Source organism: Leptodactylus fuscus, chromosome 6 (assembly GCF_031893055.1).
Source record: "Leptodactylus fuscus isolate aLepFus1 chromosome 6, aLepFus1.hap2, whole genome shotgun sequence".
Taxonomy (NCBI): domain Eukaryota; kingdom Metazoa; phylum Chordata; class Amphibia; order Anura; family Leptodactylidae; genus Leptodactylus; species Leptodactylus fuscus.
In genome coordinates, this window is record NC_134270.1 from 81,273,585 (window position 1) to 81,334,552 (window position 60,968).

Consider the following 60,968-nt stretch of genomic DNA (forward strand, 5'->3'; position numbering starts at 1 on the left):
ATCTATTTTTGAACAGCCCAAGTGGGGTTAATCAGCCATCTTGGAAATACTGTAACAGATGTGGAAATGGATTGAACTATTTAACTGAAAAACTGTTGCTTAGAAAACTGTGATGTGACATTTTACTTGACAAGACTATTGAATGTAAATACTACTTCTCAGCAGAGAAAGTTGATACAACTATCACTCCTTGAAGCCATCAGCGCTAGAACTTGTTCCATTGCATTGTGGCTTTGTTTGAATACTGCCGCTGCATTTTCTTGTTTTGTTTGTGTTTTGGAGAAATTATGCGAAAATTGTGGAAAAATATTTTATTACTATGTTGGCTAAAAAAAAATCTGTACCAAATATTTGTGTACAAATCCACCTTAAGAAGCTTCAAATCCTGAACAACAAAGTAAGAATTCTGTATGTTGCTGCTTAGTCTGACTGGCAGACGTCTCAGAAATACCTTGCAGGAGCAGGGGAGGCGCTGGATGTGTGTAGGCTGATATGAAGTTGAATTCACTTTGACTAAAGCCCCTCCTATTAGCCCCTTGTCTGCTCACCTCTTACTAGGAGGGTGTATCCTCGCCCCTCCACTTGTTTGAGGGCTGGCCACAAGGAGGAGGGGGATTAATACTTTGTATGCTATTCATCCAAACAGTTGATAGCAGAATTCCAGACTGAAGGAGAACTACGTCAAAAGAGACTTACATTTGGTAAGTAACAAAAACAGAGATTGCTTCTACTTCTGCAACCTAACCATCTACATTGCTGCCAATCTAGTGTCCAATATAAGAATAGGACATTCTCTACACTATTCATTGTCCAATATACCTTTAACCTGTCTAACTATCTCAAGCTATGGTCATCTTGTTGTGTTTCTTAAGGTTTTCCTTTGCTGTGCCTACTTACATTAGTAAAGTTGTGCTGTGATTATTGTTGGCATTTCTGCTATTACTTGTGATAGAACAGATTATGAGATCAATGCCGCTACTTATGGAAATGTAATCTGATTTTAACTCATTTCCTGCTTGTTAGAAAATAGTTTAATAATTGTTTAAGCTGATGGCATGATACTGACAGCTCAGTGCACATATATTTTGTGAAGACATTAGCACTCGGGTGAGTAGAGTACATAGAATTACTGTCTGGGAGATATACACTGATGTCAACAGAGAGATCCCATAACAACACTCCTTCAAGCATGTTATACATAATAAACAACTACATGCAGCGACTGATGCTGGTGGCATCTGGATTTGATAAGCATCCGCCCAAACATATTTAAATGACTGCTTTAAAAGCGCAGCGAAATCAGACTGTTAGAGATTTTTTTAACATAGATTTCTTTGGTAAGTTTGATAAAATCTACATTATTCTAGTTTTTTTATGAGATACACTGGCCTGTAAGATGCACTTAGGTTTTATAGGAGGAGAATAGGGAGAAAAAAAATATGGGGGGATCTGCTGCTGACATCATTATGGTAGAGATCTGCTGCTGGAGTGGCACAGGTTGTGCAACACTCTTGTATGGGGACAGCAGTTTTGAACAACCTGTGTGTCTCTGCATCTGTCCTGCTGTACAGGAGCTACAAACTACAGCCTGCCCAAGCATGATGAGCGTTTTAGTTTTGCAACTGGTGCAGGGCCACCTTAACAGGAATTTGCCTATATTAATGTGAGACACACCAGTCACATCATGGAGGCACATACGGGTGCTGCAGGCTTTCTTCTCCTAACATGACGGCACTGCCTGGCCACCACACAGTATAATATGCTCCACAGTGACCCCTACATAGTATAGTATGCTCCACAGTGGCCCCACACACTATATAATATGCTTCATAGCATTCTCCTTGGTCTTCTTCTGCCTGTGACTTTACTGCTGGGGCCTGTGATTGGGCCTCAGCGGTCACATGGGGCACACTGAAGTCATTAGTCAGGACACACACACATCACACATGACTGCTGGGGCACAATCACAGGCACCAGTAGTGACTTTTGGTGCATGTGACCTCTTTCACAGGCTGAAAGAGCCCCAAAGTGGAATCAGAACAGGTGAATATATGTGTTTGTTATTTTTAATCACCTTCCCTGGGCAGGCTTTCCCTGTTTGCTATTATGGTGCTGCTGAGTGCCATCTGCAGCTGGCTGTGTACCTCATGCTGCTGCCTCCTGTGATCCCACTCCACCGCCACCTCTAGTCCCACCCAACTACATTTGTCTTATAGTCCAAAAAATCCGGGTAGTTTCACTGTTCAAGGTTTCTACCTCCAATACGGAGTTTTCATTTTTTGTATAATGAGGACATTATAAAACTAGATTCTTGACTTTGGAGATGCAGCAGGACTTGTGCAAAACTTTCCTTACAGGTAGAGTAGCTATCAAGTATTTTACTATCAAAATTAGCCAAACTTTTATAAAGGGTTATGTGTACACATATTCCCTTAGAATATACGATATAGTACGCTTTCACCCTACTGTTTCCAGAAATCCATGCAAACACGGAGAGAACATACAAACTCCTTGCAGATGTTGTTCCTGGTGGGATTCAAACCCAGGACTTCAGCGCTATAAGACTGCAGTGCTAACCACTGAGCCACTGTGTTGCCCCAGTGATATACTTTTTATCTGGTGGATGTACCTAATCATTATATTCATACTAGCAGTACTAAAATGGACACTAACTTTTCAAACAAATCATACAATGCACTTTATTTATTTACAAATGTTGGTGTTTTCTTCCTGAAAAAAAAAACTTTTTATGTTGCTGCTAGTAAGCGTGTCCCACCTTGCTATTTTACTGTTCACTTCATGTTACAAGTGCAAGGCTGTCTTTAGAAACCAAAAGGCTGAAGATGGAACACATGAAGTGGTGGGGGTAGGGGCCTGCCTGTACATTGCTTAGAGAGTTCTGTATCTTCTCAAAGTTTACAGTGGGTGTAAGGAAACTTCTCACTAGCTGCTTGTGTTATTGCTGATGGGATGTTAGCCATAGACAACAAGTAGCTATCCACAATGTACTCAGAACTTTTTTTCTCTCTGTGTCAGGGATCTTTTTAGCTGCATCATAACCTGGATCTTAGTCCAGTGCCCCTGGATCTCTTGTATTATGTTCACTTGGGCTGAGTTTTCTTTGCTATTCATCCAACAGCCAAAAAAAAATTACTTGCTGAAACATTTTCTGAAATGTATCATTATCGTATGTATTATCCACATTGGTTAATTCAGCTTCCTTCCATGCCCACCAGAATTCATAGAGCTACAAAATGATGAACCCCATTGTTGTCATGTCGATTGGTTAAATAACAGATCCACAGTGTGACGCTTTTCAAAGACATTTAAGTAACTAGGACAGACATTAGGGATCATTTCAACAATATATGGGAACCCTAGATCGCATATTCTATGTCACTCACCCAACAAGCCTCAGAATGGTGAAATAGTCACATTCCATATCATTTGTATCGTTTCATACAAGCACAACCACCTACCCGATGTACTGTATAGAGAACATGCTGACCACAAATAGTTGAATAAAAGCTATTGGAGCCCTGTTCTTCTGATGTGAGATGACGGACCCAGCAACAGTGGAAGCAATATACCTCTATGGCCAGCATCATAAGACATATTTTCCAGGGTATACATATGATCTATAGCAACGGCTGCTGTAAATCTTAAGGCTTTAAGAAGTTAATGAGGTATTTTATAAACATATACACAGGCCCACTGTGACTTCTGAAGTCTGTAATCCTTTCACGCAGTGAGATATCTCAGTTCAGTATACCATTAGCAACTGCATTACAATTTGTGATGCATATGCTATACATATAATCTTATAATTAGAAATTTTTCCTAACAAGCTTGATGATTCTTAGATATATAAATGGACAGTTAGATACATATTGTGATTCCAGTATTGACACAATCACACAGATTTACTAATATTTAAATAGTATAAAATTAATGTTATATTACACAGTCAGATGTCGGCCCACTGAAGTACTGATCAATGAGAAACGCGTTGATCAGTACTCGTTTGCATCAGCATAACTACACAGGGCACTGTTAACTGAATGGGAGAGGAACAAGCTCTACTGCTCTCCCCTATTCACCTGCAGGGTTTATCAGCGGCTCATTACATAGGGGGATGTTCTCCTAATAATTTGCATCTTTTATCCTGCATAAGGCGGGGGACCCACGTGTTGTATACTGTGACGTTTTACAGTTCCTATAGTTCTAGCAAATCCCATCCGCACATTTGGCCATACTGAATAAATATATTTAGAATCATTTAATAATAAAAACTTTCTAAAGCCTTATTTTATTTTTTTCATTAGGTATGTTTTTTTCTTATACCGAGCTTTTTCTTTCCCTATATCTGCGTGATATATAGAGAACTAACTCTATAAACCAGTATATTGTATGTTTGGAAAATATATTTCTAATCATATAATGTACTGGCATGTAGAGATATCTCTCTATACTACTACTTTATGTAGGGATAATACAGTACTATTGCATTTAGTATATTTATTAGTATAAGAAATAAAAACTCCTACTGATTCTAATAGAGCTTGTAGCTCAGTCAGAAGGGTAACACACTTTCATTCTTTGTTTTCTCAGTTAAAATCTTGATACCTAATGAAAAATGTATTAATAAAGTTAAGGATTTCCCAGCAACCTCCTTAGTAATATTCACTATATTTAAGTGTCAAAGAGCAGTGACTATTAATGAAGTGACTTGCCTGCATTAGTAAATTTGCTCTAACGGTTATCTGTACAAAAATCGACAAGAACTTGCCTCTAGAAGCAAATCACGGCGCACATTTTATTGATCCAGAAGGTTTAAAAAACAAGAGAAGAGTTATTGAAAAGACAATACATTTAGATTCTTATCTACAGCTTTCATTTAGCCCAATACTATAAGACTGCTTTTAATGCAATTATTAAATATGATATTTACACAGGAGATTACAATAAGTTTACAATGACTCTTTCCAGAAATTTCCCAGGAGGTCTATAAGGAGTTGAACATTAAATATAAGCACTGTATATATATATATGTGTGCGCTGCTTACATGAAAAAGTTATACTTGGTGTTAAAATATACAGTTTTGGGTTTTTTACTAAGTTGTGTCAGTGTTGGATATTATTTCATTTTCAATGTGTGTGATATCATAGTTTCTGGAGCTGAGAACCTTTTAGGATAACCTTTTTGTATAATTCTTTGTTTGTGTTTATTTGGTGATAAGATCTCTTACTAATTAAGTATGCAACAATCTGAAAGATGGCCATACATATTAAATTGACCTGTAGTTATCTCTCCTGACCCCTCCATAGATATGCATTCTTGGTTCAGACAGGAGTTACATGTGTTACCAATGGGGGAGGGGAGAAGTCCACTACCAGACACTTCTAGTAGCAGCTTATCTCCCTGATAACAAAAGGATTGGGCATGTGGAAATCCAACAGCTGAATTTTTATTTTCTCCAAACCATTCTAATGTGTATGGTCAAATGAAATCCAACAAGGAACATTTTGCAGGTGAGGCTTGCTGGATGTAGGGTAGATTTGCTGCAGTCCATATGAGGCTGAGGATAGCCTGGTGCAAAAACCTAGGTAGTTTATATAGGTCAAAATGGCTTAAGTACATAAAAGTATACAGACCTTTCTAATTTTCATCACTGAAGTCTGGTTTCCCAAATCATAGCTCTTGCAGTAATTGTCATTGTTTTGATCATCGTGCAATTCTTTAAGATAGAACTTGGATCACCATAAACGTAAAGTTTAAAGAAATTAGTATCGTATATATAGTAAATGCCTTGCTAAGACTTGACTACTTTGATGCAGACTGTTAGTGTGGCTATTGCACAGAAAATCGGCAACAAAGTACCTGGCCATGGTTAGTGAATTGGGTCTAACAAAAACCACTTACATTTGTTAAAAAAAAAAAAAATCTTGTATTTTAAGGCACGCTGTCAATTTTCAGATCTACCTCATCTGCTATACAGATTTTACCGTCTTTAACTTGACTTGAGAACTTGCTGCTTTGTAATATCCTAAAATAAAAGCCAAAGAGAAACACATGACGGTGAATATAACAAATCCATTGTGGACATTGTGTCTGCACTTTAGTGTACAGCCTTTTTTATAGGCAAATGAAGAGTTGACCTGGATTTCTATATTGAAGTTAGCTTACAATTTATAGCTGAATCCTGTGGAACTTTCTATTAGCTTTTAGAAATTGTGGCAGGCTATCACAGAAGAAAATAGTATTAGCTGGTATTCCTTGTATTTGTTACTAACTATTTGTTCCATTCCATTAGCTCTCTATGTAGGACGACTGGAAGAACAATACTTTATGGTAACCAGTGAAAACTTCGATCTTGTAAAGATTTATGGTCTTTCGCTGACCCTGGAATATCTTCAGAATTCTTTTCTTCTGTTGGGTGGAACTAGTTCAATGATGTGCACTTAGATTTCCTTGTAAATAACTGGACAGAAAGCTTTGGTCATTCCAGACTGAATGTGCCTTGTAAATCCTGTTCCTGGAATGCCTGATGAGATAATAGTAAATCAGGGAAAAATAACATTCATGTACAGTGTCAATGATACAAGAAGGGTGAAGTGAAACCAGCCAAGTGATAAGAGGGCGGAATTCAATGAAAGGTGAAGCAGCTCCAAACTAAACTAAAGCAAGCAGATTAATACAATAGATAAGCATTAGAGATGAGCGAACAGTGTTCTATCGAACTCATGTTCGATCGGATATTAGGCTGTTCGGCATGTTCGAATCGAATCGAACACCGCGTGGTAAAGTGCGCCATTACTCGATTCCCCTCCCACCTTCCCTGGCGCCTTTTTTGCTCCAATAACAGCGCAGGGTAGGTGGGACAGGAACTACGACACCGGTGACGTTGAAAAAAGTAGGCAAAACCCATTGGCTGCCGAAAACATGTGACCTCTAATTTAAAAGAACAGCGCCGCCCAGGTTCGCGTCATTCTGAGCTTGCAATTCACCGAGGACGGAGGTTTCCGTCCAGCTAGCTAGGGCTTAGATTCTGGGTAGGCAGGGACAGGCTAGGATAGGAAGGAGAAGACAACCAACAGCTCTTGTAAGAGCTAAATTCCAGGGAGAAGCTTGTCAGTGTAACGTGGCACTGACGGGCTCAATCGCCGCAACCCAGCTTTCCCAGGATCCTGAATGGAATACACTGTCAGTGTATTCCCGTATACCCGATATATACCCCGATACCCGTTCCAACGGTGTGCCCCCCCACCTTCACCCCAGAAATACCCTGCAAGTCCCCTAGCAATAGAATTGGGGCTATATACACCCACAATTTTTACTACTGGTATACAGTGCCATTGTCTGACTGGGAATTCAAAGAATATATTGGGAATACAAATACCCTCATTTCTTGCTACTGCCATATAGTGCCAGTTTCTGACTGGTAATTCAAAGAATATATTGGGGTTACGTGCACCCACAATTTTTACTACTGGTATACAGTGCCATTGTCTGACTGGGAATTCAAAGAATATATTGGGAATACAAATACCCTCATTTCTTGCTACTGCCATATAGTGCCAGTGTCTGACTGGGAATTTAAAGAATATATTGGGGTTACGTGCACCCACAATTTTTACTACTGGTATACAGTGCCATTGTCTGACTGGGAATTCAAAGAATATATTGGGAATACAAATACCCTCATTTCTTGCTACTGCCATATAGTGCCAGTGTCTGACTGGGAATTCAAAGAATATATTGGGGTTACGTGCACCCACAATTTTTACTACTGGTATACAGTGCCATTGTCTGACTGGGAATTCAAAGAATATATTGGGGTTATAAATACCCTCATTTCTTGCTACTGCCATATAGTGCCAGTTTCTGACTGGTAATTCAAAGAATATATTGGGGTTACGTGCACCCACAATTTTTACTACTGGTATACAGTGCCATTGTCTGACTGGGAATTCAAAGAGTATATTGGGAATACAAATACCCTCATTTCTTGCTACTGCCATATAGTGCCAGTTTCTGACTGGTAATTCAAAGAATATATTGGGGTTACGTGCACCCACAATTTTTACTACTGGTATACAGTGCCATTGTCTGACTGGGAATTCAAAGAATATATTGGGAATACAAATACCCTCATTTCTTGCTACTGCCATATAGTGCCAGTGTCTGACTGGGAATTCAAAGAATATATTGGGGTTACGTGCACCCACAATTTTTACTACTGGTATACAGTGCCATTGTCTGACTGGGAATTCAAAGAGTATATTGGGAATACAAATACCCTCATTTCTTGCTACTGCCATATAGTGCCAGTTTCTGACTGGTAATTCAAAGAATATATTGGGGTTACGTGCACCCACAATTTTTACTACTGGTATACAGTGCCATTGTCTGACTGGGAATTCAAAGAGTATATTGGGAATACAAATACCCTCATTTCTTGCTACTGCCATATAGTGCCAGTTTCTGACTGGGAATTCAAAGAATATATTGGGGTTACGTGCACCCACAATTTTTACTACTGGTATACAGTGCCATTGTCTGACTGGGAATTCAAAGAATATATTGGGGTTATAAATACCCTCATTTCTTGCTACTGCCATATAGTGCCAGTTTCTGACTGGTAATTCAAAGAATATATTGGGGTTACGTGCACCCACAATTTTTACTACTGGTATACAGTGCCATTGTCTGACTGGGAATTCAAAGAATATATTGGGGTTATAAATACCCTCATTTCTTGCTACTGCCATATAGTGCCAGTTTCTGACTGGTAATTCAAAGAATATATTGGGGTTACGTGCACCCACAATTTTTACTACTGGTATACAGTGCCATTGTCTGACTGGGAATTCAAAGAATATATTGGGAATACAAATACCCTCATTTCTTGCTACTGCCATATAGTGCCAGTGTCTGACTGGGAATTCAAAGAATATATTGGGGTTACGTGCACCCACAATTTTTACTACTGGTATACAGTGCCATTGTCTGACTGGGAATTCAAAGAATATATTGGGAATACAAATACCCTCATTTCTTGCTACTGCCATATAGTGCCAGTGTCTGACTGGTAATTCAAAGAATATATTGGGGTTACGTGCACCCACAATTTTTACTACTGGTATACAGTGCCATTGTCTGACTGGGAATTCAAAGAGTATATTGGGAATACAAATACCCTCATTTCTTGCTACTGCCATATAGTGCCAGTTTCTGACTGGTAATTCAAAGAATATATTGGGGTTACGTGCACCCACAATTTTTACTACTGGTATACAGTGCCATTGTCTGACTGGGAATTCAAAGAGTATATTGGGAATACAAATACCCTCATTTCTTGCTACTGCCATATAGTGCCAGTTTCTGACTGGTAATTCAAAGAATATATTGGGGTTACGTGCACCCACAATTTTTACTACTGGTATACAGTGCCATTGTCTGACTGGGAATTCAAAGAGTATATTGGGAATACAAATACCCTCATTTCTTGCTACTGCCATATAGTGCCAGTTTCTGACTGGTAATTCAAAGAATATATTGGGGTTACGTGCACCCACAATTTTTACTACTGGTATACAGTGCCATTGTCTGACTGGGAATTCAAAGAATATATTGGGGTTATAAATACCCTCATTTCTTGCTACTGCCATATAGTGCCAGTTTCTGACTGGTAATTCAAAGAATATATTGGGGTTACGTGCACCCACAATTTTTACTACTGGTATACAGTGCCATTGTCTGACTGGGAATTCAAAGAGTATATTGGGAATACAAATACCCTCATTTCTTGCTACTGCCATATAGTGCCAGTGTCTGACTGGGAATTCAAAGAATATATTGGGGTTACGTGCACCCACAATTTTTACTACTGGTATACAGTGCCAATTTCTAACTAGGAATTCAAAATGCGCAAGGCTCCCGGAAAGGGACGTGGACGAGGCCGTGGGCGAGGTCGGGGGAATGGTTCTGGGGAGCAAGGTAGCAGTGAAGCCACAGGGCGTCCCGTGCCTACTCCTGTGGGGCAGCAAGCATTGCGCCACTCCACAGTGCCAGGGTTGCTTGCCACATTAACTAAACTGCAGGGTACAAACCTTAGTAGGCCCGAGAACCAGGGACAGGTCTTGCAATGGCTGTCAGAGAACGCTTACAGCACATTGTCCAGCAGCCAGTCAGACTCTGCCTCCTCTCCTCCTATTACCCAACAGTCTTGTCTTCCTTCCTCCCAAAATTCCGAAGCTTTACAGAACAATAACCCAAACTGTCCCTGCTCCCCAGAGCTGTTCTCCGCTCCTTTCATTGTCCCTCAACCTGCCTCTCCACGTCACGATTCCACGAACCTAACAGAGGAGCATCTGTGTCCAGATGCTCAAACACTAGAGTCTCCTCCATCTCCGTTCGATTTGGTGGTGGATGACCAGCAACCCACCCTCATCGACGATGATGTGACGCAGTTGCCGTCAGGGCATCCAGTTGACCGGCGCATTGTGCGGGAGGAGGAGATGAGACAGGAGTTGGAAGAGGAAGTGGTGGATGATGAGGACACTGACCCGACCTGGACAGGGGGGATGTCAAGCGGGGAAAGTAGTGTGGATGTTGAGGCAGGTGCAGCACCAAAAAGGGTAGCTAGAGGCAGAGGCAGAGGTCAGCAGCTTAGGCGAAGCCAGGCCACACCCGGAATCTCCCAAGATGTTCCAGTTCGTACCCAGCCCCGAAAAACTCCCACCTCGAGGGCACGTTTCTCGAAGGTGTGGAGTTTTTTCAAGGAATGCGCCGAGGACAGATATAGTGTTGTCTGCACAATTTGCCTCTCGAAATTGATTAGGGGCTCTGAGAAGAGCAACCTGTCCACCACTTCAATGCGCCGTCATTTGGAATCCAAGCACTGGAATCAGTGGCAGGCAGCAACGGCAGGACAAAGGCCGCCTGCCGTTCACGCCACTGCCACTGCCTCTGCCACTGCCTCTGCCTCTGCCACTGCCACTGCTGACTGTGCTGGCGATGCACTCCAGAGGACGAGCCAGGACACCACTTCATCTGCCTCCGCCACTTTGTTGACTTCTACCTCATCCTCCCCTGGTCCTGTCTTATCTCCTTCTCCTGCACCATCAAAGGCACCATCAGGCGTTTCTTTACAACAACCCACCATCTCTCAGACATTGGAGCGGCGGCAGAAATACACTGCTAACCACCCACACGCGCAAGCCTTGAACGCCAACATCGCTAAACTGCTGGCCCAGGAGATGTTGGCGTTCCGGCTTGTTGAAACTCCCGCCTTCCTGGACCTGATGGCAACTGCGGCACCTCGCTATGCCGTCCCTAGCCGTCACTACTTCTCCCGGTGTGCCGTCCCCGCCTTGCACCAGCACGTGTCACTCAACATCAGGCGGGCCCTTAGTTCCGCGCTTTGCACAAAGGTCCACTTGACCACCGACGCGTGGACAAGTGCATGCGGACAGGGACGCTACATTTCACTGACGGCACACTGGGTGAATGTAGTTGAGGCTGGGACTGCTTCCCAAACTGGCCCGGTGTACCTCGTCTCCCCGCCTAACATTCCTGGCAGGGACACGAGAAGAACACCCCCCTCCTCCTCCTCCTCTACCGCCTCCTCCTCCGCCACCGCCTCCTCCTCCGCCACCGCCTCCTCCTCCGCTGTTAGATTGACCCCAGCTACGAGTTGGAAACGTTGCAGCACTGGCGTTGGTAGACGTCAGCAGGCTGTGCTGAAGCTGATCAGCTTGGGGGACAGACAGCACACTGCCTCCGAGGTGAGGGATGCCCTCCTCGATGAGACGGCAATATGGTTTGAGCCGCTGCACCTGGGCCCAGGCATGGTCGTTTGTGATAACGGCCGGAACCTGGTAGCAGCTCTGGAGCTTGCCGGACTCCAACATGTTCCATGCCTGGCCCACGTCTTCAACCTAGTGGTGCAACGTTTCCTAAAGAGCTACCCCAATGTTCCAGAGCTACTGGTGAAAGTGCGGCGCATGTGCGCCCACTTTCGCAAGTCGACAGTAGCCGCTGCTAGCTTAAAATCTCTCCAGCAATGCCTGCATGTGCCACAACACCGGCTTTTGTGCGACGTCCCCACACGCTGGAACTCAACGTTTCAGATGTTGAATAGAGTGGTTGAGCAGCAGAGACCTTTGATGGAATACCAGCTACAAAACCCTAGGGTGCCACAAAGTCAGCTGCCTCAGTTTCACATCCATGAGTGGCCATGGATGAGAGACCTTTGTGACATCCTACGGGTCTTTGAGGAGTCCACAAGGAGGGTGAGCTCTGAGGATGCGATGGTGAGCCTTACAATCCCGCTCTTGTGTGTTCTGAGAGAATCCCTGATTGACATCAGGGATAACTCAGATCACACAGAGGAGTTAGGGATAGCATCCGATCCGTCACAGCTGGAGAGTAGGTCCACACATCTGTCCGCTTCACTGCGTTTAATGGAGGAGGAGGAGGAGGAGGAGGAGGAAGAAGAGTTGTCCGATGATGTGATGGTGATACAGGAGGCTTCCGGGCAACTTCGAATCGTCCCATTGTTGCAGCGCGGATGGGTAGACATGGAGGATGAGGAGGAAATGGAGATTGAACTTTCCGGTGGGGCCAGAGGAGTCATGCCAACTAACACTGTGGCAGACATGGCTGAGTTCATGTTGGGGTGCTTTACAACCGACAAGCGTATTGTCAAAATCATGGAGGACAACCAGTACTGGATCTTTGCTATCCTTGACCCCCGGTATAAAAACAACATCTCGTCTTTTATTCCGGTAGAGGGGAGGGCCAATCGCATCAATGCTTGCCACAGGCAATTGGTGCAGAATATGATGGAGATGTTTCCAGCATGTGACGTTGGCGGCAGGGAGGGCAGTTCCTCCAGTAGGCAACCAAGTTCTCACCGGTCCACACAAACGAGGGGCACACTGTCTAAGGTCTGGGACACCTTGATGGCACCCCCTCGCCAAAGTGCCGCCACGGAGGGTCCTAGTGTCACCAGGCGTGAGAAGTATAGGCGCATGTTGCGGGAATACCTTTCCGACCACAGCCCTGTCCTCTCCGACCCCTCTGCGCCCTACACGTATTGGGTGTCGAAGTTTGACCTGTGGCTTGAACTTGCCCTATATGCCTTGGAGGTGCTGTCCTGTCCTGCCGCCAGCGTCCTATCTGAGAGGGTGTTCAGTGCAGCCGGTGGCATCATCACTGACAAGCGCACCCGTCTGTCAGCTGAGAGTGCCGACCGGCTCACTTTGATAAAAATGAACCACCACTGGGTAGAGCCGTCATTTTTGTGCCCACCTGTGTAAAGCACCCCAACATGAAACTCCATGTCTGTACTCAACCTCTCCAATTCCTCCGCATCCTCATACTCATCCACCATAAGCGTTGCACAATTCTGCTAATACTAGGCTCCCTCCAACATGATTTCCCCCAACTCTGCTGGTTAGAGGCTCCCTCCACCCTGATTTCCACCAACTCTGCTGGTTAGAGGCTCCCTCCACCCTGCTTTCCCACAACTCTGCTGGTTAGAGGCTCCTTCCACCATGAATTTGCCCAAACTGGGCTGTTTAGAGGCTCCCTCCACCATGAATTGGTCCAAACTGGGCTGTTTAGAGGCTCCCTCCACCATGAATTAGCCCAAACTGGGCTGTTTAGAGGCTCCCTCCACCATGAATTGGTCCAAACTGGGTTTTTTAGAGGCTCCCTCCACCATTAATTGGTCCAAACTGGGCTGGTTAGAGGCTCCCTCCACCATGAATTTGCCCAAACTGGGCTGTTTAGAGGCTCCCTCCACCATGAATTTGCCCAAACTGGGCTGGTTAGAGGCTCCCTCCACCATGAATTGGTCCAAACTGGGTTTTTTAGAGGCTCCCTCCACCATTAATTGGTCCAAACTGGGCTGGTTAGAGGCTCCCTCCACCATGAATTTGCCCAAACTGGGCTGTTTAGAGGCTCCCTCCACCATGAATTTGCCCAAACTGGGCTGGTTAGAGGCTCCCTCCACCATGAATTGGTCCAAACGGGTTTTTAGAGGCTCCCTTCACCATGAATTGGTCCAAACTTGGCTGTTTAGAGGCTCCCTCCACCATGAATTGGTCCAAACTTGGCTGTTTAGAGGCTCCCTCCACCATGAATTGGTCCAAACTGGGTTTTTTAGAGGCTCCCTCCACCATGAATTTGCCCAAACTGGGCTGTTTAGAGGCTCCCTCCACCATGAATTTGCCCAAACTGGGCTGGTTAGAGGCTCCCTCCACCATGAATTGGTCCAAACGGGTTTTTAGAGGCTCCCTTCACCATGAATTGGTCCAAACTTGGCTGGTTAGAGGCTCCCTCCACCATTAATTGGTCCAAACTGGGCTGGTTAGAGGCTCCCTCCACCATGAATTGGTCCAAACTGGGGTTTTTAGAGGCTCCCTCCACCATGAATTGGTCCAAACTTGGCTGTTTAGAGGCTCCCTCCACCATTAATTGGTCCAAACTGGGCTGGTTAGAGGCTCCCTCCACCATTAATTGGTCCAAACTGGGCTGGTTAGAGGCTCCCTCCACCATGAATTGGTCCAAACGGGTTTTTAGAGGCTCCCTTCACCATGAATTGGTCCAAACTTGGCTGTTTAGAGGCTCCCTCCACCATGAATTGGTCCAAACTTGGCTGTTTAGAGGCTCCCTTCACCATGAATTGGTCCAAACTTGGCTGTTTAGAGGCTCCCTCCACCATGAATTGGTCCAAACTTGGCTGTTTAGAGGCTCCCTCCACCATGAATTGGTCCAAACTGGGTTTTTTAGAGGCTCCCTCCACCATGAATTTGCCCAAACTGGGCTGTTTAGAGGCTCCCTCCACCATGAATTTGCCCAAACTGGGCTGGTTAGAGGCTCCCTCCACCATGAATTGGTCCAAACGGGTTTTTAGAGGCTCCCTTCACCATGAATTGGTCCAAACTTGGCTGGTTAGAGGCTCCCTCCACCATTAATTGGTCCAAACTGGGCTGGTTAGAGGCTCCCTCCACCATGAATTGGTCCAAACTGGGGTTTTTAGAGGCTCCCTCCACCATGAATTGGTCCAAACTTGGCTGTTTAGAGGCTCCCTCCACCATTAATTGGTCCAAACTGGGCTGGTTAGAGGCTCCCTCCACCATTAATTGGTCCAAACTGGGCTGGTTAGAGGCTCCCTCCACCATTAATTGGTCCAAACTGGGCTGGTTAGAGGCTCCCTCCACCATGAATTTGCCCAAACTGGGCTGTTTAGAGGCTCCCTCCACCATGAATTTGCCCAAACTGGGCTGTTTAGAGGCTCCCTCCACCATGAATTGGTCCAAACTGGGTTTTTTAGAGGCTCCCTCCACCATGAATTGGTCCAAACTGGGCTGGTTAGAGGCTCCCTCCACCATGAATTGGTCCAAACTGGGGTGGTTAGAGGCTCCCTCCACCATTAATTGGTCCAAACTGGGCTGGTTAGAGGCTCCCTCCAACATGAATTGGTCCAAACGGGTTTTTAGAGGCTCCCTTCACCATGAATTGGTCCAAACTTGGCTGTTTAGAGGCTCCCTCCACCATGAATTGGTCCAAACTTGGCTGTTTAGAGGCTCCCTCCACCATGAATTGGTCCAAACTGGGTTTTTTAGAGGCTCCCTCCACCATGAATTTGCCCAAACTGGGCTGTTTAGAGGCTCCCTCCACCATGAATTTGCCCAAACTGGGCTGGTTAGAGGCTCCCTCCACCATGAATTGGTCCAAACTGGGGTTTTTAGAGGCTCCCTCCACCATGAATTGGTCCAAACTTGGCTGTTTAGAGGCTCCCTCCACCATGAATTGGTCCAAACTGGGGTGGTTAGAGGCTCCCTCCACCATGAATTGGTCCAAACTGGGTTTTTTAGAGGCTCCCTCCACCATGAATTTGCCCAAACTGGGCTGGTTAGAGGCTCCCTCCACCATGAATTGGTCCAAACTGGGGTTTTTAGAGGCTCCCTCCACCATGAATTTGCCCAAACTCTGCTGGTTAGAGGCTCAATCCACCCTGATTTTCAAAACAAATGTTGGTGCCAACCTCAACTTACTACAAGGGCCAAATTCACTGCTGGTGACAAGCTCTCCTCACTGCAAGTGCCAAATACACATGTTTCAAGGTGTTTTCCTACTGTCAGAGAGGTGGTATTGAGTGTGTAAAGTGTGTAGTTGTTAGGCTGTGATGTTGGGGTAATAGAGGGTCTTTGGTGTGTTAGATGCCCCCAGACATGCTTCCCCTGCTGTCCCAGTGTCATTCCAGAGGTGTTGGCATCATTTCCTGGGGTGTCATAGTGGACTTGGTGACCCTCCAGACACGGATTTGGGTTTCCCCCTTAACGAGTATCTGTTCCCCATAGACTATAATGGGGTTCGAAACCCGTTCGAACACACGAACATTGAGCGGCTGTTCGAATCGAATTTCGAACCTCGAACATTTTAGTGTTCGCTCATCTCTAATAAAGACCTCTTTGTAATATGTAGGAGCTTGTTTTGCCTCTGACGTTTTGTTTTTTTTTTTTGCACTGGTGTCTTGTTCTGGCGGAAGTCCTCGCCGCAAGTGATCGTTGAAGTTAATTAGTGACCTCAGTTGTCTAATAAGAGGAATTGGAACGTCACTGACATCCCGTGTAATTTAACATGCGGTGGGGACTTCCACCAAAACAAGACGCCGGCGCTGCAGGAACGGATCATGTTGGCAGACACTGGAACATGGAGACAGGAGAGTATGTTTCTTTTTTGTTTGTTTTTTTCACTTACCCAGCCATATATATATATATATATATATATATATATATATATATATATATATATATATATATATATATATATATATATATACACTCACCGGCCACTTTATTAGGTACACCATGCTAGTAACGGGTTGGACCCCCTTTTGCCTTCAGAACTGCCTCAATTCTTCGTGGCATAGATTCAACAAGGTGCTGGAAGCATTCCTCAGAGACTTTGGTCCATATTGACATGATGGCATCACACAGTTGCCGCAGATTTGTCGGCTGCACATCCATGATGCGAATCTCCCATTCCACCACATCCCAAAGATGCTCTATTGGATTGAGATCTGGTGACTGTGGAGGCCATTGGAGTACAGTGAACTCATTGACATGTTCAAGAAACCAGTCTGAGATGATTCCAGCTTTATGACATGGCGCATTATCCTGCTGAAAGTAGCCATCAGATGTTGGGTACATTGTGGTCATAAAGGGATGGACATGGTCAGCAACAATACTCAGGTAGGCTTTGGCGTTGCAACGATGCTCAATTGGTACCAAGGGGCCCAAAGAGTGCCAAGAAAATATTCCCCACACCATGACACCACCACCACCAGCCTGAACCGTTGATACAAGGCAGGATGGATCCATGCTTTCATGTTGTTGACGCCAAATTCTGACCCTACCATCCAAATGTTGCAGCAGAAATCGAGACTCATCAGACCAGGCAACGTTTTTCCAATCTTCAATTGTCCAATTTCGATGAGCTTGTGCAAATTGTAGCCTCAGTTTCCTGTTCTTAGCTGAAAGGAGTGGCACCCGGTGTGGTCTTCTGCTGCTGTAGCCCATCTGCCTCAAAGTTCGACGTACTGTGCGTTCAGAGATGCTCTTCTGGCTACCTTGGTTGTAACGGGTGGCTATTTGAGTCACTGTTGCCTTTCTATCAGCTCGAACCAGTCTGGCCATTCTCCTCTGACCTCTGGCATCAACAACGCATTTCCGCCCACAGAACTGCCGCTCACTGGATGTTTTTTCTTTTTCGGACCATTCTCTGTAAACCCTAGAGATGGTTGTGCGTGAAAATCCCAGTAGATCAGCAGTTTCTGAAATACTCAGACCAGCCCTTCTGGCACCAACAACCATGTCACGTTCAAAGGCACTCAAATCACCTTTCTTCCCCATACTGATGCTCGGTTTGAACTGCAGGAGATTGTCTTGACCATGTCTACATGCCTAAATGCACTGAGTTGCCGCCATGTGATTGGCTGATTAGAAATTAAGTGTTAACGAGCAGTTGGACAGGTGTACCTAATAAAGTGGCCGGTGAGTGTATATATATATATATATATATATATATAAAACAAAAAAAATGTTTATCCTGGACAGTCCCTTTGACTTTTACTGGTGGACAAATATAACAGAGGACTGAATACTAACTAGTAAGCTATGGAAAATCAAGGGGCTTATTTGCTAACAGTGTGTTCCTGCTGCTCACAAACTGCACATATACAAAAAGCTCCATTAGTGGCCTCCCCATGGTATAATGTCCTATTGGTGCCTCCACTCATTATAATGGGGTATCATACTGTGTGTAATTATAATAAGGAACATTATAATTTGTGGGGTGTACTAGTGGAGAATTACATTGTATGGGGCACTAAGAGGCAGGATACTGTGTGGAGAGCACTAATGGAGCATTACATTGTTTGGCAGGCACTAATGGCACATTATAACATATTGGGTCACTAATTTAAATATTCATCTCCTGACCACCGTCCTTTTAGCACTAATACATTACTGTAGTGACAGCAGGATTTGGCTATACCCCTGCTGCCTACACAGAAGTGAGGCCACATTGTTCTTGTGTAGGTAGCAGGGACACTTACTGATCCCTGCTGCCGCTAATGTAATATATTAGGGCTAAAGGGATTGGAGGGCCAGGAGGTAGGGATCTGGATAGCTGGTAGCCACAGTTTGTATTCTGACTGCAGTCCCCCAGCTGCACTATGGAGAGGGCAGCTTCCACCTTTGCCTGGAATTAATCTGACAGATTGGTCACAAACTATGAGAAAACATTGCAGTGGTACCCAATATGTATTTATTTCTATACTAAACTTTTTTTTTCTCTAAACAACACCTTAATGATAAAGGTTTTTTGTTTGAACGGGGCATTTTTTGTAAAACTTTATTTAACATATTTTTCTCACAAGAGGATGTGAAGTTGAAATCATTTGCTGTAATTGCTTGTTTAATTTTAGCCTGACTGTATTACATAGCCATTATCCCATACCTCTGGAATAGAACAAAAAGTAGACACCGAGCACACTCGTAGTGCAGATAATCATAAATATTCTGTGGCAATTTGAAAAACCCACAAGTGACAAATAGACCTGATTGGCCTCTCACCTAATGTGACTGTGATCCCGTTCACAGTTACGTTTAGAAGATTGATGACTAGGTGGAGGGAGCAGCACGTCACAGGAACACCAATAGGAAAGGACCAGGTGTGAAAGAAATGTAAAAAACCAAAAGGACCGCGCTCACAGGTCAATAGATTTATTGGGAAAAAACTGGAGTGCACCTCTGGAATAGGCTAATAGACAAATACTATTGGCCAAAATGGGGACATTTATAGTCCCACAGATGCCATGGTATCCAATTGGCACTCCATGATTATGTGACATAGGTTTGATGGACTGACTTTGGGTGCCCCCTCTACCTTAGATATCATGGTGGCAATTCAGAGCTGCATCTACAGAAATAAACTGCCAGTATCAGAATTAGCTCTGATCTTGGCAGTTGTAAAAGGGGCAGGGCTGTCTAATACATCAATCTATTGTAGTACCCACAAGATCACTGTTAATGAAATATCCATTGTGATGCAGGAAGCAGTACCTACTCATAACACATACATCTATCGCTCATTGTTAATGGGTTAATGGCAGAGAAGTCACAACTTTTATGTCCAGTATATCAAGATGTCTTTGTTTTTCAGTTAAACATTGATTGTATTTTGATCTAACTTGTATCCCGTGCTAGAAAGCCCTACAATGTTAAGCATTATAATTAGTGACAAGCCTCCTAGGCACAGAAGGTATTAATAGCTTCTTCATTAGTGTGATGAAGCTCGGAGGTAGTGCACGACTTAGCCTAGTTGAGGATGACGCTTCTTCCTTTCTCTTTTCCCAGATGGCTTTATAACAAAATTTCATATTTGAAAAGCTTAAGTGATAATCTTCAATGGTTGAAGTGCTTTAATATTATATTTCTTACGGCTACTTGATTTCCTATTATACCCATAGTATATAAGAGAGCTTTATCAGGCATGTTAGTCATAAATTATAGAAATTTGCTAATTTTGCACTAGAAAAGAACAATAAGTTTTACAAGTCAAATAGCTGGCTGTTCCTTACATGTGAGCTGTGCTATAAAATTAACACAATGATTTGTGCATCCAGAGGACTCCAACTCCTCCAAAAGCCATAGATTACTATACTCTATTACTATAGTCAAGATTACAGATTTTGCACTTGGTGGCAAATTACAGTTACATTTTATATTAGAGAAAACATCCAACTTGCAGATTCAATGTTCCCAAGACTCCTATCTCTTGTTATAATGGGGGAAATCCAACAAATATGCTGTGAATAAAAACAGATTTTCATTTGCTTTTAGTTTTTAAGCTGATTAACAGTTGGGTGTTGCACAGGGAAGGGTTAAAGGGGTATTCCCAACTGACTTGTTCACCAACCTGCATGCTGTGTGCTCAGTTCACTTCCTGGTTTTCTCGGTGAATTGGTGGGCGGGGTTTCAATTGCTGTCTCCCAGACAAAGCCGGCTCTGCTATTTCTCTTCATATTTTAAACAAAAATATAGGGCAAATTCCGGTAGTAATATCAAAACAACCACATTAGCCGAAACCAGGCCAACTACCACACAAAAGACAATATTCAACATATCTCCATCAAGTATTACAGACACAGAGAAAAGCATATGAGATAATTGAACATTACCTGTATGTATATCATGCACCAGTACGCGCCCCGACGCGCGTTTCACCACACAAGTGGCTTCGTCAGGGGGAAAGACTAGTCTTTCCCCCTGACGAAGCCAGTGAAACGCGCGTCGGGGCGCGTACTGGTGCATGATATACATACAGGTAATGTTCAATTATCTCATATGCTTTTCTCTGTGTCTGTAATACTTGGTGGAGATATGTTGGTTCTTAGTGGAAATTATTAACCATTCCAAGTCCCTCCATGCACTAACTTATACACAGTAAAATGATAACTGTTTGCATATGTAATATGTAAGCATATTGTTTCATGGAAGCCTATTAGTATGTATTTCATTGCACTTACTGTGGTTGCACCACTTATCTTTGAACTCATGTTCACTATTTATTAATATATTTTTCAATAAATTTATACATTTTTAGAGAAATATTGTCTTTTGTGTGGTAGTTGGCCTGGTTTCGGCTAATGTGGTTGTTATCTCTCTTCATAGCAGTACATGTTTGCAGTCAGTAATGAGGGATGGTTGTAAATAAATTAGCACAGTATCACTGGCAGATGAACAATATGAAGCTGACTTAGCAGAGATGGATTTGATAGGTGATGAGAATCCAAAATTTACATGCTACAGGAACAAGAGTAAGCTTGCAATAAACTCCGTTTTAGGTTCTGTGTTTACATACAGAGGTAACGACTCCCTATCTCAGCCCTTATCAGCAAATTTTAATTAGCCAACCTGGTAACTAGAAGATAAACAGCTCAGAAATACAAGCTGCTCCTGAGCACTCAGCTCCCCCTCCCTCCTCTCCTGAGAGCAGGGAACTATGTCACTTGTCCTGGGCGAAGAAATAAAAAGCTCAGTTATACAAGCACGGAGCACTCAGCTCTCCCTCTCCTCCTGAGAGTAAGGAGCTACGTCACGTCACGTGTCCTGGGCAGAGAGATGAGCTCATCCCCAGGTCAGTGGTTATGGTAACACAGTGTAAACAATGAAGTGAATAAATTAAGATAACGGCCAAACAAAGCAGTTTTGATGAAGCAATGTATTTAGGAAAAGTCTTAAATCCACATAAGCTAGCAGTATAGATAGGATCCTTGAGATGAGACAACCCCTTTAAACACATGTCCTGGCGGTACCTCTTAGCTTGGAAACAATGTATTGTTGCTTTAATTGGTGCAAATCATTGTCATTGTTCTGCAAATTTCAGGAACTGAATAGAGTTGTGATTTAGTATAGGGGGAACTAAGTTGTTTCCATGAGTTGCACCACATGAGAAGTTGTGTGTTGATCGCTCATAGTGTGGCCTGTTTGACATCAGGCATTGCCCCGGCTATCCAGGGTAGGAGATTGCTCTCTATTTAAGGGCCTCTCCTGATCTCTGTAGGTTGAGGAGGCAGATCAAAGCAAGACAGCATACAGGGGCAGAGGACAGCTTGTTGTTGAAGCAACATTTGAAGGAGGCAGCAGTCATCAAGGATAGGTGAGTTGGGAGAGACGCTTGTTCATCACGCAGTGACTTGTGGTTATCAGCAGTGAATTCCCTGGAACCGCAGATCTGAACAAGTTACTTTCTGCACTTCTGTGAGTGTGTGTCCATTCCTTATTGATGGAGATCTGGGTTTAGGGTGCAGAGTGCCAATGTGACAGCTCCACAAGGCTTGGATGGAGAAGAGGCATTTCAGAAGGAAAGGGGAAAGGAGGAGAGGTGTCAGGTGTAAGTGCCATATAAACATTCTGCCCTGTAGACTTGTGGCTGCATGCTGGTGACCCCCAGATTACAGCTATATAAAAAAGATGGCACTGCCGTTATAACATGTAAAAAATCCCAAACTACCCAGAAGTCTTGTGCTAAGAACTTTAGATTATACAAGGTCTCAGGTCAAGAAAATATGGCTGCCTTTTATTGCTCCGATTAAGACCACAATACTAAGACCTCCCATGGTGATGACATAATCACAAAGAGTCCACAAGTACTTCACCCGGAGGATGTTCAGGAGGAGTCTGCAGGCTGAGTGTGGAGGCACAGACATCATAGACTGGTCTTGGAGGTAGGAGGCTCTTATCTTATCTCCTTTTTCTGATGTGGGGATGCACCTGTGTTGGAGGAGTAGAATTGGGAAAAGATTTTCAGCAGGTTTGGAAGGTTTGACTAAGATCTGATGAAGGGGTGGGCATTACAGCTTAAAGACCCAGAAACGCGTTATCTTTTTCCTCGGATTTGTCCTTCAATAAATGTTTGCCATTCTTTCAACCACCAGTTTGAATCATTTCAATTGCAAGGGATCGTGCGCATACAATGGTTTTTCTAAAACAGATTTCATAATGGCAAACCTCAGACAACCCAGCTTTTCCATAGGAGGGTGCGTGAGCAACTGGAACCATTCTAAACTGCTACTACTATTGGTTGCTCTTTTTTTTACAGAAGTGTGGATGTCGCCTTGTGACCATCGACACCTCTCTCTCACTCTCCACTTGTCAAAATTAACATTCCCCAACATTGTTGCATTTTAATGTTAAGCTCTAAGTTTTTAAAACCTTCGCTGGTCACAGGGTTAGGGGGCAGCTTCATTTGGTCATGGAGTCATCGCACTAAATCACACCCCATGAGCCTGTCAGTTAGGGTAGAGTAGGGTATCAGGTTTACGTTTGACAATTAGGAATAAGCCAATAATGTTGCATAGGGAAATTACTACATGAAGCGGTTTCCCACTGTACATAGCTAGTTATGGTAAATTTGCATTTGGGTATCTAAGTTTTTAAAAGCTTATAACTTGATTTTTCAGCACCAGAAATCTTCGTGAGGGTCACTGCAGGAAAGGTCATCATGTGATGGCAGTTTAGGGTGAAAAAAACCCACCAGACTGGTTTCCTTTAAATTTCTATGATTATAGTAGTCATTCTTGTGATCAGTCCAGTGCCAAGGAGGCTTCTATTTGTAGTGGGTGGTGAATGGGAAATAGAAACCTGTAGTATAAAATTGCAAAATAACACTGGCAAAGTGAGAACATGGCTCATGCCTCTCTATTTGTATATGCTCCACCAGCATGTCTGTAGGGTATGTCTATACTGTATCTATTTTACAAATGTAAATTTCTTTCAGTTTCACTCTACTTACATTGCATTTCTTTACATAGACATTCCTGTTTTGTCTCTGTAGAGACCACCAAGAAATGTGCACCTGAGTCAAACAATACATCTTTTTAATCTGACTGCCCCCTGTGTTGTTCTATTCATTACTTACAAGTTTCAGTTAGGTTTTGGCTTGGTTTCTTCTGCATTAACCGATCCTTTGATGTAACATAATGTAATGACACTGCCAGATACAACAATTACATTAATATTACACAAAGTCTAACAATATCTTTACAACCACTCAGATGCTTAATACTGATGTCAGGATGGTAACGTATTAAGTAAGTTAGATTAGTGCCAGGAGGGGGCAGAGAAAGGTGTGACTATGACTCATTTGTGCACATTCTGTGGCTTTATAAAGAATCCTTGCTAATTTGTGTAATCAGTTTGCCAGTTAATTAGTTTGTTGTACTTTCCTAGTAAATACATCAGTTTAACAGAAGTGTATTAAATATTTATCCATTGTTATTCCCAGCAGGAATCCTTTAAAATGCTTCAGTGTATTCAATATACTCTGTAGTCTTCAAAATAACTACATACAGTATATTGATCACCTAGTCACGTGATTACTAAAAATATACTAAATACATACTATTAGTAGATAACTTATCCATTCAGTATGGATATATAGTAAGGATACTCATGCACTAGTTAACTGTGTATATATACAGATTTGTGTTCTATTGAGAGAGCTATATATCTTTGTCTCCCTTATGCATTGGTGGTTTTCCCAGTGGCATCCACAGCTAATTTTGGTCACAGACTATGAGCAAGAAATATAGGAGAGGTGTTATAATCTGCCAATATATATATAGATGGGAGAAAGCAATATATTATCCCACTATATGAAACCCAATCATTGGTGGATGTAAGTGACTCGAGAAAACCCAGTAATAATTGATAAAGCATAGTCTGGAGAGATTTTGGCATAAAGTAATATCCCATTGTTAAAATATCCATTAAAGGACTATTATTATTCTGTCCAGACTAGATTTAATATGATGAACTCAGAGTATCAGCTGACTAAGGGGTGTTCACACTTGCGCCCCTGTGCGCCCTATGTTATTTCACCGGATTTCGGTCCTAAGCCCTAGAGCAACTGGACAAGGGACAGCTTCCCGGCAGTCATTTGTTTGAATGGGTTTTAAAAGCAAACCTCTGGTTTCATATACAGCTTCTCTGCGGGGAAACGTTTTTTTTTTGGCCGGCACAAAGTTGGACATGCAGGACTTTGTACCCGGTCAAAAAACCCAAATGAATGGGTTAAAAATGACCGGCGGGAAGCCGTTCCATGTCCAGTTTCTCTGTGGCTTAGAACGGAAACAGGGTGCACAGGGGCTCAAGTGTGAATGCCCCCTAAGCCCTACCTGGGCGGCGTGTTTTATACCTGTGGCATTATTTATATTTTAAACAGTATCAATAAAAGTTATATTTTATTTTGGCCATTTATTTCAGTGAAAATGATTACTGAAAATACTATAATGTTTTTATTTTAAGTTTACGTTATGAAGTCGAATTTTATAATTACATATTTTATCCTAAAAGGTATGGAATATTGTGGTAGTCTACTCATTCAGGATTAGTGGAATCCTAAAACATCATTTTATTTGTAATACTGCGTTTCCTCAAATCAGATTTTATAGTAGATATCTAAATACAGTGCTCAGCATGTGGCCTAATATATTGTCCTTTTCAGGACAGCTAAGGATTTCTAGTTTAGAAAGGTCTAAATAACATTGAAATTGCAACACTTGGAAGGCAGATTCTTGGTATTATAGAAATCACAGGAAGAATAGACATGTTAATGATATGCAAATGATAAAAATGAAAACAAAATAATCAAAACATCTTGATGTATTCAGCATAGAGCGTGCAAATACATTACAAAATTTTTTTCTTGTGCGGATACACTTTTTGCCCTATGGTTAAAGAGGCCTTGGGACAATGAGACATTGAAATCCATCTCAGATCTATATGTTTTTGTCTACATGTTAAATCCAGATATTGCTTACAAATGTGTTGGACTGGTGGGTGGGAGTGTACAGGAAGGCTGTACTGAGTCACTTCTGCAAGATTGTCTCATGTCTCCAAACTTAATAATACTGAAATAATATACAGAAGACTGAGACTAATATTGCTTCAGAAACCTGCATGTTTCACATGTACATGTAGTATTATTGCAGTTTTACCTAAAAAAAACTTAATGAACATTTCTGTTAAAGATCCAGTTCAGAACTGTTGCTAAGTAAAATTGTAAAATATGTTTGTTTAATATCTACTACAAAAAAGCTGTAAAATAAGAAAAAAAAACTGTGAAATATGTTTAAAAAAAAATACAATAAAATCAATTACAACCCTTTTTTACATTTATATGATCAATAGCTTTTCAGGCAATTTAGTCTCATTTAATGGAGCATGTGATTCTGGACCAACATGAAATTCACTTCAATGAATTAATTAAAAAATGCTGTTTTCTGCCTGTAAACCTCACTAAAGTGTCTGCGTCTAGGTGCATCTCTTCTAGCTAATTTGATGTCCACTACTTGTTACTAGGGAAGTCCTGTTCAAAGTTACCATTAAAAAAAACAAGACAGATTCACAGTGAATGATGGGAGGAAGGACACAGTGAATAGAGAGAAGAGGGGCTGTTTTTCTCAAACCCACCACATGCCTGCAAACTGCTTTTTCTTCGCACTGGACTGAGAGAATTCTATAATATCTCACAGCTTACAGTATAATAAGTCTACTATGTACTTGTATTTACTTCTGACTGCCTGTGGTAATGCAGCATCCCAGAGTGGTCCTGCTTTAATTGTGTATGTGAGTTTGTATGTCCTGTCTATACTGTATATTCTACATGGTGTTTTGCAGCTCTCCCATGGTATTCCCTTGTTTTCCTCCCTTCTGTTTTTTTCTCCCACACTTGGTATGGCCAAGACCATGGCCTATCAGGCCACTGGGAGGGGTCTAAGGTGACTTTTGTCTGCAGGAGAACAGCTGGGGCCTTAGTAGTCCAGTTGTTGGAGTTTTGTTAGCAGTGGACAGTGAACTCAGCACTGTCTTGCTGAGACCCTGCAGTTCCCTACACAGCCCCTGAGGGAAGGAATTTAGTCCAGAACTCATTGGAGACAGCCCTGAGACAGGGAAAACCTGCTAACTAATATTTGGACACTATGCCAGAAGGAAAAAAGAAGTCCTGTGTTAGGAGGTGGTACCTGATATCCAAAAGTAACTAGCCCGTTGCAAGGACTGCTTAGGAGTACAGCCCCAGTATCCTCTGCTGGAGGTGGCTGAGTTGTGGAGATATACTTGTTGAAGTGGAGTATGACACTATAGCCTTATCATCACTAGGCATCCCCCTAGATCAAGGCTTGGAGAACTTTACAGTGTTAGATTACTACCCCCATTCGGAAGCTGCACAGTTCACAGTGTACAGCTGTTGAGTAATGTTAAACCTGTTGCAACTGCACTGCTGCCACCTCTGCATTAACATCAGAGCCATTCCAAACACCATCACACTTGCTCAGAGTAAGAGAGGACCCCACTCCATATTGCTGACCACATTCACATCCATGCTATGCACAGATTCACTCCCTTGCAGATGCTTGCTGTACAGGCTTAATTCGTTTTTCATGCAATATATGTGGTATTGCGGATGTGTAAATAAAACTTTAGTGTCCATACAGAGGTGCTTCATGTTGCCTGCAGGTTCATCTTAAGATATGTAATAATTTCATGCTTTTACTTTCAGGAAGTTATAACCCAAGCAGATATTGATTTCTACAAAAACACAAGGAGAAATTAATTTCTTCCTTACTCACTGATTTTGGTATTGCTCTACCCTCCTACGAACTGCTTGATTTTTTTTTTAAAAACACCTCTTGGCCTAGAAATTAAGGCCAGTTTACACATACCTATTTTCCACACCACTGACAAATAATCGGATGAAGATGAGTGACTTTTATTAACACCACTAACAATAAACATTCAAGCATGTTCTATTATTTGCTTCCAACAACGAGAAAGTGGGGTCTTGGGATGACAATAAAATAAACCTTAAAAGAGCTAAAATGTCTAATGATGGTAGAACCCAGGCAGCTTTTCCTCATCACAGGAGAAATCTAGAACAAAAACAGTAGGACCGGCATTAGGGGGTCAGCGTTAGAGATGGGGCAAAGTGGGCAATTGCACAGGGCCCTCATCCTTAAAGGGGCCCCCAGGATTAGATCCCGGAGTTAGGCCCAACCATATCAATAACAGAAAGAGACCCAGAGTCATGTACCACAGGGTCCCATTTTTGCTCATCTGTCCTAGGCGTTCGGCATCATCTTCTGGCGTTTCGGACGTTGCCTGCCCCACGTAACTGCTGAGGCCCAATCATAGGCCTAAGTAATGATTGTCCAGAATGCACGACGACAGCCACAGAGAAAAGAAAGCCAGTGGCAGGGACAGCAGAACAGCATGAGGAGGCTCAGAAGAGAAAAGGCAAGGTGAGTATAACTGTTTGTTATTTTCCCTTACCTACCCTGAGACTTCGATTATTATATTCTGGGGTCTTAGGAGACCCCAGAGCATAATATAATAAAAGCACTGAGGGAATCTGTAGGGCTACTGTGGATTATTATACAGGGGAACCCTCTGGACAGTATATTTTACTGTGTGGAGGCCTTTGTGGAGCATGTTATATTATGGAGCATTATTTGAGGTACCCTCCTGAAACAAGGGTCGACTAATTAGTGTGCTTCCTAGTTTGGCTCTACATCTTGTCTGTGAATACCATTTGTTTACTGACCTCTGGCTTGCTCCTTGATTTCCTATTTGCCTCCTAATTCTGCGTTGACATTCCCAGTTGGATTTGTGACCCATTTCCCAAATATTGCTTTCGTCTACCATTTCTGCTTATTACAGCCTCTCCTGGTTTTTACCCTGCTAGTATGACTTTTCTTCTGGACTGTAATTCAGATTCTCAGAATCAGCGCAAGTCCAACTCTCTTTGCGGTGAGCTCTGGTGAAGGCGTCTGGGGGTAGGTCTTGGGTTGCAGAAATGAGCTAGTTTTAGATATCTGTCTGCTCGCAGTTATCAGTCAATCTTCTGCTATTGCTTTTATTGTGGCCTTGCACCTAACCATAACCGGGTTATTCAACTAATTTTTGTGGGTTTTTTCCAGTAACACATAAGCATTATTTTTTTTTTTTTTACATATATTTTTTATATAAACAAATAAAGGAGGGAAAATATGTCAGTTTTTCACATTTTACATAGTTTTTTGCTACTTTACCACAAAAAAAAACATTAAAATAGTTTTCCCTATCCATTTTTATTTTGTATTTTGTCATCAGAAGTGGAGCTAGAACCTGTGATGTTGGTGTGGTATTAGCGTATTTTTATTTTTGACTAATCAAACTAAAACTGATCAGCACTAATCCACAAAATTGTCCATTAATAAAAAAAAACGAAAACTTTTAATCTTCATATAAAAAAATCCATCCATGGGTTAGAAGTCAAAAAACATGCCTACCCGTTTCGAGACATAAGTCATGGCATACAAACAGACATACGTGGCATGCCATGATTAAGAGACATATGTCTTGAAATGCGTAAGAATGTTTTTGAACTGCTAACCCATGGATGGATTTTTTTTATATGAAGATTAAAAGTTATATTTTTTATTAATGGACAATTTTGTGGACTGGTGCTGATCAGGTTTAAATCTGAATATATGACTACTTCTTAGGCCTTTGGGTACAAGGCCTTCATGCTTTTGTGCACTTTTTATTGCAAGTGTGGACTCTGGATAGAATATATATTGAGGAATTGTATATACTTTGGTTATCAGAAGCGTGGACAGTTGAGCAAAAATTATCATTAGCTGCTTATTGCAATAACACAGAAACTAACTGCCAATGAATAAAAAAATTCTGTCCCCAAGTTTATTCCATGAGCGCATCGCCTCATGGAAGGTGTGCTCCTGAATAGTAGTCTCTCTAGAGCAGTTTGTCCTCAGGGCTCCCCAATCAAATAATTTTTAGCAACAGACAAAAAAATCCTACAGTTTTAATTTGTTTGTTTTTTTTAGTGCAGTTTTTGAAAGTACAGCTGGAACCACCGCCTGCACTTTCTGCAGTTTTGATGCAATTGTAACTGCATCACAACTGCACCATCCCTATACTTTCCACTCAGCACATACAAAAATTCACCATTTACCATCATTATGCTTCCTTAGTGGCCCCCAGACACCTAATAATGCTCCCCAGTGGCCACCAGGCAAGTAGTAATATTACCTAGTGGCTCCAAGGCAAGTAGTAATGTCCTCCAGTAGCCTCCAGAAGATAAATAATGTCCCTCTGATAAGTAATAATGTCCCCCAGTGGCAACCAGCCAAGTAATAGCTTTAGAACATTTTAGTTATTTATTTTATACTTTATTTAAATTTTTTTCTTTACTTTTCTTCCTGTCCCACAAGGAGACATGAACTTAAGAACTGCTGAGTCCCAATGAAATACACATAGGGTCTTTGATTCCTATCTGAGGGGTTAAGCGAACAAAGTCAGAGTATTTTCTAACCCAGCGGCTAGATCAGGAAGCCATGCCACAGGCTCAGAGTTATACTATTACGGTGCTGAGCTTTAACTATGTGCTCATCACAACATAATAGTACTGTACAGAGTGCCAAGGAAATAAAGAGGACTAGAGATGAGAGAACACTGTTCGGATGAGCCGTTCCGAACAGCACGCTCCCATAGAAATGAATGGAAGCACCTGGCACGGCGACCGGCCGCCGGCAAAGTGTACGTGTCAGGTGCTTCCATTCATCTCTATGGGAGCGTGCTGTTCGGAACGGCTCATCCGAGCAGTGTTCGCTCATCTCTAAAGAGGACCTTTCACCACCTCCACCAATTCAAGTTCTTAGTATCTTTGAATATGTGCCACTTCACTGATTCCAGTGCAGTTGGAATTCTTTCTCTAGGCTCCTCCGTTTCTGAGCAACAAGTGCAGTTAGTTTTGGTGCCTGATATGCTATTTAACCTCTTTAATGTCAGAAGGGCAGTTTCAGGCAGGAGCCATGACTCAGAGCTCCAATCAAAGTCAGCTAGTGACAGAGCTCAGAATCACACCCTCATCTGTATTACAAAATATCAGCACTTCTGTTTCAGGCTGCATGGAGCAGCCCGTAATAGAAGTAATGCTGAGACAAGCCTGGGAACCTTCAATATTCCCCAGACTGCCATAGCAATGGATTGCCGGCCCCAGATCTCATTCTGGTGATCCTCTTCAAAGTGGCAGTGCACATGTTCCGCTGGGAAAATCGTGGGCATTAGCGGCACATTTTTGCTGTGTAAGGCTAAGGCCCCACTGTGTGGAAACGCAGCATTTTTAGGCATTGCAGAAATGCAGCAGAAAAAAATGCTGCATTTTACAGTACCAGCATAGTGAATGCAATTTTGTCTAATCTTAGCCCTGCACTGTGGGGAAAAAAAATGCTGCGGAAAAACATTTGTGTTTTTGAAATATGCAGCACATCAATTATAGTTGCAGAAACACTGAGTTTTTCCCTCCATAGATTTCTTTGGAGAGTGTGAAAACCGCAGCATGATAAATATGTTGCGAAAAATCCTGCAGAAACGCTGCAGAAAAGTATCAAAATCCGCAGACCAAAACTCACTGTTTTGCTTGTTTGAGGCTAAGGCAAGATGAAGGCAAAAACGCAATGAAAATCTCAACAGAAAACTCATATGAAATTCCACAGCACAAAACTGAAAAACGCATGTACACGCATGTTCTGCGTTTTCTCTGCATTTTTTTTTGCTGCATTTCCGCCCAGTGGGGCCTTAGCCTTAATACAGGAAAGATGCGACATACTGTACATAGCATCCACCATAAGGCTGCCTTCACACGGAGAAACGCCGGGCTTGTAAAAACCTCATTCACAGCCGTACACGCGAGCGCTGCGGAAGGCTCCTGAACACTTCCCATTCACTTCAATGGGAGCGCTCGTAAAGCCGGCGTTACGTGCGCTCCCATTGAAGTGAATGGGAAGTGTTCGGGAGTCTTCCGCAGCGCTCGCGTGTACGGCTGTGAATGAGGATTTTTATAAGCCCGGCGTTACTCCGTGTGAAGGCAGCCTTATACATGACATGCGCTGTAATAGTACAGCGGATGTTGGGAAGGGGTTAGTGTAAAGAGCTGGACTTGCTGAAGGTGGCAAAAAGTCATCTTTAAGTGACATATGCAATTGTTTGTATAACAAAAAGATATACAATTTTCCAAAATGCTTTTGGTATCAATTTCTCACAGTTTTCTGGATTTCTTCTTGCTGTCATTCATTCTGCTTACTTTCAGTGGATAAAAATCAGTCCATGGTCATGTGATGGCACACAGGTGTTACCAGACAGATATCTAATTACTGTGCTGTGCCTATAACGAGCTGTTCACCTATGTTTTGATCACATGACCATTGACTGATTTTTATCCAAGACTAGAGGGAGGACCCGGCTTCGCACGGGTATATTACATTTTATGTTTGTGTAGTGGCCCCATAAGAAATGTCCAATTTTGCACTGGTGTATTTTGTATGTGGTTTGGGTGTATGTCCATAAGCGTCATGTGATTATGTGTATCTCATTTTGGATATCAGTGAAAAACCTGTGATCATTTGTTATGGATACCTGGAGTAAAGCTGTATCTAATCCTTCCCCGTGTAGTACTGTGTTTAGACGCAAGTATCTAATCCTTGTTGGTGTGGTACTGTGTGCAGATGCACATATCTAATCCTCCGGCGTGTGGTACTGTGTGCAGATGTGTGTATCTAATCCTCCCCCGTGTGGCATTATGTGAAGAGGCACGTATCTAATCCTCCAGTAAATGAAGCTGTGTGCAGACGTGCATATCTAATCTTACGGCATGCGGTACTATGTGCAGACGTGCGTATCTAATCCTCTGGCGTGTGGTACTGTGTGCAGACAGGTGTATCTAATCCTCTGGCGTGAGGTACTGTGTGCAGATGCACGTATCTAATCCTCCCCCGTGTGGTACTGTGTGCTGAGACGCGTATCTAATTATCTGGCATGTGGTACTGTGTGCAGAGGCACGTATCTAATCCTCCCCTGTGTGGTATTGTGTGAAGAGGCGTGTATCTAATCCTATGGCATGTGGAACTGTGTGTAGATGCACGTATCTAATCCTACAGCATGTGGTACTGTATGCAGACGCGTGTATCTAATCCTATGGCGTGTACAACTGTGTGAAGATGTGCGTATCTAATCGTCTGACATGTGAAACTGTAAGCAGACGCGCGTATCTAATCCTACGGCATGTGGTACTGTGTGCAGACGTGCTTATCTAATCCTCTGGTGTGTGGAACTGTGTGCAGATGATCGTACCTAATCCTCCCCTGTGTGGTATTGTGTGAGGAGGCGTGTATCTAATCCTACGGTGAGTGGAACTGTGTGTAGACGCGCGTATCTAATCCTACAGCATGTGGCACTGTGTATTGAGACGCGTATCTAATTCTCTGGCGTGTGGTACTGTGTGCAGAGGCTTGTATCTAAACCTCCAAAGTGTGGTACTGTATGCAGACACACGTATCTAATCCTTCCCTGTGTGGTATTGTGTGAAGAGTCGCATATCTAATCCTACGGCGTGTGAAACTGTGTGTAGACGCGCATATCTAATCCTTTGGCGTGTGGTACTGTGTGCAGATGCGTGTATCTAATTCTTCCCTGTGTGGTACTGTGTGCTGATGCGCGTATCTAATTCTGTGGCTTGTGGTACTTTGTGCAGAGGCATGTATCTAATCCTCCAAAGTGTGGTACTGTATGCAGACACACGTATCTAATCCTCCCCTGTTTGGTACTGTGTGAAGAGGTGCGTATCTAATCCTACGGCATGTGGAACTGTGTGTAGATGCTCGTATCTAATCCTACAGCATGTGGTACTGTGTGCAGACGCGTGTATCTAATCCTCTCTGTGTGGTACTGTGTGCTGAGACGCGTATATAATTCTCTGGCTTGTGGTACTGTGTGCAGAGGCATGTATCTAATCCTCCAAAGTGTGGTACTGTATGCAAACACATGTATCTAATCCTCCCCTGTGTGGTATTGTGTGAAGAGGCATATATCTAATCCTACGGCATGTGGTACTGTGTGCAGAGGCGCGTATCTAATCCTCTGGCAGGTGGTACTGTGTGCAGATGCGCGTATCTAATCCTCCCCTGTGTGGTACTGTGTGCAGATGCACATATCTAATCCTCTTGGCATGTGGTACTGTGTGCAGATGCGCGTATTTAATCCTCCCCCGTGTGGTACTGTGTGCTGAGACGTGTATGTAATTCTCTGGCTTGTGGTACTGTGTGCAGAGGCATGTATCTAATCCTCCAAAGTGTGGTACTGTGTGCAGACACACGTATCTAATCCTCCCCTGTGTGGTATTGTGTGAAGAGGTGCGTATCTAATCCTACGGCATGTGGAACTGTGTGTAGACGCGTGTATCTAATCCTCCCTGTGTGGTACTGTGAGCTGAGACGTGTATGTAATTCTCTGGCTTGTGGTACTGTGTGCAGACACGCGTATCTAATCCTACGGCATGTGGAACTGTGTGTAGATGCACGTATCTAATCCTACGGCATGTGGTACTGTGTGCAGATGTGCATATCTTATGCTCTGGTGTGTGGAACTGTGTGCAGATGCATGTATCCAATCCTTTGGCGTGTGGTACTTTGTGCAGACGCGTGTATCTAATCCTTCGGCATGTGGAACTGTGTGCAGAAGCGCGTATTTAATCCTCTGGTTTGTGGGACTGTGTGCAGACGCGTGTATCTAATCCTCTGGCATGTGATACTGTGTGATGATCTGTGTATCTAATCCTCTGATGCGTGTATCTCAGTTTGGATATCAGTGTTGGGTTGTGTATGTAGAGTGACCGTGTGTATTGCAGTTGGAATATGAGTGAAAGACTTGCAGGTTTGTATTGTCTAAGGGGGGGGGGGCATTGTGTTTGGAATGCTGTATCTCAGCAACGGTACGTCCGAGTGAGTTGGAGTCTCATCTTAAACTTTCCCGGATACCTGAAGTATCTCTGTGCCAAATTTGGTGAAGATCGGTCCAGTCGTTTGGTTCGCATTAGAGCACAGACAGACAGACAGACAGACAGACAGACAGACAGAAATTCATTTTTATAATATAGGGAGACTAGTAGAATCCCCGGCGGCTTCGCTCGCAGAAAATATGTTAGATTGTTAGTTATGCTAATGTAAATTTTTCGGTGTCACACTAAAATTGACATTTTCAGAGCTACAGTAAATCTTTTTTTCCACTTTAAATTTTTATTATTTTGTCATTTTACTTATTTGTCGTGACATTGATGTGAACAACTTTTTTTTTTTTATTTCAACATTTTTATTTAATTTATATATTCAATACATATTATGTAATATGAACTATTACATCTATTTTTTTTTTAATAAGAATTAAAATTTATGCACCTTAAACAAACAAATATAAAACCTTTACACCCAATTAACAACATAGTGCAACCCTTCCCCCTCCCTCCAGTGTAATCTATAAGTAGTTCACAAGCAAAAGAGTAACATTGGTTTCCAGTTATACAACTATTTATTGTGGTGCTTTTTGGTAAACAATGTTTCTTGTTTTACCTTCAGGTGCATACCTGTATATGAAAAGATTTTTGGGGTCACCCACTCTAAAGCAAGCAACGTACAACTGTCCATGTGAAAAACACATGTGGTCCGTGTATATGTATGCGTGTATGTGCGCATGTGATCCATGTGTTTGTTTGTGCGCAGTGCAAGTGTCGATCTGTGTGGTAGTTGTGTGTGAGTATGCATGTGCTCTGTTCGTCCGTATGCGTAGTGTGCATTCATGTGAGTGCGTTTGCATGCGTGTGTGGTCCTTGCGTGTGTATGTATGGTGTGCATGTGGTATTTATGGGGTGGTGTTAAGTGTTGTGTGTGTCTAGAGAGGTCTGGTGTTTGTGTGGTGTGTTACTTGTAGGTTGGTGTATGTGTGCTGTCTGTGTGATGTTTATATGGTGTTTGTGAAATGTTTGTGTGTTGTGTGTGGTGGTGCGGCCCCTTTAGCAGTGACTCTTTGGCGCCGTCGCTATAATCCGTACCTGTCAGTCACAACTGTTGTTTTTCCTCAGCACTTTCGCTTTCACTTTTCCCCATTATATGTATAGGATCTCATCACTGATTGAAAAGACCATATGCTTATCTTCCCAAAAGAGTATCCAATTGAATATAAAATATAACCTTTATTGATTCATTAAAAAAGTTAAATATAAAAAATTGCCCAAGGCATGTGTGGTGATAAACACCGCTGATTTGCGGTCAGTGTGCTCAGAGACAGTTACCTATATGGCAAATATATCTATAGGGATGCACATAGGACTCTGTCCCTTACAAGTCCTATCTCCCTCAACCAAGATTTTAGGAGTGTTGCTGTTGCTCGGCTGATAGAGATGCTAGTAGAGGCTAGGAAAGACAAGGCAGCTCCTACTACTGGGTCCCTTGAGGATACTGACCTATCGTCACACCAACAAAGGAACACCAGAAATGGAGTCTGCCACCAGCCCTACGGTATCAGCCTATGTTCGAGCCTCAGCAACCACCTCCCTTACTACAAAAGCCCGGGGGGCGCAGACCGCAGTATGTCCAGTCTATGGGCAGTAAATAGCATTTTCCTGTGATGAAGCAGTGTCCTATGAAGGGTTAACAGCATATGGGTGAGCTGTGGGAGAAGTGAGACCGGGCAGTCAGCTGGAGAGGGCGGTCTTAACCCGTGGGAGGTGCGTCTCAGTGAGATTAGGGGATTGGTCCATGAAGTTGGAGGTGGAGACTTTGTGATGCGTAAAAGGGTGACGTTTGGCCGGGCGCGTCACCGCTGACATCATATGCAGACCTGCCGGCGGTCAGAACATATTACCGTTTTTCTCCCATCATTAAGCGGCTAAGTGCCGCGACGTTGTATTTTTTTAGCCCCTGAAGATTCAAGGGCATTTGTAGTAAGGGAGGTGGTTGCTGAGGCTCGAACATAGGCTGATACCGTAGAGCTGGTGGCAGACTCCATTTCTGGTGTTCCTTTGTTGGTGTGACGATAGGTCAGTATCCTCAAGGGACCCAGTAGTAGGAGCTGCCTTGTCTTTCCTAGCCTCTACTAGCATCTCTATCAGCCGAGCAACAGCAACACTCCAAAAATCTTGGTTGAGGGAGATAGGACTTGTAAGGGACAGAGTCCTATGTGCATCCCTATAGATATATTTGCCATATAGGCAACTGTCTCTGAGCACCACACATGCCTTGGGCAATTTTTTATATTTAACTTTTTTAATGAATCAATAAAGGTTATATTTTATATTCAATTGGATACTCTTTTGGGAAGATAAGCATATGGTCTTTTCAATCAGTGATGAAATAAGTTGGGTATCTGGAATATCTTGGCAATAACAGTGAGTATTATATGTATAGGGCCTAACTTTGGAGGCCCCAATCTCATAGCGGGGGAGGGGGGGCGCTAGCGAGATGTAACTTGCGCAGTATTCTGCTTCTGTGCGTGGAGAGGGGGCGTGCCAAATTTCACCCAAATCGGGCGAGAACTGTGGATTTGTATAGAGCAGACTACTACAGATTTTGAGTTTTATTTATATAGATCAGTCTTTCTCAAAGTGGGCAATAACGCCCCCTGGTGGGCGCTGGAGGCCTATAGGGGGGCAGTAAAGGGCACAGAGAAGATTGGGGGGCGTTGAAGCGGTTTAGGGGGGGCGATGGCTAATTTAAAGGGGTGGTATCATAACAATGATTCTAGCTATATTGCTTGTTAATGTGGATGTAAGACTTTTCCTAAATACACTGCTTCAGCAAAACTGCTTTGTTTGTCCACTATCTTACTTTATTCACTTCATTATGGACACTAGCACCTGGCCCCCTGCTCATTGCTGAGGGAGCCACATGACGTAGCTCCCTGCTGTGTGTGGGGGGGCTGAGTGTACGGAGCAAGCCTGTGTCTGCACCACACATACACATCACCTAGCTCCCTGTTGTGAGATAGAGGGGGGTGTGTGGAATAAGTGCTGCTTTCTTATATAAAGCAGTCTAAATCCTACTGGGCTAAAGGACCTGGTCTCTCTGTTCACTAGGATAAAGCTTTATTATATAGAGCAGGCTGCTAGTGGGCAGAGGAGCCAGGTCCTTTAGGAAACTCCGTACAAGGTAAATCCAAGTCTACAGGACCTTTTGATGACATCACAGGCCCTTCAGTCATCCCATAGGATCACGCTATGTGGTGGGCGGAGCTACACACTAATTTGGGGGTGGGGCTAATTGACGCGAGCAAACAGGAAGAAAGAAGATTTTTAGGCAGCTTAGAAGGCAGATCAAGCTTCATGAGGCTACCCCTTTAAAATTGTTTTTTTTGCTTTTAACACAAACTTTACCGCTCCTTTACGCTTAACGCGCGTTTCCTCGTGTAACGCCATCTAGGGGACTAGACAGTAACTATTTCCTGTCCAAAAGTTGTCAAACTGTACCATAGATGGCGGTAAGCTCCATCGTATTTGTGTGAACGTGGATTTAGTGCTGTGGCAACGTTGCTAACTAAAAAGAGAAATCGGTTGCAGATTACCGAACGCGGTGATTTACGGCTGTTTTTGAGTAAATTCGAGCCTGATATTAACAAATTTGTTAAAAATCATCAAATTCATCCTTCACATTAGATTAGTTTTAAAATTAAAATTGAAATGTTTGTTTTAATAACATGAATAAAAGTTTTCCTAATATTACAAAATGGTGTTTTACATTACCCTCATCAGAAAGTCTTATTTTCACATGACACACATAATTTAATTATTAACATAATGACTGCGATTGTGATTCTTAAGATGTAGTAAAGTAAAAAAAAATTGGGGGGGGGGGGTGCGCTAGAAAATAATTAATTCTCGAAGTGGGCGGTAGACAAAATAAGTTTGAGAACCTCTGATATAGATGAATGAATGACAACAAGCAGTGATCTAGAAAACTGTGACAAATTGATATAGAAAATATACCGGAAAATTTTATAACTTACACAACCAATAACATTTCTCTTTCAATACAGTTCTGCGGTGTGGGCGTATAGGAGAGAAAAAGAGCGTCCATACGGTAAGAACATTTAAGATAAATACTTGTGTTGTGTGACCCACAAAATCCTTGTGCATGGGTACTCACCTGCTGTAAGATCAAATCAGGCAAAATGAATCATATAGATTCCCATGTCCATGAGGAGTCTGCCTTTCTTCATTTCCACCAGGTGCAATTCCCTTCGCACCGGATGATGTGGAAATAGATGCAGTAATGGAAGAATCCTGGCGCAAACTTCTTTATATTTTTGTTACTCAAATACTCCATTGTATTAATAGGCAGACATTCCTTTTTTGGGTATAAATAAATCCAGATTTTTATTAGTAGTAAGTGATGCGTTTCAGGGTTCGCAGACTCCTTTCTCAAATAAACAAAACAGATATACCTGTTTTATTCTTTTGTCAATTTGAGAAAGGGGTCAGTATCAGAGCCTTCCTGGAAGGATTCTTCAATATTAGTCCGTGACTGGACAACCCCTTGAAGGATTTTAGCAGTTTTCCACTGATCCACTGCACATGGGCTGCTTTGTTTCATCATAAATTAAGGGTACCTCTGCCTGTACAGGGGACATCAAAACCGATGTTGTATAATTTGCCTCAATAGCGTTATGTGGTGTTATCTATACAGGTCTTATCTTCTATTGTAATAACGTCTGTGATATCAATGAGGTGACTGTTGCAAAGAAAACCTTTACATAACTGGCAAGTGTTAGTCAATTATTAGACATAGTTGAAATTTCAGTTAAAATTGCAGGATCAGTACTTTTAAAACAATAATATAGAAACTTGGAAAAATTTTCTAAAATAGCAAACATTCTTAAACTAAAAGTTTAGCATGAAACCTTGGTTTAAAAAAGAGGTAATTTTCATAAAAATGAGACGTATTATTATTATCACTACACAAAAAACCTACTGGCTAAAAAGAGCTAGTTTACTGCTGTGGACAGAGAAATTTCTACCAAGTGAAGGGGACTGAGGAGACTCCTGCATGTCCCTGACTAACCTATTATTGAAAGAATATGCAAATCTGTCTCCCAAGATGTAAACAGGGAGACAGTGCCTCTGTTATGCTGCCCTCTATAGCAAGCACCCTGAACAACATGCCCGACTTCCCAGAAATCTTTACTGCATGATGTGAGGTTATAACCAAATCAATTTCTCAGTTTCGCACGGCACCTTTCTGTCTCTTTGGACTTCATCAGCGCAGCCTAGAGAGAACTGATTTGGTTTAAGTGAGAGGCTGAGAGACCAAATTATGGGGATAACGTCTATCCTTAGGGAGAGACCACCTTCTCAGGTGTGTGGAGACTTATAGCCATAGTTGCTCCACTGCAAAGGAACATGGGAAGAATATGCAAATCTGTCTCCCAAGATGTAAACAGGGAGACAGTGCCTCTGTTATGCTGCCCTCTATAGCAAGCACCCTGAACAACATGCCCGACTTCCCAGAAGTCTTTTATTGCATAATGCGAGGTTATAACCAAATCCATTTCTCAGCTACGGACATGTTTTGATGTCTTCTGTAATGAAGGAATTTGTAATAAGAAAATGCACCAATTATTATTGACCTTAGTGGTCACTGACCGGTGAACTCTGGGGTACGGTAGATATACAGCACAGAATACAACTTTGACAAACCCATAAATGAAGATAGTCTCCAGGTCCACAATATCTAATTGAATTCCTTTTCACATATAATACTTTTATATACTTTTTTTTAACCTGAGGTGATAGAATAACTATTTATCTTTTGTTTTTCCTCTAGGAACCTGTGGAGATGACGTACACACATTACCTGCTTATTTTGTCCATGGCATCCTTTTTGAAGGAAGGATTTGCTCAGAACTTAACTCTGACATCAAACACTACAGCGCAGCCGCCTGGCTGTGGTCAAGATGTCGGATTTATTTACTTTGCTCTTTGTGATCTTACAGCTGTCTGGGGTATTGTCCTTGAAGCAGTGACCTCCTTAGGCATTCTTTGCACAATAGTCTTGGGATTAATTTTTATGGCGCTTTCCCCATCAGTTGCTCGGGATGCACGCAAGGGTGCCCTTGCCCTTAACTTTCTGTTCATATTTGGGGTCCTAGGCTTATTTGCTTTAGTTTTTGCATTTATTATTGAACCCACTCCCACAGTTTGTATATTTCGAAGGTTTTTGTTTGGCGTTTTATTTGCCAAGTGCTTTGCATGTCTGGTAGCACATTCAGTCAGGCTCAACTACTTGGCTCTCCAGAACAGAGGTCCAGGTGGCTGCTTAGTTTTTTTCTTAGCCATTGGACTTTTCTTGGTAGAAGCTGTGATTAATATAGAATGGCTCCTCATTACTAATGTGCGTCAAACAATCCAGGAGATTGAGCCTTTCAAGCACCCTTGTAACATAACCAATCAAGATTTTGTGACAGCTTTAGTCTATGTAATGTTCCTTATCGTGGCTTCACTAGTCATCCCTTGCCCAGTGATCTGTGGACACTACTTACAATGGAAACGTCAAGGAAAACACATTGTTTTAACCGCATTTTTGTCACTTCTCATCTGGGTTGCATGGATTGTAATGTACCTCTATGGTAATGAGAGGCTAGGGCATCCTTCCTGGGATGACCCTGTACTGGCCATTGCTTTATCATCAAATGCCTGGGTTTTTGTCTTGTTTTATATTATCCCACAATTAAGGGAAATGACAAGATCTGGATACACATATGAAGATGATACCCTGAACATGCTAAAGAGAAATTCTAACACCCCACAGTCCATAGTAATGGAAAACAGAGGATTTTCTATGGATAATCTAGATGCCCCAGAACCTGTCAACTCAAGGCAGGAACACGGTGAGTTTATTTAATGTGTCTTTGAGTACCAGAATATAATTTCTCTGCTCACGAATCTTATACATGCTATTGCCCATGCAATTTAACCCCTTCCCGCCGATGGTATTTTTTGATTTTCGTTTTTGACTCCCCTCCTTCTAAACCCCATAACTTTTTTATTTCTCCGCTCCCAGAGCCACATGAGGTCTTAATTTTTGCGGGACAAATTTTTCTTCATGATGCTACCATTAATTATTTTATATAATGTACTGGGAAGCAGGAAAAAAATTCAGAATGGGGTGGATTTGAAGAAAAAATGCATTTCTGCGACTTTTTTACGGGCTTTGGTTTTACGGCGTTCACTGTGCAGCCAAAATGACATGTCCCCTATATTCTGTGTTTCGGTATGGTTCCAGGGATACCAAATTTATATGGTTTTATTTACATTTTGACCCCTAAAAAAAATTCCAAAACTGTGTTAAAAAATTTTTTTCTAAAAGTCGCCATATTCCGATGGCCGTAACTTTTTTATACGTAAGTGTACGGGGATGCATAGGGCGTCTTTTTTTGCGGGGCCGGGTGTACTTTTTAGTTCTACCATTTTCGGGAAATGTTATTGCTTTGATCACTTTTTATTCAAATTTTTATCAGAATCATAACAGTGAAAAAACGCCGGTTTGGCACTTTCGACTATTTTTCCCGCTACGACGTTTACCGAACAGGAAAAATATTTTTTATAGATTTGTAGAGCAGACGATTTCGGACGCGGGGATACCTAACATGTATATGTTTCACAGTTTTTAACTACTTTTATATGTGTTCTAGGGAAAGGGGGGTGATTTGAACTTTTAATTCTTTTTATATTTTTTTTATATTTTTTTTTAATTTTTTTTTTTTTGCATTTATTAGACCCCCTAGGGGTGTTGAACCCCAGGGGGTCTGATCACTAATGCAATGCATTACAATGCTAATGCATTGCAATGCATTGCAAAAAAGCATCCTTTCTTTTGCAGGCTGCATAGACCAGTCTGCAAAAGAGAGGATTTGCAGACAAGCCTGGGAGCCTGTACAAGGCTCCTGGCTGTCATGGCAACAGGACGTCAGCCCTGGAGCATGCTCCAGGAGCCGGCGCCGGAGGCCGGAGGGGTTAATGCCTCCGATCGGTCCGGGGACCGATCGGAGGCATTAGAGCCGGTTGTCTACTGCTTAAAGCAGTAGACACCCGGCGGCTATGGCGGCCGCCCGGCTCCCAGGCGGTCGCCATAGTTACAGACCCGACATGTGCCGTACTATTACGGCGCATGTCGGGAAGGGGTTAATGAAGGGGATGCCCTTAGGCCACATAATAGTATATTTATTAGTTATCCACAACAATTTATTATGGATGAGCTCTAGAAAGCAGCCAAGCAAAAGCCCCTCCCCCCAATTTAACTGCTGCCTGTAAAATTGCCAAATAGAAAAATTGGGCAGAAGATAATATTAGAGATCCTTGCCTCTTCTGCTGATTGCAAGAGCTACAGATATGATCACTTGTCATTGAGCCACTGAACAAGCATTGATGGCCTACCCAAAGACTAAATAGTCCTACCAAGATTGTTCACACATTTCCATATCATCAAGTTACTAGAAATATCTTGGTTGCACAGCACATAGACACAGTGGTGGTTATCTATAGCTATAGCTGTTTTTTAAAGGGGTTGTCCCATCTCAAGGATCCTATCTACAGTCCTATGAAAAAGTTTGGGCACCCCTATTAATCTTAATCATTTTTAGTTCTAAATATTTTGGTATTTGCAACAGCCATTTCAGTTTGATATATCTAATAACTGATGGACACAGTAATATTTCAGGATTGAAATGAGGTTTATTGTACTAACAGAAAATGTGCAATATGCATTAAACCAAAATTTGACCGGTGCAAAAGTATGGGCACCTCAACAGAAAAGTGACATTAATATTTAGTAGATCCTCCTTTTGCAAAGATAACAGCCTCTAGTCGCTTCCTGTAGCTTTTAATCAGTTCCTGGATCCTGGATAAAGGTATTTTGGACAAACAATTCAAGTTCAGTTAAGTTAGATGGTCGCCGAGCATGGACAGCCCGCTTCAAATCATCCCACAGATGTTCAATGATATTCAGGTCTGGGGACTGGGATGGCCATTCCAGAACATTGTAATTGTTCCTCTGCATGAATGCCTGAGGATTTGGAGCGGTGTTTTGGATCATTGTCTTGCTGAAATATCCATCCCCGGCGTAACTTCAACTTCGTCACTGATTCTTGAACATTATTCTCAAGAATCTGCTGATACTGAGTGGAATCCATGCGACTTTCAACTTTAACAAGATTCCCGATGCCGGCATTGGCCACACAGCCCCAAAGCATGATGGAACCTCCACCAAATTTTACAGTGGGTAGCATGTGTTTTTCTTGGAATGCTGTTTCTTTTTGGACGCCATGCATAACGCCTTTTTTTTATAACCAAACAACTCAATTTTTGTTTCCAAAATGAAGCTGCCTTGTCCAAATGTGCTTTTTCATACCTCAGGCAACTCTATTTGTTCCTTGACTGTTCTCACCATTCTTCTTCTCTGCCTTTCTGATATTTTTCTTGGCCTGCCACTTCTGGGCTTAACAAGAACTGTCCCTGTGGTCTTCCATTTCCTTACTATGTTCCTCACAGTGGAAACTGACAGGTTAAATCTCTGAGACAACGTTTTGTATCCTTCCCCTGAACAACTATGTTGAACAATCTTTGTTTTCAGATCATTTGAGAGCGGGCTGTCCATGTTCGGCGACCATCAAACTTAACTGAACTTGAATTGTTTTGTAGAAAGAAATGGTCCAAAATACCTTCATCCAGGATCCAGGAACTGATTAAAAGCTACAGGAAGCAACTAGAGGCTGTTATCTTTGCAAAAGGAGGATGTAATGATTAAGATTAATAGGGGTGCCCAAACTTTTTCATAGGACTGTATACTGGTAGCTTATGTAAGTTGAAGACTTTTCCTAAATATATTGCTTTAGAAATGCTGCTTTTTTTCCTGCTATGTGAACTTATTCCTTACATTGTTTATACAGCATTGCTATAACGACGGACCTGTGTAATAGGACAAGTGACATTACTCAAGCACTGCTCTGGCAGGACAATCAGTTCTGCTAATTGCAGTTTGCTGATAAAGTTCTGTCTGTTATCTCTCTATGTAAACACACAGATAACAGAGTTCATTCTGTACAAGCAACTGCATATCATATGATCTGTATAAGTATTGTGATACTTCAGTGTCCCATTCAGCAAGGAGGGGGAGAAATACAGCAAGTGAGAAGAGACAACGGGCAAACTGCTGATACACTGAGATGGGAAAACCCCTTTAAGCTACCAATACACATTAGATTTATGGTGATGTTTTCGATATGTTAAATACTATTTTCTGCTGGCTTGCACCCATCTCTACAATTTAATAAATATGTAGGACACAGGACAGACAGCTATCTTATGTGTATAGCCAGCTTTATTTCTTCTATATGGCTTCCTAATACATAGGCATTCTAGCACACAAATTAATCACTGTATCTGCTCTGAAGGATTCACATGATTTCCTCTTGTAAATTACTATTTACATCTGCTAATAAAGCAGCAATTATGTTAAACGTATTAATAACATATTCTATGTTCCTAATGTATTCTGCAATTTACTAATTGCAAGTTTTCATATAATAATACCATTAATTTACAGGCTACACCAAATATTTCCACTGTTCAATTAAAGTCTAAAAAATATCTAGGATGTAATAATACAGAATTTATAAAGCAACACAGTAAAATTCTATTTTTTTTTCCTTAAGCTCTTAATGATCAGATTATTTTAGGCCTTTATGTTCAATCAATTAATTTTTGTTATTCATTGTTACTTTTTAAAAGTCATAATTTTTATATTTCTGTAAATCTAGCCATATAAGGGCTTGTTTATTGTGGGATGAATCACATTTTTTTTCAATGGTCCAATCTTGGGTTACATAAAACTCATTGATTAAATTTTATTACTTCTGGGTAATGGAATTTCAGATCATATACACTTAAGATACAAATGAGGAAAAGTGACCCTCTAACTAGGCACTATTATATATCTTATAAACAAAAGGGATTATTTGATAGATCTGGCTGGATAAAGAATTAAAATATACCTTTTATTAAATAACAAAGTGTTAGAAACAGGACGGAACAATGAAACAGAAATAACTATAAGACTAGATGCGATGGTCTGCCTTAAAGGGGTATTCCCACGTCGCATACTCAGCAGTCTTCACTGCTGTAAAATCTTCTTTCTTCCTGGTTTCTTGCATCATTTGGTGGGCGGGGTTTGATATGCAACCTGCCATTTAGCTCCGCCCCCAAATTCGTGTGTAGCTCCGCCCACCCATATTGGACTATGAAGTACAGGCAGCAGCAACTCCATTCTGTGTTACATACAGAGACTGCCTGTCTCTACCATAATGAACACAATTGAATTAGCTAGCCTGATAACTGGGAGAACAGAAGAAATGAAAGCAGCTCCTCTCCTCTATCTGAGTGCAGGAAGCTAGGTCATGTGGTGTAGACACAGGAATAGCTAGATACACAGGCTCGCTCCCTGCACTTAGCCCCTCCTCCTCCCCCCTGAGAGCAGCAGATACATCACTTGACTCATGACCAGCTAAGTCAGGGCTGTGGCCACAAAGAATTGAATAAAGTAAGATAGTGGATAAACAAAGCAGTTTTGCTGAAGCAGTGTATTTAGGAAAAGTCTTACATCCACATTAACAAGCAGTATAGATAGGATCCTTGTGATGGGACAACCCCTTTAAATGTTGCACCAAGATGTTATAGATTCTAATGAAAGAGGAAAAATAAGAATGGAGGATCCAGAGGAGAGAGGTTATGGCTGCAGAATTGTGTATGCATAAGCTTTAATCACGCCTAATATATATATATATATATATATATATATATATATATATATATATATATATATACAGTTAGGGCCAGAAATATTTGGACAGTGACACAAGTTTTGTTATTTTAGCTGTTTACTAAAACATGTTCAGAAATACAATTATATATATAATATGGGCTGAAAGTGCACACTCCCAGCTGCAATATGAGAGTTTCCACATCCAAATCAGAGAAAGGGTTTAGGAATCATAGCTCTGTAATGCATAGCCTCCTCTTTTTCAAGGGACCAAAAGTAATTGGACAATGGACTCTAAGGGCTGCAATTAACTCTGAAGGCGTCTTCATCGTAAACCTGTAATCAATGAAGTAGTTAAAAGGTCTGGGGTTGATTCCAGGTGTGTGGTTTTGCATTTGGAAGCTGTTGCTGTGACCAGACAACATGCGGTCAAAGGAACTCTCAATTGAGGTGAAGCAGAACATCCTGAGGCTGAAAAAAAAGAAAAAATCCATCAGAGAGATAGCAGACATGCTTGGAGTAGCAAAATCAACAGTCGGGTACATTCTAAGAAAAAAGGAATTGACTCGTGAGCTTGGGAACTCAAAAAGGCCTGGGCGTCCACGGATGACAACAGTGGTGGGTGATCGCCGCATACTTTCTTTGGTCAAGAAGAACCCGTTCACAACATCAACTGAAGTCCAGAACACTCTCAGTGAAGTAGGTGTATCTGTCTCTAAGTCAACAGTAAAGAGAAGACTCCATGAAAGTAAATACAAAGGGTTCACATCTAGATGCAAACCATTCATCAATTCCAAAAATAGACAGGCCAGAGTTAAATTTGCTGAAAAACACCTCAAGAAGCCATCTCAGTTCTGGAAAAGTATTCTATGGACAGATGAGACAAAGATCAACCTGTACCAGAATGATGGGAAGAAAAAAGTTTGGAGAAGAAAGGGAACGGCACATGATCCAAGGCACACCACATCCTCTGTAAAACATGGTGGAGGCAACGTGATGGCATGGGCATGCATGGCTTTCAATGGCACTGTGTCACTTGTGTTTATTGATGACATAACAGCAGACAAGAGTAGCCGGATGAATTCTGAAGTGTACCGGGATATACTTTCAGCCCAGATTCAGCTAAATGCTGCCACGTTGATTGGACGGCGCTTCATAGTACAGATGGACAATGACCCCAAGCATACAGCCAAAGCTACCCAGGAGTTCATGAGTGCAAAAAAGTGGAACATTCTGCAATGGCCAAGTCAATCACCAGATCTTAACCCAATTGAGCATGTATTTCACTTGCTCAAATCCAGACTTAAGGTGGAAAGACCCACAAACAAGCAAGACCTGAAGGCTGCGGCTGTAAAGGCCTGGCAAAGCATTAAGAAGGAGGAAACCCAGCGTTTGGTGATGTCCATGGGTTCCAGACTTAAGGCAGTGATTGCTTCCAAAGGATTCGCAACAAAATATTGAAAATAAAAATATTTTGTTTGGGTTATGTTTATTTGTCCAATTACTTTTGAGCTCCTAAAATGTGGAGTGTTTGTAAAGAAATGTGTACAATTCCTACATTTTCTATCAGATATTTTTGTTCGACCCTTCAAATTAAACGTTACAATCTGCACTTAAATTCTGTTGTAGAGGTTTCATTTCAAAACCAATGTGGTGGCATGCAGAGCCCAACTCGTGAAAATTGTGTCACTGTCCAAATATTTCTGGCCCTAACTGTGTATATATATATATATATATATATATATATATATATATATATATATATATATATGGACTACACAGCCAATTTGTTCAAAAACCCCAAGATGACCTTGTAAGCAATATTTAGTAGTATTTATTAATGGCAGCAGGGGGTCGGACATCCATAAGTTTGTGTCCGTCTAAAAAAAACTGTTTCCAGGCAAAGAGAATGCATATGGACACCAGTGGTTTGCTTTAAAAAAAACAAAAAAAAAACATTCAAATTAATGGGTTTTAAGGGTCCATTCACATGGAGGAAAATGGTGAGGAATTTGGTGTGGAATTTTCCACACTGAAAAAAAAAGCCTCCCATTGATTTCAATGGGTTCTGCTAACTTTTTTTTTCCGCTAGCAGAAAATTTCGTTAGTGGAAAAAAAAGTCCGCTGTAAATGGACCCTTTGAAGACAATGGGAGGCTTTTTTTTCAGTGCTGAAAATTCAGCGCCAAATAAAGTGCCATGCGAATGGACCCTAAAGCTGACTGCCGGCAAGCCGTCCCCTATGCAGTTTCTCTGAAGATTAGGATGGAAAGCCACAGGCTGACAGCAGGCCTACTGTGAACGCCACGTAATACTAATTATGTGTACCTTTATTTTTTTCTATGTTTATTTTAAACAGTAAGCAATTTTTAATCAGGAAATTGATTTTTTTTTTATTTTTTTTTTATACAATTTGGTTAAATGGAAGGATGGCATTAAACATTTTCCTCCACATGGATAGAGAAGAAGAGTGTGGGGCCATCCACAACAGAGCAATTGCCTTCTTGGCCAAAAATAGACTGTTAGGGTGTTGTAACCAGACCTCTTCATCTAAGATGCCATTGCTTGCAGTTTTAAAGTCATAGCCAGGAGTGTATTGAAGCAAAGAGAATGAGTACGGTAACATCGGTCTTATGTACTTTCGATCCTTTTATGAACCACATCTGGATTTGTTTTCAAAAACTGCAATTAAAGACATGAATGTGGAATTGCACCCTGGTACAACAGTTATTATTTCAAAAATATGAAAGGGAAAATGTCAGCCTGGTGACAATTATTAATTGAGAGAATTTTTTGTTACGGTAGAGTCAGTTATGTGGAATGATCATTTGGTTGTAAACTGGTTGTAAAATACATATCCCCAAAAATATTAGGCCTAAAAGGAAGTCTCTGATCTCTGTCTCCTTCCTTTATTAGAATCATTAAAATAACTTTCCCATAATTCTGGCATGGCTATATTGGTTTACATGGATATTTGTGGTACATACAGCCTGTTTCTCGACTAAATGTCATCTTTCAGTATATTATTACAGTTATTTTTTTTTTTTTTCTTAAATAGGCAAACCAGTTTCTCCATACAGTAACTATACCGGATTATATCCTACTCTACCTTTACACCCAGGGGTAAGTTTCAATTTGGAATAAAGCTATAAAACTTTATCTTTAATTGCTGTTTCAATTTCTAAAAATGGTGATATGTAACATCCAAATGTAAGTGTTTTACATACAAGTAATATGACATAGCCACCTGCTGGCAGGTTTAACTATAATATTAAAGGAGTACTCCTGGGAAAAACAATGCTCTTTCCCTTTAAAAATGAAGTTATATGTAATGTAATACTATTGAATAACTTACTGACAGCTTTATTATGAAGTTATGTGCTATGCTCCAGAACACTGACTATTTCCTGTATAAACAGAGGGTCAAACTCACAAATGTAGCTTTATTAGAGACTCCCATAAATCTGCAATGATAATTTGAGCTCATGTTCATACCAGAAACACTGTGTAAAGAGGAAGACAGAGCTCTGGAGGTGTGAATGTTAGGGTTAATTCACACGGTGGAAACCTATTCCACCATGTGGCTTTCTCGTGCGACTAGCCGCGACGGGATTCCAATGCAGTGCATCAGCATCCCGCTCCTGATTAGGCCCAGATGAATGGGCATAATATGGAGGGAGTCTTGAGCTGTGGATGCCACGGCTGAATCAACCACGGAAAAAAACTATGAGTACTTCCCATTGAAATCAATGGGAGGCGTTTTTGCAGGCGAATTTTGAGGTGGATTCCGTGTCAAAATCTGCCTGCAAAAAACTGTGTGAACAGACCCTAACTTCACAATTTAGCTGTTAGCAAGGTATTCAATAACATTATACTAAACAGAAGCTCATTGTCAACCGAAGAGACAAAATTCTGTATACTGTGCCTTTTTAAAGTTGGGTTTACAAGTTTCATATGCACTCCACCTGAGGTGCCCCTAGAATGTAGATAGAAAGCACCCTGTCATGGAGATCAGCATAGTTTTCAAGTGAATACATTTGCAATCATTTTCATTTTTATACTTTGCCGCTGCTGACAGATTTCTTATACAGTAGTTCATTGCATGGCCATTAAAGATGACAGCGTATCTGGTCGCAGTCATCTGAAAATTGCTGCAATTCATACATTTTTAAAGTTTTACTGTAGCCATTGTACAGCTCAGGACTGTGCGTCCACAACCTGTGAACCCAAAGAGCAGTTCCAGATATTAATACAATTATTCTGACAATACATTTACATGAGGCATTAGAGTGCCACATCACAATCACAATGTGGCTTGACAGTAATTGCTATAAATTGGGCCTGTTTTTACAGGTTTAGTCTCGGATAATTTCATCGGGACTATTACAGTTACATCTGAATGTATCCTTACGCAGTAACCAAAGACACTGTTATTATTTGCTATCTTCCTCACCATTATGGAGAAACCTCCTCAAAACTAATACGAAATTAACCCAAATTTAAAGGGCTAAAGGTGAATAGCAATTTCTTAATGTACATACAAATATATCTGTCAATAAGGCCCTGTGGCCATGCTCATATTACAGATCCATGTTTGACAGGTATGTAATATGACAACCATAGTAACCCCAGGGTCCATACTATACTTCTGTGTACCTGTGATTTTATACAGAGGTATGTTTTTTGATTCATATATCGTGACTCTTGTTCTGTAGCACCATTTGGTGGCACCAATGGCTTTAGGTCCCTTACAACAGAAAAATTATGAGTCCATTTATCAAAAACAAGTATTCCTAGGAACACTCGTTCCCAATTATTGTACTTTGTAAATGTACAAATCATCTCTCAACAGGCAGGCACAACATTGGTTTGTTGTTTAATAGTATGCCTTCCATCCGTAAAAAAACAGGGACAATGTGTTGAACACAAATGGAGTCCCCTCCATCTGTGTCCATTTCCCATTTACGCTAATATAAACATGATGGAAGCTTTCATTTGTCATGGATCTTTACTTGTAATGGGAAAAAAAATGCCTGCATGCAGGATTGTTTCTTCTGTCAGGAAAGTAGAAAACATGACAACAGAAAGCTTCCATCATGTTTTTGAGTCACAGATCCTTCCCCCCCCTCACCTATGCCAAGGAGAGCAGACTCCCTGTCTCCTTTGGACAATGCACGGTCCAACATCTTCTTGGAGACACCAATGAGATTATCTCCACCCATTGTCCTCACTGGTCCTTGCTAGTTAGAGGTATTTGCATACAATGTGCTAACACACTAGACCCTAATCAGCCAACTACACATTGATGTATCCAACAGGTTAGAGAATACATTCCACACCAAATATATATTACACATGGCCTATAGTATAGACTCTAACCATCCCGTGACAACCCCTCCCCCTCTCAAAACATGTGCATGACACAATTGGCCTACACAGGTAAATTGTGGAGTGCACATCAGTATCTATAGCTCATATGTCCTCCTGCCGGGATAACCCATCTGCGTTCTGGTGTTGGCTCCCTCGGCGGTACTGAATGGTAAAGTTGTAGAGTTGAAGGGCTGGCATCTGGCAGAAAATCCGGTCGATCCATGTTGGCTTCTCTCTGAGCTTGGCTTCGGGTCACTGCTCCCACAAAGTGGCACTGTAGATTTCCAACATCGTTGCCTAACAGAACATCGGCCGGCAGCCCGCTTATCACACCAATTGTGCATCGTTTTGGTCCATAACCATAGTCGAGTTCCACGGTAGCTTTAGGAATACGTCTCCGAGTACCCCCTGCCAACTCGATAGAAATGCCAGGGCCCTCCTCTAGGGCCTCGGGTCGCACAACTCGGGGGTCCGCTACCGTTAGGAAAGCTCCCGAGTCCCGGAATCCAACAACTGTTCGGCCATCCAGTAGGACCTCCTGCAAGTGCTTCTGCCGAAGGTTTGCAGGATGTGTGGCAGAGGGCTGAATCCCATAGACCCCTGGAGGTGGAACAGATGGGTCATTCATGGAGTCATCTGGAAATGGGGCCAAACTTTCTGTCCTAGGGGTGGTTCCCAGGTAGTGAATAGGCCGGGATGCCACGGTGGCCCGTGCCCCCATGTTAGCAGGGCAACTAGCTTGCAAATGTCCAGGCCGCCCACACCCAAAACATCTGCGCTCTAGCATTCTTCCAGTAGGTCGTTGTCTAGGGACAGGGTTGTTCATAGCTGGAGGCCGATGGACTGGGGTAGAGGGGGAATTGTAATCCTGAGGCCGGGCACGAAAGGTGGGTGGCTGGCTGAAGGGTGTCTGGCGGACTGTGGTAGTTTTCCGTTCCTCTGCAAACAACCTCTTCCACTGCAGCTTGATGGTCAGGCCCTCATCTGCAAGAGAAGCAGCTTGCTCCACTGTGGCTGGGTTCCGTTCCAGCACCCACTCACGGATCTCAGCAGGGCACTGGGAAAAGAACTGTTCCTTAAGTATGACTTGGAGGATCTTATCGACTGTGACAGCCTCCTCTCCTTCTAGCCAGCGCTTGCATGCTTGCTTCAACTTGTGGGCGAACATGTGGAAGGAGCTTCCCCCATTGTAAGGCAAAGAGCGGAACTGAACTCGATAGGTCTCTGGAGTGACTGCATAATACTTCTGCACCGCTCTTTTAATGGCCTCATAGTCCCGCTGATCACTAGGGTCCATGGCTCTGAGAGCTTCCGCAGCCCCATCTCGTAGGTGTCCCACCAGATACCGGACCCAATCCTTCTCTGGGACTTCCATCAGGTGGCACTGGTGTTCGAAGTCCTGAAAATATCCATCAACATCCCCAGCCGCTTCATCAAAGGTCTTGAAGTGTTTATGGGACACATATTGTGGTTCTCTCACTGTTGGGCTAGGGGTCGGCGTTTGATTATAATTCCCCTTAGTTATCTCAGCCATTCGCATTTCATGCGCCATTCTTTCCTTTTCATGCGCCATTCTCTGTTTCTCCTTCTCCTTTTCCTGAGCCCTCTGTAACGCTCTACTCCTTTGCTCTGCAGTTGCTTCTAGCCCCAGCACTGCCAATTCCTCCTCATAGAAAACAACCCATCTGCTCTTTTGGGTCTGTACCTGCCGCTCCCGTATCTCTACTGTCTCCTGGGGCAACCCTCCTCATGGTCGCTTTGCAGGGTCATCTCCTCCAGTGCCTCGATCAGTTGATCTTTCGTTCTTCCCTGGTAACTCAGGTTTAGTTCCTGGGCCCTTACTTGTAGACTTGCCATAGTCCAGTTCCTGTATTCTGAGGTTGTAGCTCCATTAATCGCTGGGCTGTTGTAGTCCATCTCGCTGTCCTCTGTTGATCCCACCGCTGCCAACCAGTTGTCACGGAGCAAAGGTATACGTCCTTCCTCCGGAGGATATCTTGAATCAACAGGGACGCAAGAGGTCGGGAGACAACAGCAATTTATTGTAATCCACAAAGTTAGTAGCCGGCGGCGGTCACATCTACCGTAATAACAATAAGTCCACGGAAGTCACAATCCAATGATAGCTTTGGTTCCTTGGTCCTGTAACTAAATCCTGGCTCTCTGCAGAGCTGTGCACAGGCCGGCTAACACATACTAACTGCTAGCTACATACTATATACTAAGACTGTTACTTCCTATATCTGTGGGTGGGAAGGGCTGAGTCACAGATCCTTCCCCCCTCACCTATGCCAAGGAGAGCAGACTCCCTGTCTCCTTTGGACAATGCACGGTCCAACATCTTCTTGGAGACACCAATGAGATTATCTCCACCCATTGTCCTCACTGGTCCTTGCTAGTTAGAGGTATTTGCATACAATGTGCTAACACACTAGACCCTAATCAGCCAACTACACATTGATGTATCCAACAGGTTAGAGAATACATTCCACACCAAATATATATTACACATGGCCTATAGTATAGACTCTAACCATCCCGTGACAGTAATAAATCTATAAATTATGAATTCTGCTTTTTGGATTGAACTAATAAACTAAAATAACTTTTCAAAGATACTCTAATTTATTGAGCTACACCTGTAGACTGCTGATCTATGGAAAGCCATCACTCTTTTATATGTACTAATTTTTTTTTCTAAATTTCCTCTTCAGGAAATGGAAACTGTAAACCCAATACAAGTACATTTACCACGGATTTCAATGGAACCTTGGCGTTACCATCTGTGAACTCAGGACACATCAGCAGAAAAGAGCAACTGACAGGAGGAATGCACTCCATGATCCCATACAATATAAGAGACTACTCCAAAACATGAGAACAAGATCCTAAGTGAAGAAGATAAAATTAATTTTATCACAAGTTCTTCTATCAATTCTTTTCAGTGCTATGAATATTTGATAGACTGCATTATAGTTTAATCATTCTCAGTCTGATTTACAGCTTCCTACTTGCCAGACAGTCCCCCTGAGCCTTCATTAACCAACCCTTTAACAATTCACGAGAACAAATGTTTACTCACTGTGCACTGAGACCAACATCGAGTTCGTTTTGGTCACTAAACTCTTATTCAAAAGGGAGGTGTTGAGTTAAATGGACTGGCAATAAAGAATCTCATGATACTGATGGAGTCAATTACCTGCATCGTATGCTGATGACTCAATGATATAATTAATATCTGGTTTAATCTTTTTACTCATCTTTCGATTTAGTTAAAACCCTACAAAGCCTCTGCTGACTACTGAATTACTTATCTTGTGATTGACTGTGATGATATTTGTACCTTTATGTTTTGTCCATACAGATATTTGATAGGAAGTTCACCCAATATTTAATTCCCATTATACATTCCACTGTTATAATCACAGTGGGCAGAATTCATGGGCCACCTTCTTCAGCATCACTAAATGCAGCCGTAATATATCAGGTGTTCTGTCCAAGTATAGATCACCAAAGGGAATAAAAACTCAGAGGGGTAAAAGGTCCAACAACAGTACCTAAAATACAACTTTGTAGTTTAATACATTATCGAGATTGCCTTTATGGGTGGTAGAATAAAATTAAAGGGGCTCTATCATTGGGAAAAGTCATTTTTAGCTAAGCACATACTTGCATTGACTTTAGAAAGGCTATTTCACACCTACCTTTTGTATATAAATTGCCTCAGTAGTCTTTGAATGAGTCCATTTTTTATTCATATGCTAATTAGCCTCCAGTGTGCACCCAGAAGTGTCTGTGCACTGTCTGCTATTCTCAGTGTATGAGAGCAGAGAGATGAGTCTTCAGCACAGCAGCCTCTACTGTACATACACATAGAGAATAGCAGAGAGGAGTGCACGGTGAGACTTCTGGTGCACGGAGAAGGCTAATTAGCATGTGAATATAAATGGACTTATTCAAAAACTACTGAGGCAATTTACATTCAAAAGGTATGTGTCAAATAGCCTTTCTAAAGGCTATGCAAGTATGTGCTTAGCTAAAAATGACTTTTCCCAATGATAGAGCCCCTTTAAGTTGGGGATCAAAATGAAGAAAAAAACAAAAAAACAATATACCAAGTCAAAGAAATTTCTACAACATCTTATAACTGAGCATATAACCTAAGGCTGCTCACAAGGTGGAGTCTGACACTGATTTTCAGACATACAGTCCTATGAAAAAGTTTGGGTACCCCTATTAATCTTAATCATTTTTAGTTCTAAATATTTTGGTGTTTGCAACAGCCATTTCAGTTTGATATATCTAATAACTGATGGACACAGTAATATTTCTGGATTGAAATGAGCTTTATTGTACTAACAGAAAATGTGCAATATGCATTAAACCAAAATTTGACCGGTGGAAGAATTTAGGTATCCTTATCAGTTTATTGATTTGAATACTCCTAACTACTTTTTACTGACTTACTGAAGCACAAAATTGGTTTTGTAACCTCACTGAGCTTTGAACTTCATAGCCAGGTGTATCCAATCATAAGAAAAGGTATTTAAGGTGGCCAATTGCAAGTTGTTCTCCTATTTGAATCTCCTCTGAAGAGTGGCATCATGGGCTACTCAAAACAACTCTCAAATTATCTCAAAACAAAGATTGTTCAACATAGTTGTTCAGGGGAAGGATACAAAAAGTTGTCTCAGAGATTTAACCTGTCAGTTTCCACTGTGAGGAACATAGTAAGGAAATGGAAGACCACAGGGACAGTTCTTGTTAAGCCCAGAAGTGGCAGGCCAAGAAAAATATCAGAGAGGCAGAGAAGAAGAATGGTGAGAACAGTCAAAGACAATCCACAGACCACCTCCAAAGAGCTGCAGCATCATCTTGCTGCAGATGTTGTCACTGTACATCGGTCAAGAATACAGCACACCTTGCACAAGGAGAAGCTGTATGGGAGAGTGATGAGAAAGAAGCCGTTTCTGCAAGCACATCCTGTGGACTGATGAAACAAAGATTGAGTTGTTTGGTCATACATAAAGGCTTTATGCATGGCGTCCAAAAAAAACAGCATTCCAAGAAAAACACTTGCTACCCACTGTAAAATTTGGTGGAGGTTCCATCATGCTTTGGGCTGTGTGGCCAATGCCGGCACCGGGAATCTTGTTAAAGTTGAGGGTCACATGGATTCCACTCAGTATCAGCAGATTCTTGAGAATAATGTTCAAGAATCAGTGACGAAGTTGAAGTTACACCAGGGATGGATATTTCAGCAAGACAATGATCCAAAACACCGCTCCAAATCGACTCAGGCATTCATGTAGAGGAACAATTCCAATGTTCTGGAATGGCCATCCCAGTCCCCAGACCTGAATATCATTGAACATCTGTGGGATGATTTGAAGTGGGCTGTCCATGCTAGGCAACCATCAAACTTAACTGAACTTGAATTGTTTTGTAAAGAGGAATGATCCAAAATACCTTCATCCAGGAACTGATTAAAAGCTACAGGAAGCGACTAGAGGCTGTTATCTTTGCAAAAGGAGGATCTACTAAATATTAATGTCACTTTTCTGTTGAGGTGCCCATACTTTTGCACCGGTCAAATTTTGGTTTAATGCATATTGCACATTTTCTGTTAGTACAATAAACCTCATTTCAGTCCTGAAATATTACTGTGTCCATCAGTTATTAGATATATCAAACTGAAATGGCTGTTGCAAACACCAAAATATTTAGAACTAAAAATTATTAAGATTAATAGGGGTGCCCAAACTTTTTCATAGGACTGTATTCCACCTCCCATTATATTCAATTGGAGGCACAGATTACAACAGGAAGCTGAAAGAATAAGAGTCCAGCTCGATCTTTCTGCAGTTTATGCAGCTGTTTCAGTCTGTGGGAAGAAAATGCAGATGTCTGCCTCAAATTCCTCTTCATTTTCAGCCAAGTGACCTCACCTTGTATGTACCCAGCAGGCAAAAAAAAGGGTTGTCTTCTTATGGTGAAGGAGGTCCAGCTGCTGCTACTACATCTGATTAGCTGGCTTTATTAGTGGAGGCCACAATCTACAATTTACCAGATATTTCCACTGAATGTCAATTGCCATAGAATACATGGCTAAGCCTTAGCATGCCACAGTGATAGCGGCCTCTCAGAATCTCTCCACTTTATTTATTGTATGTTATCTCTAGAAATTAATCTAATTCTAATGACAAAAAACTACTATGGACTTTTGACTAGAGAACAGCAGAGTACACTATAGCTTTTCACAAAGATTTTCACAAGAATAAAAATTTTAAAATTCTGTTCAGGTATAGCCATTTCTACACTTGAAAGTAAACAAGGATACCAGTTTTCCAAAATGTTCCAGAAGTCACAATCTTGTTAACAAGGTTTATTAAGGTGTCAGGTATGAGAACAAATGTCCTACTTGGTAGGAGTCTGTTTGCAGAGGACCATAGCAGGACTTTACAAAGGAGATGGTTCAGGCCACGCACCTTACCCCACCCATTTCCCCTTTGGCCCCACCTACTTTTTTTTTTGAGTCCCTACACCGTGATAGTGCCCTTCATGTGTACCACACAGTATAATGTAACGTTAGCAGCTATCAAACAGTTTAATGCCCCCTTAGCGGTCTTCACACTGCATAATATTCTCTCTAAGGCTCACACCTGCGCTGGGCTTTATGTCGTTCAGGTCTTCAGGGCGGCCCAAATGACGGAGAGCCCATCCGCTAAAAGTTATCAAGAAGTCACTTTATCGCCAAAGTTTTCATTTTCACAAGGAGTTAAAAGCACCCCACAGTTTGTTAAGCAATTACTCCTGAACACAGGAATAAACTTCAATGGGAGCCGCTCACTTTTTTTCTGCCAGCTAGCGGAAAAAAGAAGCGACATGCCCTTTCTTGCCACGGCCAAGTCAGCCGCAGCTCAAGACACGCTCTTGTTTAGGCCCATTCATTCAGGCCTAATCAGGAGCAGGATGCCGCAACGGAATGCCAGGTGTTTAAATATTGCGGCCGCTCGGGAGCTTAAAAGGAAGTTTATCAGCTCCCCCAGCCACTTTAAACCACTGGTATGTACATGATATGAATACAATTCCAACCATACCTTTCAAATTCTGATGAGCCCCCAGGATACCTGTAAAAACCTGTTTTAAGAGAGACGCAAATTAGCTTCACGGAACGCAGGGGGTTGTTGCTTTCATTCCCCGTACACAGCCAATTATCAATAAGTATCCTATCCAGGCCCTTGGTTTGGCCCCCCTAGCCAGTGGAAGAGCATCATCATCAGCGTTGCCGTCACTGAGCGCTGCACCGTAATCCCGCGCATGCGCATTACGCTCCTGTAGTACCGAAGGATCATACTACACACAAACAGGATTTTGCTGACATTGTTGAAATCCAGCACATGAGCGGTATTGCTCTTGTAGTACCAGTTTTCCATTGCTCGGGCTCCCCAGCTGACCCAAATGATGGAGAGCACAATGTTAGTGTGAACCTAACGCAAGTGGTATTTGGACCTTTACAAAAAGAAATTAATGGAGGTGGGAAAAAAAAGTTAGTTACTCATCTATCCGCGATACTTTGGAGTCCTCACAGGATGGACTGGTCGGCTGCCTTCTTGTTGATGAATTTCTCTTCAGCTGTGAGGTTCTTTGATCCCTTCCGCTGATTGGCCTTAGGAGACACGTGACTGCTAAGGTCAATCAGCAGCCTCAAGAAGGGAACCGGGACGTCATAGGTAGTGACAGCCCCTGTTCCCTTCTTGAGGCCGCTAATTGGCCTTAGCAGTCACGTTCAGCAGGTACTTCAAGTGGAAGACAACAATGGAGCTGGAGGATCAGACCACATATGGAGGCATGGGAGCACCAGGGACAGGCGAGTACGGTTGTCTTTTCTTTTTTTCCACCTCTCACGGCCTAATTAGATAAAATTTTAGGCTGGACAACCCCTTTAAGCAGTTTACCTGCCGAGTCCAGTGTAAGTTACTAAAAGCTGGGTAACTGCTTAACAGGCATATGCATAACATGAAATTACTGGGTCCCAGTAAAAAAAAAACCTGTGCCAGGAAAAATTCTTAAGGGACTGAACAGTGCAAATATTCTAAGAACTATCTTGACTCCTTTCAGAGTTTATCCTATATACAGTCCCATGTGAACAATCACTTCAACATTTTGTCCCATGTAAAAAACATCAACTTCTCCAGTCAGCTCCCTCAAACATGCAGGCACATACAAACTTCAGGTTACTCCAAAACACCCACATTGAAAAACGTCACATCCAACACATGTATGACATTGGTGTGCCGGCCATACCTCCACAGACCCATTCACTTCAGCTAGCGAGACCAGGCCACAAGATGGCCACGACGTGTTAACTTCTGCGCCCCACGTTCTCTGCCACATACATGGGCTGCTGATAATACACAAGGAAGTGTATGGGGCCATAGAGACAAACGCGTTAGTGTGCTAGCCTTGCAGTCCCATGTTAACATCACTAATGTTAGCCCCCTGTAAATCCCACTCCTCTATTTGGCCCTTATAACATAGAGTCCATGTAATCACCACCCATACTTTAGACTCCCTCAACATGTAGTCCCATGTAAACATAGTTACATAGTAGATGAGGTTGGATAAAGCATACCTCCCAACTTCTGAAGAACTGAAAGAGGGACAAAATGTGCGGTGCGCATAGCGTGCCACAGCAAATTTAGCTCCACCCACTTTTATGTTGACTTCGCCCATTCTCATTCATTTTTCATGTGCCCCCACACAGTACAATCCTCATACAGTCACCCGTGAATTATATGTCCCTCCTCCATCTTTGCCC

At 42.2% G+C, this 60,968-nt stretch overlaps 1 protein-coding gene across 1 annotated transcript; it reads left to right on the top strand.

Annotated features, from left to right (window-relative positions):
• The first annotated feature begins 589 nt into the window (after window positions 1-589).
• On the top strand, window positions 590-54,972 carry LOC142210852 (G-protein coupled receptor family C group 5 member C-like). Its single transcript, XM_075280314.1, has 4 exons — window positions 590-701; window positions 40,791-41,853; window positions 49,836-49,900; window positions 54,862-54,972. Exons 2-4 carry the CDS (start codon window positions 40,803-40,805, stop codon window positions 54,934-54,936), a joined length of 1,191 nt encoding a protein of 396 aa, XP_075136415.1. The 5' UTR covers window positions 590-701; window positions 40,791-40,802; the 3' UTR covers window positions 54,937-54,972.
• Window positions 54,973-60,968: the final 5,996 nt, after the last annotated feature.

Coding starts and splice junctions, on each gene's coding strand:
- LOC142210852 (XM_075280314.1), top strand. CDS start 40,803: ATGACGTACACACATTACCTGCTTATTTTGTCCATGGCATCCTTTTTG. Junction 41,854..49,835: donor CAACTCAAGGCAGGAACACG/GTGAGTTTATTT, acceptor TTTCTTAAATAG/GCAAACCAGTTTCTCCATAC. Junction 49,901..54,861: donor CTCTACCTTTACACCCAGGG/GTAAGTTTCAAT, acceptor TTTCCTCTTCAG/GAAATGGAAACTGTAAACCC.